At 41.0% G+C, this 60,948-nt stretch overlaps 3 protein-coding genes across 3 annotated transcripts in view; 2 read left to right on the top strand and 1 right to left on the bottom strand.

Moving 5' to 3' along the window:
- Positions 1 to 1,059: 1,059 nt before the first annotated feature.
- On the bottom strand, positions 1,060 to 39,337 carry LOC139645493 (lisH domain-containing protein ARMC9). The gene is made up of 26 exons (XM_071521217.1): positions 39,263 to 39,337; positions 39,046 to 39,171; positions 38,351 to 38,521; positions 37,055 to 37,210; positions 35,515 to 35,607; positions 33,724 to 33,748; positions 33,101 to 33,258; positions 32,602 to 32,700; positions 31,549 to 31,584; positions 28,682 to 28,716; positions 28,408 to 28,519; positions 27,887 to 27,979; positions 26,321 to 26,411; positions 25,467 to 25,590; positions 24,311 to 24,450; positions 22,905 to 22,981; positions 20,801 to 20,875; positions 19,899 to 19,989; positions 19,306 to 19,358; positions 17,064 to 17,162; positions 16,157 to 16,272; positions 12,363 to 12,532; positions 11,552 to 11,657; positions 6,486 to 6,676; positions 1,208 to 1,226; positions 1,060 to 1,120 (listed from the first exon to the last, which is right to left on the bottom strand). The coding sequence occupies exons 1-26, from the start codon at positions 39,335 to 39,337 to the stop codon at positions 1,060 to 1,062; spliced, it is 2,592 nt and encodes an 863-aa protein (XP_071377318.1).
- Positions 39,338 to 41,082: 1,745 nt separating this feature from the next.
- Positions 41,083 to 44,011, top strand: polr2h (RNA polymerase II, I and III subunit H). The gene is made up of 6 exons (XM_071521220.1): positions 41,083 to 41,270; positions 42,121 to 42,216; positions 42,342 to 42,425; positions 42,669 to 42,762; positions 43,140 to 43,223; positions 43,754 to 44,011. Exons 2-6 carry the CDS (start codon positions 42,144 to 42,146, stop codon positions 43,869 to 43,871), a joined length of 453 nt encoding a protein of 150 aa, XP_071377321.1. The 5' UTR covers positions 41,083 to 41,270; positions 42,121 to 42,143; the 3' UTR covers positions 43,872 to 44,011.
- A 3,498-nt stretch (positions 44,012 to 47,509) lies between these two features.
- The window catches only part of mfsd8l1 (major facilitator superfamily domain containing 8-like 1), a 16,392-nt gene continuing 2,953 nt past the window's right edge, over positions 47,510 to 60,948 (top strand). Inside the window, exons 1-10 of the mRNA XM_071521218.1 lie at positions 47,510 to 47,947; positions 53,026 to 53,211; positions 54,022 to 54,084; positions 54,503 to 54,622; positions 55,285 to 55,364; positions 56,513 to 56,852; positions 57,793 to 57,866; positions 58,509 to 58,722; positions 59,340 to 59,462; positions 59,685 to 59,815. Of these exons, the coding sequence (XP_071377319.1) occupies positions 47,872 to 47,947; positions 53,026 to 53,211; positions 54,022 to 54,084; positions 54,503 to 54,622; positions 55,285 to 55,364; positions 56,513 to 56,852; positions 57,793 to 57,866; positions 58,509 to 58,722; positions 59,340 to 59,462; positions 59,685 to 59,815 (1,407 nt within the window). The 5' untranslated portion in view covers positions 47,510 to 47,871. The remainder of the gene's footprint in view (positions 47,948 to 53,025; positions 53,212 to 54,021; positions 54,085 to 54,502; positions 54,623 to 55,284; positions 55,365 to 56,512; positions 56,853 to 57,792; positions 57,867 to 58,508; positions 58,723 to 59,339; positions 59,463 to 59,684; positions 59,816 to 60,948) is intronic.

Genomic DNA, 60,948 nt, shown 5'->3' with positions numbered 1-60,948 from the left:
AGCTTCATTTTATTAAGCCTAATTGATATTCTAATCAACACAGGCAAACTCTGAAACGCCATTTCCAAATTGTAGCACTTGATATTGAAACCAACTTAAATAAAAACACAGATTAGCCTATTATAGGCCTAATGAATGAACAATGCAATGATGTAAGTCCATGTAATATGGAAAGATATCATATAATTGGAAATGTGGCGCAGCTTTTAGGCTAATTGATCTGTTTCTCTTTGGGCCTACAGATCTGTCAGTTTCTTTGAAATTAAAAGCAAGTGCTTCTCTTAAAGGGAACATGACTGGCCCGCTGAGAGCGCTGATCTGCAAAAACTCACTAAAGACAGAAAAAGAGATAATTTAAGTATTCTACCCCGCACCACCCAACTCAAAGCTACACGCCCACGTGGAACGAGTCAGAATACAAAGTTCTTGTCTCGCGTATTTTTTATCTTGGCTGAAGGACGAAGGCGCATGACTAACGTGCACCAACTCTGAATTAGGGCTGAACAATTAATCAAAATTTTATCGAAATCGCAATATGGCCTACTGCAATTTTCAAATCGAAGGAAGTGTCAAAATACCATTTTAAATTAAATATTGTGGTGCTGCAGAGATGTCCTGGCCTACACATCATATTCTACAGACTTAAGAAAACATCTTTGTTTGGTACAGATCCCCGCAAAAATCACACCATAATCATTTTAATAATCATAGTTTTTCAATGAAAATGAGAATAATGATGTAAAAATTATCATTCCGTCTAATATCGCAAATCATATCGCAATTGCAATATCAGTCAAAATAATCGCAATTAGATATTTTTTCTAAATTGTTCAGCCCTACTCTGAATCAGAGCCTTACATACGATCTGGATGAGAGAGGCAGAGAGAAGGGCCAGGGCCAGGTCGGGGTACAGGGGGCGCAGGGTTGGCCGGCAGGGGGGCTGCTTGTTGTGCTTACTGCCTGACCTCATGTTGTGTTACAGAAGAAGTCTGTGCCGAGGCTGACACAATCCTGCGCATTGTTCCACCTCCTCTTCCCCCCCCCCCCTCCTCCTCCTCCTCATGCTGCTGCTCCCCCTCTCCTCTCCAGCCGGTCCCCGACCATCTCTGTTGCCCTGACCCTGATCACAACCTGGGGGATGATGTTACAGGAAGCTGGGTGCTCCCGGGGAGATAGAGCCGCTCCATGGTGACAGCTCCCTCCTCACCTCCTCTGTGACTGGCTGCCTGGAGGAGCAGAGAGAAAGGGGAGGGGAGGATGGAGGGAGCCGGGATGGGTTGGGTGGAGGGGTTGGGGTGAGGGTGGTAAAGGGGGTTGGAGGAGGAGGTGGAGGAAAGTCTGAATTTTGACTTTATAAAATGACAAAATAGTGATTTGCAGCAGCCAGCTTTACAATATAAGTATCACATAGAACACTGCACCTTTTTTCAGTGACTTTCAACATCTCAACTTTAGCTTTGCCATGCAATACGTTGATGCAAAAGCTGCCCTTGAAACTACCCTAAATAGTGCCAGTATCTAGGCCAAGCTCTTGGACAAGATGAGAAAACTCTGCATGCTTTCTTATCTCTAGTAGAACATCATGTATCCACATCCTAGTAGAGGATGGTTACCCACTACCACATCCTGTAACACTCACATGCTTCAAGAGAAGTGCAGCAAGTGGATCAATCGCTAACTTTCTCTTGTCAATTTTTATTGTCAGTGTTATCCACTCCAGGTTAGCTAGCTAATGCTAATTAGGTAGCGTGCTAGTTGTCAAAGTTTGTGTGAGAATGATGTTCTGCTCCTTGCAGCCTCTGATCTCTTGCTGTTTGTTGCTAGTGATGCTCACAGCTGCACTTTACATTTGAGCAGGAGAACAAGTCCAGATGCTGTCCAGTCCAACAGTGCCAGAAAAATATTTTTGTCATGCATAGATTAGCCACTGAAGTTGCAAAGCTTAACCACATTAGCGAGACTAACCGGGCGAGCGAGAATCACTCAATAGAAGGTGAGAGAGCACCGTTTGGTGTTAGGAGTTAAGTATGATGACTGGCTGTCTGACTCCTGATCATCTGACTGACCTGAATTTGGGTCCTGACACCTTGTAACAACTATAAAGTGATAATGTGTAAAATAATGTGATAACTTCAACATGCAATGGGACACCAAATTCCTGATTTTAAAGGGCACCTGTCAAATTTATTCTGACTGTCATACTGTTCAGATGACTGATGGTACACCAAACATCATCTGCAACACTTAAAGTCAACATTCAGGGGTTACCCCCTCCCATCCCATACCTACTCCCATACACACAAGATACTCCAGATCACAGCCCACAGTTGAGAAATGCCTTAAAAAGTGTTACAGAAGGAAATATTGAGATGGGCCAATAACAGCAAAGTAATATTGAAAGGTCTCAGTGAGATCTTTTCAGTGCCAAAAGGACACAACTGAAATCATGACCCATAAGTTTTAATTAAACACAAACTGAAAGCCGTAACAGTAAAAGTACGTAACCACACTTACGCCCTTTTGACACCAAGCAAAACCCCACTTTTGACACTGAACAAGCATTGTGGGTAGAGGATTCTAACAGCACTTAGGTCAGCTCAAAATGCATGCTGATGTAAGTAATGCTAGCATGGCAGCATGATCACATCATTTTTAGTATTCTATTCATATCCTAATTAATATTCTAGGTCAATATTAGATGAATGTAAATATGTTAATATTCCCATTAAATACTTAGGCCTATAGATTCAAAATGTTATTTTATAATGTTAGGAGTGTGAACTGGTCAAGATGAGCTCTGGTAGTAAGACTGCTGGTAGCTGAAGTTCTCCCTCAGTGTTATGAGGAGTTTTACAGGTCTGTGAATGTGTCCCAGGACACATCAATAAGTGATGAAGGACCTACAAAAATGTATTCTACTAGCAAAAGAAAAACAAAGTAGTAGTTTAGAATCAAAAGTAGTTTCTTATGTCTATAGAGGTTTATTAAAAAAACAAACAGTTTTTAACAGAAAAAAATGTATCAATCAATTTGGTATGTTCCATGTAGCCTACAATTTTAAAGGCCTTGGTAAATGTTGCTGAGCATTACTTCAAGATAAATATATTAATTCTGATCTTGTTTTAAATGTCAGTGTTGATTGAAGTGTAATTGCTAGATTTGTATTAAAATGAATGTGTTTTACAATTGTTTACTTACACACGGCCATATTCTGCATGGCTGTATTGGGACAATGTTTGTGCCAAAAAGGTGTATTTCACTCTTTTGCCATTTTAAAAAAAGTTAACAAATTTAATTCAACTGAAACTGTAGCAGTATTGTTTTATAGTAATGCTCAATCTGATAACACTAAAAGTTAAAATATTGGGCTCAGTATGTCGTAACAGCAGCTGATCCAAGTTTGATCAAAATTTGTTTTGGCTCTCCTGTAAAATCTACTGTAACGCACCTACGCCCCTTTGGCTCCAAGCCCTCGATTTCCTCATCACATTCATCATCAGTGATAAACTCAAGTGATACCGCTGCCTTGCTCCACCTGCTCCAGCCTGCATGGCAACACAAGCGGGATCTGTCATCGTGTGGAGACGGCGTTGTTGACACGAGCCGGGGAGGGTAACACAGTTTTTCCATCCTCTCGACGTGGCAGGGTGGCAGCAGCTCCCCCCCCCCCCCCCCTGTCAGCTAGCTGGGTGGGTGGCCCGCTCGACTCCACACACCCCTCCTCCACACACCCCTCCTCCACCTCTCCTCAGCCAAAGGAGCTGCTCTGTCAGTCACGGCGGATGTGTTTACTAAAAGCGGGCCTAGGGGGGGATCCTGCCTGTGTGTGTGTGTGGTTGGTGTTCCCTCCCCTCCAGCCAGACTCCACAGAGTAGCACAAATCAAGGTTGATAATGCTTGACAGTCGGCAGAAGCTGCATTCAAGAGATAACAAGCTGGAAAGATAGCGGATCAAGAAGGAAATCCACAAGTGAGAACCAGCAGGTAAACTTACCAATAAAATGAATATGCTCACGTTTCTACCTTCTTGTTTGCTAACTGCCCCGTGCGCCTGTTTATTGCCCTCTGAGCTGAGCAGCAATCAAGTCACTTCCGTATGAGTCAATGGATGTCTCGTAATCAATCCCGTTTTGAAGCCAGACACTTGCCAGACCTCGAAAGTAAAACACACAGTGATAGGAGGATGTGGTGGCTTTGCCTGGCCATTAAGCCCTATTACAGGCTTTATGGTAAGGGCACCCGGCGCAACAGCCGGAGGTAATCGCTCATCAAATGCGATAAAGATGCATGGAGAGCAAGATGGAGCAATGGAGGAAAGATGCTATCGCCCGACTAAGAGGACCAGGCCGACTGATCAGGCCATCAATCCAGCAGTCCCCCAACTTCTATGTTTAAAAGGCAAGCTCTAATGTAGGCGATGAATTTGCCCCCTCAAATCGGTCGCTTGTGTGTGTGTCGACTAGTGGCAGCAAGTAGGAGTTAATCAACTTTGTACGACCCAAATATTTTGAAATTCAAAGTTTAGACAGCGGTGTAAACTTTTAATAACCAGGACACGGAGTAGGAGAAATAAGATTCAATCAATCCAAATTGATTGAGGAGAAGCTATTGCTAACGATTACTGAATTCACTGGAAAATCAGTCTTAATAGCCTGCGTAGACCCACCAGGGAGAACAATATCTGCCTCCTTCCTCCAGGCAGCATTTCTCCTATCAGTGTCCCGACAGGTAGGGAGAGACGGGTCATACAATTCAGGAAATCCCCACACCGCTATAATCAATTTGTCCTCAGGATACATGCCTGGACAGCTAATGTTACTTCCTGGTAATGAGAAAGTGGGTGAAAGCCGGTAGAAGTGTTGCACAATCAACGCACCATCCTCTTTGAACGAATAGATGCACTTCGCAGCCAACAGCTTGTGTCTCATAGAAAATGAATGGAGGCGACTTTGGTACACGAGATGCAGAATCGCCAGTGTACGCTTGGTCTCTTCCAGCAACACCCTGCTTTACGTACATTCATACAGTTACACAGTATACAGTAAAAATACACGTCTTATCATTCTAAATAACAAATTATGGCTGCAACAGAGAAGAGCGACCAATCCCCACTAATTGAGACTCGGCCTGTTCCATTTCTGCTCTCTGGTACGGTCGCTGGTGGGAAATCTTCTTGGTGGACGGGAACCGATGAATTGAACTTCAGAGTGAAATACAAAACTGTCTCGTAAACATCACTGAGCGAGCGCTCCATCCAGGGAAAGCTGGATTCACCGGCGATGGTTGAACCTGCTGCGAAAATTTTTTTTTTCACCATCTCCTCCTTTACCAGCCACTAAGAAGAAATTTAGATCCAAGGAGTGTGCAGTTTACTGACGTCACGTTATATGTTTTCTGGGTCATGAAGTCCTTCAAACTTCCCGTGTTTCCCTTAATGTCTCCCACTCAGCCTTCCTGCTGTCTCAGTAAAGAGGAAAAACTGTTCAATGGAGTGGACTGTCCACTCTGTTTAAAAAACAGGCAAGCGTTTTTATGGTTTTGCTGATGTAGGGCAAAAACAGTGGCAATCGCACGCACATACAGGCACGCAAACACTGTTTAGAGTAACAGTAATGGTAGAAATCATTTCTGACTCAAAGCTAAAATTGCTGATAACAGCGTGTCTGTAACTCAAGACATGAGCTCATGGGAAACTGGAGCATGATTTGTCATCTTAAACTAATTCCTTGTTTTATCTTGTCCTTATGTTACTGCATGCCTGCTTTTCTTTTCAGAACAACAGGAGTGGTCAATTCTGGTAAAACGGGAAAATCTGTTGGTAAGGAACAGGGAAATGAGGATATTTGATGTGTGTTGGTGTGTATGGGAGACAGAGATAGGCAGAATGCCACGTTGGTGAACTTTGAGTGTAAACACACACACACAGTTATGACAATACAGTAGACATTTACAGGAAGAGGGAGTGTTGTATTTACACCTTCTCTGCTACTGAACACTAAACGGCCATGGGGCTGCTGCCAGGCAAAAACAGGTGTGTTGGTGTTAGTTGTTTGTATTGTTCCATGTGCAGTTTGCATGTCTACATTTGGTTCAGCCGATGGCTAAGTGATATTCCAAGAGGGTTAAACAAAGAGATGGGAATGAGTCAGAGAGAGAAACAGAAATGAAGAAGGGTGAGAGAAAAATATGCATGTTGGAAAAAACAGAAAGAAAAGAAACCAGAGACAAAGTCTGACATAAACAGAAACAGGGCAGGAAACTAACTTCTGTCCACTGGCCACATTGGCTGGTGCGTCTCATATTACTTTCCACTGGTTTACCAGCCAACTTGGTTTTTAGAATAGAATTGGACCTCCAAATCAGGGTTGGTTACCTGCCAAAGTGGCTGGCAGAGTAGATAAACTAACCAGCCGGAGCCAAAATTTACCAGCATTTGGCTGGTGGCCGGTGTTAATTTCCCACCCTGAACAGATGTTTACACCCACTCTGTCGCTCCCCTCCTCCGGCGGAGCTGGCTGAGGCGGGCCGGCTGCTCTGCTGGGGCTCCGACTGGGAAAACTGGGGGGCCAGCGCCGGGCCTCGACCCCGCCGGGCGCTGCTCTGGACGGATGATGCGTCGGTCTCAGGCGTACGGGGAATCTTGGGCCGGCTTGCAAACGCAGGGACATGTTCACTGCTGAGGATGGGGAGAAGAAGAAAAAGAAGAAGTGGCACAGTGATGAAATAGAGCTTAAGTAATAAAAAACACAAGTTATGAAACATACAATGAAAAGCACAGAAAAAAAATGAAATAAAAAATTGCACTGGTGAGATTGAAAAAAATGCAAGGGACTTCTCTTCAAACATAAAAAATGAACGGGACAAGCAAACATACAGAATATAACAGAATCTAAATGACAGCAAAATAATATGGTGGAAAATGGTAGAACAACGAGATGTGTGAAATGACAAGGGAAATAAAAAAACATAAATAGCCCAGAAGTCACAGGGGAAGTGAGAGTGTGGTAGTGAGTTAATTCATAACTAAATATGTAAATTATTAACGATGTTAGCCAAGGGATGTGTGCCAGCCTTTTGACTTGGGCGTTTTCCTGTTTCAAACCATGACAACAACTGTCATTTTCTGATTACTTTTTTTGTCTTTTTTTTTTTTTAAAGCCTGCTTTGATTACAGATACTCTCCCGTTTCTCGCTTGCTTCCGGTGAGGGAGATCACTCAAAATGTATCCCGCATTTTATCTGATGGGCCACTCCGCTGCCACGAGACACAACAGACGTGAACAGATTTCATTTCAGAACAGCCCCAAAGCCATCTAATCCACCGCAAACTGAACTCACTTGCCAGACACGCCTTCATAGGCGTAGTAAATCGTGGCCAGCCTGAGTTCGACATTAACCTTGCACCAGCCTTCTGCCCTTAACACTCGATAGCATCCATTTCACTAGTTCCAGTTGATATCCTCCATTTCTGGTGATACAATACCCAGCACAGACGGTTTTGTCGATACTTCCCAGATACCCAGTATTCCCCAAAGCCTATAGCGGACATACAGGATGTAAAATATTCATATGTATTAATCATGAATGAAGAGGATAAAAAAAAATCATGGAAAACCTTTACATTGGCTTTATTCAAGCGGATTATATAACCTTTGTATTATAAAAATGTTAAGTATAGTCTACCTACATTGTATTGTCTTTTGAGTATATTAGGAGACTTTCATTAGGTACTTACACAGTGTTATTATGCTTACAATACTTTTACATTGGTGCACAGTGCAGTAAGGCCATTGTATAGTGTTACTGAAACTGCAAACTGGACAACTTACAGTCATGTCCCTGTGAATCTGAGAAACAGAGCCGGGTCACAAGGAATAAATGGCTCTTCTGCCTCCAACCGCACAGCGAAGGTCTAGAGTCTGCCAATGCCCTTATCAAGCTGGAGCCAAAATGACCTACTTCCCATGAAGCAATCCTATACCATAATAGATCTAAGATGGATTCCAGTCAAACTCCTTGTTTCTACTCACGGAAGTCACATTGGCTCCGACATCCTCTATATCCCTGCTTGACCCAAACTAAAGTCTTATTGGCAATTTGCAACATTGACAGTTTGAATTTTACTATTTATTCAACAGGTGTTTGCTACAATGTGGAATAAAAATTCTGTTTTGGTACTTTATATAACACGTCAATATACAGGCCGCAAATTTGCTATCAGCCTTAACCTGAAATCTCACATTAACCTTAACCTCACATTAAGAACACAGTTATATGAAATAAATGAAGCTAAGGTAACAGATATTATAGTAAAAAGAAATACTAGCAAAATAATGAAATGCTTGCTAGCATTATTAGTATTCTTCATTAAAATCTATACGTATGGCTAGGTGCAAAGGAGCTTATAATCGGCTGGCAGCACCCATTTGTTTCAATAAGGAAACGCAAATGATGCAAACGAAATACAAACGATGTTAACAAGCCATTTTTGGGGAAGCTGAAGGACAAACAGAGAAATCTGGTTAAGAAAAATTACATTCACCTTTTAGGTATTTAGCTCACTTACAGTGAGTGAGCAGGCAGGGATTCAATGTGTTGCTCAAGGACACTTTGACAGGACACACGGCTGCTGATGGTCACAGGCTATTGCTGATCAAACCTGTCACCTTCCATTTACAAGACGATTTCTCTAACTTCTCGGCCACTCTGCTGCCCAAAATGTCAAGGTGTCCCTTTAATGTAGGTTCAGAATATAGAAGGTCGAGTTAGGTTTGAGCGAAGTAAACCAGACAATGGCTTAACATGAGACCAGCCCTCTAAAAGGGTTTTTTTTTTTTTTTTTTTTTTTTACCACAATTGAAGTCTAGGTGATAAGTTCACATGAATTAACCAGTCTCATTACTTCTTTCTGTTCTGTAACTTTGATGTCTGAATGAGAAACAGCCTGGCTGGTCCCCCAGGTGTTACCTTGTGTAATTGAATGAGTGTGAAGCAGAGCGTTGCTGAAAAGGAGCAAGTGTGCTCAGTCAACCAACCCTAAGTAAACAAAGATAAAAAAAATATATATTGCTGGATTGCTGGGCCGATGTTTGCCAAATTGCTGTGTTGCTACGATTCTTCTCGACTTAACCAGAATATCAATGGCCTCGCCCTGGAAGCTCTCCTCGCTGTAAAACTCTCTCCCTCTGCGCCGGGGTGAAATGAGGCTGCTGAAGTCAGACTAGGCCAGGCTGTTTTGTAGAGGTGCTTTACGTTCCTGGGGGATGGGGAGGGGGCGGGGGCTTAATTAAAGTGTGGTTTCCTGGGGCTCATTACACTCTGGGGGGGGATTCAGGAGTCAAGTTCCTCTGGGATTTAGGGGAGAGGAGGAGGAACGGAGGGTTGATTGAATGGGTCTCTTTGTGGGCTCTGCTCGTTTAAACGCATGTCACAGACCGGCTTGGCAGTGCTGAGTCACCGATCGGTGTGGAATCCCACCGCTGCCAACTCTCCCCACAGACACACAAATACACTGACACACACCTCAGAGTTTTCTTGGACCCTCTGCTGACTCATGCTGTTTAGTTTTAGTCTTGTGTCGTTCCCTAACTGAGGATCAGTCCCTTTCAGGGGAGGCAGTTGCAACCAAACTATTGACCAAATGAGCCATCAAGCTGAAGTTTCTTTACTGAAACTCTTCTGGTGCAACCTTTCATTCAGTGCCATAATATTCATGCTTGTTCGGCTTGGTACAGTGGCATATCGCCAAAATGGAAAATAGAGTCCAAACCATGCAAAACAACATTATCAAACACATCAGCTTTGGGGAGTTTTCACAAGCCAGAATACCGCCTGTCAAACCCAGAGCTGAACAATTTAAAATTAATCATGTGTATTATCTTATGAAGGGCAATGCACTGGATGTCTCAAATCTCATATTACGATGGCTCATAGTCAACATTCCTACAACACCCGAGCTTTAAGTCCTTCATAATGCCTGACGTGAAAAGCTCTGCAGCTCACTGCTCATTTTGCTTCTTTTGTATCAGTTTATGGAGCTGCCTCCCCCTGCAAAACAAAAACTTACTTTGGAACAAATTTAAAAGTGGCCAGTATTATGACAGCTTAGCTTGTACCATGTAAGGCCTATATAATATTAGGTTTTTATTGTGTTTTGTATTGTATTTCCCTGAACAAATCAAATCAAATCCATCTTTTTAAATGCCTTTGTCTCATTTTCACTCCTTGATGCACTCATATCCTCCTTTTCCCTCTTCTCTCTTCCACGCTTCTCCTCTTTCTGATTTCCATACCTCTTACTGAATTCAGTGTTGCGGAGAGAACAACAGACAGAGAGAATGGAGCAGGCAAGGAGAGGGTAAAGTGCAGAGGATCTGCAGAGGGCTAGATAGTGATGAACCTACCGGACCTCTTCATTCCAGTGCGGGCCAGGAATGTCACACTCTGTCACATGGCTAGCTAACCGTTAGCCTAGCGCAGAACTATATTTACAGGGTGCCAACACAGAGCAACACTGAGACACAGATAAGCTGAGTGTCTGTTGCTGCCATGTGGAAGAGAATGTGAGTGTTTGTGTGTCTGTGGCTGCAGTTACACTTCACAATGCAAGGCCGACCCCCGATAGAAAGTCACACTGAAACAAGTGTAACTGTAGCATCTCAAACCTGGGTCGAATTGCATTTGATAGTAATCGTTAGTGTTTTAATCTATATGGTGGACAAGATGAATCAGGATAACTCAGATAGTAAGTTCTCAAAAAGTATTCTAAATTGAGTTTCAAACACTTAACTGTGATTGTCTGTTTTGTCCTATGTGAATGCCCTTTGCATGTAGATACATTTGCAATATCTCACTAATTAAAGCTGTAATATGTGTGCATGCAGGCTAAAATATGTGTTGGTAATAGTGATATCTTGCAAACTTACACTGAGGTAATTATGCAATTATTAGTGCTTTGTTGTCAAATTCACATTACTTACTGTATGGTGAATTGAAAGTTGTACATTGAGTATTGTTTGTTGCGTGGCATGCAACTGGCCTGGAATGATAATGGCGTGTCAGTGTCTGGATGGTCGTGCACTACTGACTATTATTAATGTAAACATAGCCTAATAGAATTTATTATATAATGTTGCTAACAGGCAAACTGCAATTTGGTAAGAAAGCAGCGTCAAACAAAATATGAAAGCTGCCAACAAACAGCTTACAACATTTGTAATCAATATAGACTCACAATTACATAAAAGGTAAAAGTAGAGTCAAATTTTGTTATATAAGCGATTAAAAAGGCAGTAATCCAATCGCAGACCAGCAGGCCAAGGGGGCCAAAGCCATTTAAGTCTTGACTAATCAAAGACAGCAACTTATTGAGCTCTGCCACAGGATCCTTCATTAGCAGTTCCATTCACCAAGAGACACCAGCTCTTTCAGCCATGAAGAGGGAGCAAAATGCATGAAAACTCTTAAGTGTGTGTGTGTGTGTGTGTGTGTGTGTGTGTGCGTGTGTGTGCGTACATGTGCTTGTGTAGTTAACGTCTGTGTGTGAGTTTACCTGGCAGAGTGTCCGTTGTGTTCCTCCTGGGAATGTCCTTCTCTGGCTCGCCCCTCATACGGCCCGTCCAGCCCCGACTCCTGGGACAACCGGCCACACTCCGAGTCTGAGTGTGTGTGTGTGTGTGTGTGTGTGTGTGTGTGTGTGTGTGTGTGTGTGTGTGTGTGTGTGTGTGAGAGAGTGTGCAAGAGAAAGAGACAGCAGAGCTTCATCACTCAAGTGCTCTAATGATACCAAATGTTACCCAGATCAAGGTTTCAAATCTAAACTGAACTCAAAACTGAAATAGGCTAATCTAAATATAACATGAAATAACAGTTACAAATCTTTAGTGCTGTTATGTGTTGTATTCACTGTCTTTTTACTATCACTACCTTCTCTTTGTAAAGCATGTTGTAAGTCTGTATCAAGTGCCAAACAAATAAAGTTCATTATTCATTATTTATATTAATGTTTTGTGGAGAGCTCTTGATGGGGCTTCCTTGCCTAGTGGACACTGGACATCACATCAAAGAAATCCAATATGAAAGTAAATAATCGCAGGCGGGAGGGAAATGAAATTGTCCCACAAATATGCAGCTGAATTCTGGGACACACGGTCTGTGTTAAGTAAGAGTAATCAGCTTGCAGACAAGCAACCAGGGGAAAGCCACAGCATTTTGATATGATCACAGATGTGTTATTCTACTATTTCAGAATTCTAATTCAATGAAACTGTCCAAAAACAACTTTTATTTTCAAAGTATTGGTAAATGACAGCTGGGACAAAAACTGCAAGTACACACTCACACACACACAGAGGGTCACCCACCGATGCTGTGGTGCAGGGAGTCAGCGGTGCTGGGCCGGCTGCCGGAGCGTGTAGGAGGTCGGGAGCTGAATCGGGAAGGAGGCAGGCTGCCCTCCTCGCTCCTCTGTCTGCTCAGGGGGAATCCCCTGTCCCTGCTGTCCTCTCCTCCCTGACTGCCAGCTTGGAAGTCCCTACACATAAACACAAACACAAACATGTGTCCTTTACAGCTCACTGGGTAAAACATGGCACTGACACTGCCATGGTTTGGGTTTGATTCCCACTGAGGCCACCCATGCTAAAAATGAATGCACTCTTGATACTATAAAGCAGTGGTTCTCAACGTGGGGTCCGGGGACCACCAGTGGGCCTTGAAGGGGTTCCAGGGGTCCCCAGCAAATTGATGAATTGATAAACTTCACCATTATTTAATTTAAAAGAATTATAGAATGTAGAAGAATGACTATTTTGATCATAGTTTCACTCTTATCTCTCTACCTACAATGCAGATAGTCATGGAATTCTGGACAAAATCATATCTAGCAATAAAAATATTCTCAGATTTGGGTCTAAAAGACACAGAGAGAGGGGTCCTTGATATGAAAAAGGTTGAGAATCACTGCTATAAAGTACTATATAGTGGTATATGGGTACTGGAGCCTCTAAAAACTCAAGTTGCACCATTGTGGAGCGCCACCTAGCAAGTAGGCTATCTAGAAATTGTTACTGCACTACAACATAAAATCCCCAAAGAGCCAAGTTTAACAGAGATCAACTTCAAATCAAATGCTGTGTTCTACAACGCAAGGTGCACTGTGAAACCGTAGATAGGGAAAATTGTAAGGTACGCACAGTCTGTGTGATCACAGCTTGATTTGTTCCTCTCTCATTGTTCTCTTAATATCTTAAAAATATGATTCATTGGTTCATGATGGATGATTATGACACAGAAAGATTATGATATTGGCATCTATGGCAAGGCAATGAATACACGTTTTTCATGTTGGGTTGGATGAGGCAGCTCTTTGAAGCTGCAGATTATAGGGTTCCTATACAATTTCCATTTCAAAAAACCTTTTCTCATCTTCATTTCTTGATTGAATTTGAAGATTTGACAGTGGCTGGGTGATATGACTGTAAACTTATGTCATATCACTGTGTAGCTGATGACTATACTTCACAACAACTAATACAACTATGTGAAATGACAGTGGGTTTGCAACTAAATAAAATGCGTAGTCATGTGTATTGGGAATGACTAATATTTTTCCATACTATTGTGCAATTCCCCAAATTCACTTTCCATGGTGGAATCTGTTTAACTTCTGTTAACCAGAATCAGTAGTGAACTTGAGTCACAATTTTATTTGCTTGAGACTTGACTTGATGCATGAAGAGAAGACTTGAGACTTGACCTAACTTGGGTTCTGGTGACTTGGGACTTGACTTTGACTTGTACTTTGTAGACATGAAAAGGTTTCTCAAGTCTTGACGAAAGATCTTGTGTTTGTGTAAATGGCTTAGATTGAAAGTTAAGAGATTTGTTCCACCAGACAACTGGATTTAAATTCTCATGATGCGCTTACCAAGTTTTTATACTGTTAAAACGATATTACATTGAAAAGTCCTAGATGTTTTGTTTTCTTTGAGATGTTAAATTGATACGGGACTGTTGATTTGTTCTGACTTGACTTGGTGTGCTACATTTAGACTTGAGACTTGACATTAATGACATGGACTTAACTTGAATTTGACTTGGTGTTGTACATTTAGACTTGAGACTTGACTTGAGACTTGTGCCTCAAGACTTGAGACTGACTTGGGACTTGAGCAAAGTTGACTTGGTCACACCTCTGGATTATGCCCATCCTGAAGGAGGAAGACACTACTAAGGTGACTCACTGTCTCATGCTTAGCTCTGCAACTGTCTGTCACGCATATCCAAACTTTATTTCTCCTTTTCTTCTCTGTCAAAAGCGCTGACTGAAGCCCTGCGAAAGGCTCTTTAGTCCTGGGAAACATAGGCACTTAGGGGCCGAAGACAACGATCTACGGCAGCATGCAACAATGGCCTCCTGCCCTCCAGTGGCTCATTGTTCAGATTCAGTTGATTTAGGAGGGGGATCCAGGTGGAACAATGGCGTGCCAAACCTGAGCCCCGAGGACCTCTAGATAGGTAGAGAGACATCCTTGTCAGCTGGTGAGGTCTTTGTTGGATTTTCAGGGCAGGCCAGCTGGATGACCTCATTTGGAGTGGATGAGGATTTTGCTGATAGCACCAACTGCACCCACGTTCGGTGATGGAAAACAGCCAACAGGCATAAAGCCACTAGCCAGGAGACATAACTGCTGTTCAACTTCACTGGCTCTGGCTTTGGCAATGTCTTGTTGGTCCACTTGGCTAGCTGTAATTTGTCAAGCTATTGTTACTGCACTGACGTGTTGTAGTTGTATCTCATTTGCTGTATCTCATTCGTTTGTGACACTAGTTGGCACTTCAAGTCAATACATCACACTTCATAGTTCTCACCAAATACTGTGCAGCTACAACTAGCACTGAGTGTAAAGATTAGGACCATGTGCTCTTTCCATGAAATGAAGTGACCAGGTGAAAGCGAAGATCCCTTACTCGATTTAACCTTTTAAATCCACTTCAGTCAATTAGGGGAGATGAAAGTGACTCAGCAAACTTAATATTAGGAAGGTCTCTACCCTTTCTAACTGTGTCATATGTAACTTTGTACCTTTGGCTCTTAAAATCACCTACCAACTCACTTAATAAAAAAATCATCTGAATAAAAAAAAAAAAGGAATGCCACACCTCTATCTTATGGTGATAAGATAGATATCTTATGGTGATAAGATAGAAAATGTAAGTAAATCCATCACCTTACAATATCAACTAATGTCATGGTTGGAAGATGACCTTCATCCCTGGGGTCAGGTCATGAGTAGAACTGCAATCCATCACAGTGCTTTTTAAAGGAATATTTTAGGGTAAAATAATACCCTGTCTTTCTATTTGCACAGACCGTCATCTGCATTCAATACTCTGCCTCCAGTTCTGCCTCCAGTTCTACTCGCGTCCAATGACAATGATGGCAACCCAATCACCGTCAAAATAACCTACTTTTGGTCTTCCTTATCCTCTTGCCCATCTAAGATCAGGCTATGAGCTATCTTTAGAGCCTTGGCCCTTTTTGCTGTTGTAAAATGATCAGCTTTGAGAGAAAAGAGGCCAGATGTCTGTCTAAATCAATGGAAATATAGTTCTGGTAGATTATAGGGCACTTGGAAATGACTGGCTGTTACATGTGTTCAGCGTATGTATGTAAGCTGTTGGAAACTGGCTACTTCGCATACTGGTGAGAGAGACTGTCATGTAACCAGGAAGTCACATGTTCGATCCCCACAACATTCAATCAGTCAGTACATCACCAGTCAGAAGTGTCCCTGAGCAAGACACTGAACGCCAACCTGCACGCTCATTGTAAGACACTCACTACACTACACAAAATGTAGACTTACATGTCTAAACATATACAACTCAAGTGGATTGGACACATTAAATTGCCCATAGCTATGAATGTGAGTGTGGACGGAAGGAAGAGTAGTGGTCACTGAGGTGTTAGCTAATAGGGATCTGAATAAAAAATAGAAAATGTAAACGTAAATGCTTGGCAGTGGGTGTACCTGTTGCATAATTGGAGAGTGAACCCTACTTGGGCTTTTTGGGCATTTATTGTGTTTGTGTGTGTGTGTGTGTGTGTGTGTGTGTGTGTGTGTGTGTGTGTGTGTGTGTGCGTTTAACTTACATTGCGTTCACATTACGGTGAGAACCGGGGGTGACTGGCCGCTGTAGGGGTTCATCGACACTCTGCTGAGGCGGAGGGGCAGACTTCCTTTTCACTTTTGCCATGTTGGTCATGATCTAGACACACAGACACACACACACACACACACAAGCGATCAGCAACACGTTGACAGTAAAGTGAGGACCCGCGCGTGCCTTTAACGTGACGGCTTCAGCAACTCTCCATTCAAATGAACCGGGAAGCACAAAGGGGACAGATATTGATGCTGTGTCTTCTTTAGGAAATTTCTATTGCCATCGCCCCTCAGGCCGGTGACACAGTGACATGAAATCCCTGCAATCCCCACGGGGCTCGCAGGACGGGTCCGATGTCACTTTGTCACACACGTACACACACACACACACACTGAATCACAGCTGACAATAGGGGTGTCATACTACATCATCAATTACAGGTGTTGGAGCAAGCGAGCCATGTAGCTATGTAGGTCAACATGAGGCCATTCTGCGGGGTGAGAGGATGGGTTATGGGTAATGCTGATGTGGTTCAATAATCACTATATTTCGGTGACTTAGATTTGTCTCTCCAAAAGCCACATTTCTTTGGCAAATGAGGTTTCTGTTTAACTTACATTATATGACGAGTAAGCCGGTAGCGGTGTCACGGTGTTTATTTTGTTTGCTAGAGTGCGCACAAATGCTTTAAAGCTGCACTAGGCAAGATTGTTATGTAAAAATAACAGTCTTATCAGCCTAAATCATGGAGTGGGGCTGCAGTACGGAAAAGCGCCCCATTGCCCCAAATTGAGATGCAGCAGATTTGCCAAAATGAAATGAAATGTGTGAGAGAGTGTGTGTGTGTGTGTGTGTGTGTGTGTGTGTGTGTGTGTGTGTGTGTGTGTTCTTACTCCCAGGTACTCGGTGGTGAGCAGGCTCTCCCCAGACAGTTCCCTGGGCTGCGGCTGGAGAATTTCCTCTTTATCTAGGTCTGTCTCCATCAAATCTTCCTGTCACGAGACAATGATACTGAATTAGATAACAATGAGACAACCGGAAGAGGAAGTAAGGTCTGCTGAAGAAATAGCCACGAGGGTGACAGACATGCAGAAAAACATCTGGCTACGCAGCTAACTGGCAGACGCTGCTACCAGTCTCTTTATATTCCTGTTAGCATTATGAAGTTAGTATTGCTCTCTCTCTCTCTCTCTCTCTTTAAAGGCTGTATTAGATGATAGTGGGTAAAAATCAACATAGCTAACATTATGACCAAAATAATGTGCAAAATAGATGTTTAGATTTAATGATCACTTAAATTCATAGTTTGAATGGGAGTCTGCAAGTGAGGGAGTCTGTACCCAACTAGTGTTTTTCCCCCATTTGTTTCTGCCACAGTTGAACCTCAGTTACAGTAGTTGGATGCCAAATTTTCAAACAGAGTGGTATATGGGTACAATGTGCAAGAAAAGCCACTTCAAAGACAAATGTAACTGTTGAGAATATCTAACAAAACCTCCACGTTTCACACTTAGAATAAACTGTGCCAGCATCCATCAGCAGGGAATTAAAATTACATTATGGGTAGCTTCGGTTTAGCAATTTGATTGATCACAATCAGCTACATTCCACCCATGTTGATAATTCTCATAAACAGCATGGTCTCTATGCCAACTTTTGTGGTAACCATGAAACTAGTTAGCAATCTTTCTTGTCCTCTCTCGTATCTTATTTTTATGTATATATGCTACTTTTAAGAAAACTCTTCTGGCAGTAAACACCATTACATAAAAACAATTTCACCCGCTTGTGTGTCTTGACTAGGTCAAGAAAATCTGACTTTATAAACCCTGTTCTTAAATCTCTTTGCTGGCTTCCAGTGAGTAGAATTGATTACAAGATCCTTCTCCTGGTCTATGGAGCTCTGAATGGCCTGGCACCACCTTATATTTCCAACATGCTTGTCAGTTAGGAGCGTGTCAGGTCGCTCAGCTCGTCTGGCACTGACCGTTTAAACATACACAGGGTCAGGGCTAGTCAAATCTGACTAGTGAACTAATGAAGCAGCTTTTTGTTTTATGCTCTCATGCAACAGTCTGCCAGATGACCTGAAATAACCCCCCACAACTTCCTAATTTAAAATTGGATTTAGTATGGCATATGAGATGGGTCTCGCTCTCCCTCTCTCTTTTTGTCTTTGTCTATTTCTTTTTACTATGGCCTCTTATATCCTCTTTAGTACCCCTTTTATTTTTGTGCATGTAAAACACATGTCCTGGTATGAAATGTGCTGTATAAATAAAATTTTATGTCACTTGACTTGACTCTAGTGTGTGACAACTTGTTTACGACGTTAATAATTAATGTGAGTATACAAACTAGGCTAAATACCAATACAATGCCCGGTGCCAATCCACAAGGCATCAACAAGAGCCCAGTGTTGTGCACACTTACACAAGTCGGGAACATATATCCCTTCCCTGTTATAGCAATGGTAAATAGATAGCACCGAGTCTGAGATCACAGGCAAAGCAACGGAGGCGCTCACACTCAAACAATTATTAGGTGACCACGAGGGGAATAGGGGCACATACCGTCACACACACACACACACACACACACACACACACACACACACACACACACACACACACACACACACACACACACACACACACACACACACACACACACACACACACACACCTGGGTGACCCTCAACCCTTCCCCCCCTTTAAGGTGCTGCAATGTACCTTATCTTGCTAACCCACTTTCCCACAGAATCCAATCTGCCAGGCCCATCGCCATACACACACACACACACACACACACACACACACACACACACACACACACACAGATGGGAGACATCCAATATCTGTGTCACACCAAGATTGCCATCTACAGGTTTAGGAAAGGTGTCAGATGTGGGGTGGGCTTTTTTGTCGAGCTTACCCTCCTCTCTCCCTCATTTTTCATCTGTTCCTCATTGTTGTTCTTTTGATTTGGTTTTTGATGATGCTTTATAATGATTTTTGTGAAGTGGTAGTACATGTGTGTGTGTGTGCGTGTGGCTGTGTGAATGTGTAGACTGGTGGATATGGTGGTAGAATGCACTGAATCTTCAATGCCTAAGAGGCTAAGACGTAGCCTTACATCATCATCGTCCTCTTCGTCTTCATCGTCTGACTCTGGCCCCTCTTCCTCAGCTGGGTGGGACACAGCCACAACACCAGGATTAAATAAACAAAGAGTTAATCTTCCCCAATATGAACTGTTTTACAAGAGTAGGTGTCAATTGGTGGCTATCTCACCTTAGAATAAAACTCTTCAGATACATACATAGTGTAAATTCAAAAAATATGAAGTGTTTTGATTCTAAAAAACACTTTGGAAGGTATTTTGCTACCTGAACTTTATCATTCAATATCTCAAAAACACAAATGATGGCTACTATTTGACACATGAGAAAACACTCACAAAATCCATGAAGCCACACTCATATTTATCTGTATGTATTCCCTTTGCTGCTCTGTAAAGCACTGTGTGACACATCAGTTTTGGACTAACAGTGTACTACCACTGTGAGTAAAGCCAGTTGCCTGATGCCCAAAACTTTAGCGCAATTTCACATTTCATTAAGTACTTTCACAGTATTATATACAACCCACTTTCAATGTACAATAGTTTTTCCTTATAGGTTAATACACTAGACAAAGGCCACTGCATGTAAATCTGACTCGACTGACCTGAGTTGAGCTGTTTGATGATAAACTCAATCTGCCTGTTGAGCTCTGGGTTTTCCTCTTTGCTGTAGCAGCACAGGATCTCCTCTACACTCTACACACACACACACACACACACACATGAAGAAAACACATACAAAGTCACACCGGGGTATGAACCTCACTTTGCAGTTAACTGTTGGCCACAGAGGCAAATTCTTCCAGGTAGTTTTAGAATAGAAAAACCTGACTTGATTTACCATTCATAGACAAAATAGTGTTAATGGTAGTGGTAGTTTCAAGCTGTGGTAGCCAAACAATTTAATGTATTGTAAACATTTTGTGTGGTTGTGTATAATAATAATAATAAAAACAACATCAACAACAACAATAATAATAATAATAATAATAATGTTGGCCAATCAGTGTGCCAAAATGCATCATCCCTCCAAGTTTCGTGAAAATCGAATAATTGGTGTCTGAGATATTACATTTGAGTTTAAAATGTTAACCTTTAATTACCTTTAATTAATTTTAACACAAAAATACAAAAATACAAAAATACAGCGACAAGTTGCAGCATCCCTCAAAGTTTAATCAAAAACAGGCCAGTGGTGTCTCAGATATCACCTGGAATATCACATTTGACGGCTGGACGGACACAGCCTGATCCATAGTCCCTCCCAACCCCCGATTAATTGTGTGGGACAATTACATTTAATTTCCAACCTACGCAGACCACTAACATAAACGCTACAGGCTCGGCCACTATCTGAGTCCAGCCACTGTGTCGTATGGCTATGAACACCTGTCTGCCCTCCAAAGACGGCCGTGCGGTGACGTAGTGGAAGACTACGAATCCAGAGCAAAAAAAACAAACTGAATCTGTTTCCTCTCAGCAGATGAACGCATTTCTGCTATCTCACCATCTCTCTGGCTTCCTGCCGCACAGAGGGAATACACAGGATACTGTACAGGGCTCCGTTCACATACGGACGAATCTGGAAAAGCAGAGTCACACACACACACACGCACACACACACACAGACATACAACCTTCATCTTTGTCATCTCAAAGGCAACAGCTAGACTAAACATGCAGCAATAAGGAAACATGTAGATGCAAAGAGCAAAAAGAATGTTTATACAGTGCATGCAAATATGAATTTATTTTTATGACTGTGCTGCGTTAACATGGACTTATCACGTACATTAGTAAAAGGGAGCCAGAAGTCCTTGGGGGTGTTAAGCTTTAACAGGCTGATAACAGATGCACAGTTCCCTCCATACTTACTGACACATTTTGGTAAACAAATGAATGCAGCTAATATTGTTTATCTTTTATAGTCTTGTTCACTCAACTCTATCTCGGGTGCCAAACATTCTGGAGGGCACCGTAAATCAGAGGATCAGAGGATTATGTTTTTATTCTACCAGGCTGTATGAGAGAGCACAGTCAGGTATGGGATGACAGCATGGTATGGCAATCTCTCTGTACAGTTGAAGTCTAAAAGCTTGCTCATCTGGTACAGACTGCCATGAAGGTTATGGGGAGGAATGAACACCAGTCCCTCCAGTCCGATATATGAGCAGGCAAGCACAGAGAATATTGTCTGACCCATCTCATATTCTCCACGCCGAGTATGAGCTCTTACCCTCTGGCAGACGACATAGAGTACCCCGATGTAAACTCAACCGTTTTAAAAACTCATTTGTGCCTACCTCAGTTAAAATTTTAAATAATGTTGCTTGAGGCTGCAGGGGTTGTGCGATAGCTTCATGGTGTTCTTATCACTGGTTGTGTAATATGTGCAATATGTGTAACATGTGCAATATGCGTAATGTGCAATATGTGTAATTTGTGGTTGTGATTTGCTACAGTATGTGTTGCTTTGTTATACGTTGTTTGTTTTTTACTATTACTACTATGGAGGCAGTTATATGTGTGCAGCATTTGAGTCCAAGACAAATTTATCCACGGGGACAATAAACTATATTGTATTGTATTGTATTATAAACAGAACTTTATGGCAGGCGTGTACATGCCTGCTGGGTTTGCAGTGGTATTGCAATGGATGACATCAGGAGTTTAGAACAGGGAGACAGCAACTTGGATGTGCATTTTGCTTGTGTCAACAGGTAAGTAAGCTAACAAGCGCTGTGTGTGGATGCGACTGTGTGTGTATTACTGTGAATGCTGTAATAAATGATGGATGTGTTGTATGTTGCCCACTGTTGTGTGCAGATTGGAGTTTTAGTAACACAAACATTTCTAGGTGGCAAAGCAGCTTGGAGGCAGAAATATACTTGGTGGTTGAGTTAAACCTCAGTGGAGACAAAGAGAAACAGTTTTTCAGAGTGCAAGTTAGCTTTAGCTGGCAAACTTGAATATGAACTCTGGTCAAAATGTAATAAAAAAATATATAAACGCCAATGTTTTTTTTTTCCATTCATTCATGATCTTGGAAGGTTGGCAGCTAGCTAACTAGCTTACCTAGATAGCTATGGGCTAGTTTGGTTAGTTTGAACTTGAAAGGTCAGCTAGGCTAACTAGCTAACCTAGCTAACTTAGTACGGCTAGATTGCATTTATTTTAGTTAGTAGAAAGAGTGCTAGGCTTCATGATATTAACATCCTCCTCTGCTTCAGTGTAATGTTACTTCAGCCTGAAAAACTGTGGCTCTGCCCCTTTAGGTTTAACTCAATCCAATCTGCCTGTTGCATGTGTTGACCACCGTTTTCTGTGCTGGCCTTGCAAATATATTTCTTTTGGAACAACAAATGGTGTATTTTGTATCTTGTAATAGGGGTAAGTGTGTGAGCATGAGTTGGTGTTTCTATGAAAGTGTGTTTGTGTGTGTATTACAGGCACTGTGCATCTTTGTGTGTGTGTGTGTGTGTGTGTGTGTGTGTGTGTGTGTGTGTATTAGATGCACTGGATGCATTTGTGCGTGTGTGTGTGTGTGTGTGTGTGTGTGTGTGTGTGTATGTGTGTGTGTGTGTGTGTGTGTTGACGGGTGTGTGTATCACCTCATGGTTCTCGTGTCCCAGGAGGTCGGTCAGAACCTTCAGCACATGCTTGGCGTTCTCCGCACACTTCCTTTTTCCTGTGCAAAGACAGCCATCACATAAATACACACACACACACACACACACACAAATCAAACAACACAAGAAGCCTGTCTAATCTCCCCATTTTTTATTTTATTTTATTTGTTGTCTTTAGGTAAGAAGCCCTTTAGGGTTTTTTTTTTATCCCCTGCTCAATCTGTAATTTCTTTCTTTTTATGTGCAAATAAATGAACTAACTCCACTTTCATTTGACTGTTGCATCAAATGTGGTGCAGTATAGTGGCATTCTATAAAAAGCAAGCCTCAGGCAATTGAAGCAAAAGTACACTTGAGAAACAGGGAATGTATCTGTATTAATGGTGTGTGTGGAGCGTGGGGGGGGGGGGGGATGGGTGATATGAGCAAAGATATACTCTAGATATGATGTAAGACGAAACAAGTAAAAGGGAGAGTATACTGTTAAAGCACTGTGTTCCAAAAAGCTGGAGATGATTACATTTTATTGACAGCCTGATCCCGAGGCTGACCAATAATGGCCTTCACTGTGATCCATAATAAAATTATCCAACAGGAATAAAGTTAGACAGAGGGCCTACACAGCTTTGAAAGCAATAAACTGATTTGCATTGACATCATGGACTTCTGAATTATGAATTGTGGTTCTACTCTTTGATGGTCCCATAAAGCTCAAACCCACCATACACATTTGACTAGACATAAGTGACATAATTCTAAAAGTGTTGAATTTTTGATTTATGCTGTTTTTTATCACCAGACACTTCATATTGTGGGAGAAAGTTTCTAAATGGGTGTCAGGAAAGGACCATTTAAGATTTTCATTCTATAACAGATATCTGACATTTGAAATTTGAGATTTTAATTCGAAAACAGATCTCCAACATTTATTTTTTCCACCCTTTTTTTCACCTTGTCACCATGTAAATACATTTTGGCTTTCTTTGCATCAGCTGGCCTCTTTTTTGTTTTTTAAATTTATAGTGTGCAAATTGTTTTTGATCTGCGTTTTTGAATTTACGCACCTGAGACATTTTTGGGTTTTTTTTTGGACTTGAGAAACATTACCAACATTTGAAGAGGCGATATCTACTCTTTCATAGCATAAAATGAAAACAAATTATGGTATTTTTTAAATGACAGTTCGCTCAAGTCCTTGGATGACAAAATGAGATTCTCTTTATTTTACATATTTTGAGCAATGAACTTCAAGAACTGATTGGAAATAAACTCTGCAAATGTAGAAGCAAATTGTCAGGTAACGAATAATAACCAGCCAAAAATCAAAAGTGTTGAGTTATCAGTTTCTACTACAAATGGTCTTGTTTGCCTTGTGTACTGTAGTGTACCTTTTGTGCGCAGACACAGGTTCATGAGCAGAGCCACTGAGTACTCCAGGGTGTAGTCGCTCAGACAGTCCGAGTCCTGCAGCTCATCCACCAGCCAGCCAATCAGCTCGTCCGCTATCATGGCCGTCTGCTGGCTCCGCCTACCAGGACATGATGACAAATGATGCATCGACGATCAGCATGAGCAACATGAACACAAACACCTGTGTTGGACTAGAATAGCAGGAGGGACCCTAAAATTCTGAGATACCCCTACAGGAGGTAGAACAAAACACAACAATGGTTTTTAGGATTCCTACAGTCTCCCAGAAGTGAAACAGATACTTGTATAAAAATATTTTACTGCAAAAATGGTTAAATTGGTCCACATTTTGATATACCCCACCAACAAAAAACGGTGCAAAACAAAGCCAATCCATATGGGACTGCTAGTCACACTCTCCACAGACAAAACAAAGTAGATATGAATAGCTCAATGTATGTTGATGTATGATATATAGATTCATAAACATAGACTTAAAGTAGGCGAAGACAGAAAAAAAGATGCAAAAAAAGTTTTATGACAAATGTACTCATACATCTCTTCCATAATTTGTCAAATGAGGGCTTGTTGGATAGGTGTGGTTGTATTGAATCTGGCAATACCACATATGCATTGGAGTGGATTTATTGTTCAAACATTGACCCATGGTTCTGAGACACTGATCTGAATATTACATCAATCAATTACGCACTGACATTGATATATGAAGGTAGTGTAAATAACGTGGCACTTCAAAGCAAGTAAGTTAACACAAAGTGAAATGGCACTTTGAGTACACCAATTCAAAACGTAACCAACGTTCCAAAACAGTAAAAATAAATATCGGGGAAATCAGGGAATGAATTAAGTTTTTTGTCTACAGGTCACAGTGGCTTGTGCAGTCCAAAATTCTACAGCCACGTTCACTATTTTACAAGCATTTCACCACTACTTTACTAGACTTTTCTAATAGAATTGCACCTCCAAATGCTGGTTGGTTACTTGCCAAAGCAACTGGTAGTTTATTTAAACTTAACAGCCATTTTCAAAATATACCAGTGCTTGGCTGGTGGCTGATGGTTATTTCCCAGCTTGCCAACAAAAACATTTGTCTTGTTGGTAGTTCTTCTATACCTGAGGCTGAGTTTCTGCAGAGCGACCAGAACGTTCTCTCTTGTCAGCGAGTCTTTCTCCTCCCTCCTGAGTGCCTCTGTCAGGAGTTTCAGCAGAAAGGGGATCTGGGAAAGGTAGACCCGACCTAAGGACAGTAACACAACACGGGGTCAACACTTAGATAAAGAAGCAAGGAACAGGCCTCCTTCAAGGGATACATTGAAATTTTAAAGCTGCACTGGGCAATATTTTGCGTAAAAATGCATTATATCTGTCTTATACCTGTCTTATATCACGAACTGGGGCTGCAACAGAGACGAGCATCCCACCACATTCCCACCAATATTTTCCTTCTGTTTTTACATTTAGTGCAATTTTGACGATGAGAGACAAAATGTTTATACACAAGATCGGTGCCATAAAATCAATATCAAGATAAAACTCATTTTGACAAAAAGTCCTTGTACTTCCTTCACAGGACAGTAATTAGTTGACATCCATTCTCATCAGTTTGAGTGGCTGCACATCCTCCTCTGTTACTAATATCACTTCACAGAAGTTTTACCACAACTACTTTCTGCTTGATGGGTTAGGTACTGTGTCAGCACAAATGATGGTATTTCTTTTCGCAAAATGATTAAAAAAACAGTAAATATCCTTCATAGTTACTGGCATCCCGCTGTGAAGGATCATTAGCGGTTGTCCTCCCACTATCAAAGATACTTTTATCCCATATTAAAAGAGATAAGATAAAAGGCTACAGAGCTCTTCCCTGAATCCATACTTCCGCAGATGCATCCAATTACACCCGCACGGATATTCAAATGTAGTATTGATGCTTAACCAAATTTAATGACATACAGTTGAGCACTTACCCTCTGCTAGGGAAGCAAATGCATTGATGAGACGAGCCGCGTATTGGCGGACAGTCTCGTTCTTCGACCTCATCAAGTGGAGCACGGTTTTCTGTCAAGACACGAAATGCAGGGTTTTTTAAAAACAAAACTCTAGTGCTGAAAGGTTGCATAGACTAAACGCATTCATGGTTTTTTAAAGAAAGTCTGGTTTATGCAAATGGTTAAAAGTTTATCTGTGAAATGAAGGCCTGTGTGTTCAGAATCACAGTCACTTTGTTTGCTAAGTATAATTTATGTACAAATGTATATGTACAAATATACAAATGGCACAGGGACAACAGGATATTAATATAATATATATAATATATATACATATATATATATATATATAATATTCAGTGCAAGGTGGACAGTGCAAGGACATGCAATAGACAGCAGACAATACAAATTTTGTTTCATGCTGTCTATCTGTAACAACCTGTAACCTTGCTGGGTATTTTCCTCTTCACTGCTTGTTTGTTGTAATAATAAAACCTCAGTCTTCAAATGTTGATTTACTTGACAAAAGGGCTAGTTGGCCATTACCTAATTCACCTTTCCTTTCACAATGAACTGAACACACTGTACTTGTGTCAGTCAAATTGAGGAAGTACTTCCCTCAAATGAGCTTAAGGCCAAAATTACAAGCCAGCACACCACAAAGGCAACCGAGTCGCATGACATGGGAGAGGTCACGCACTGTGTTTGGCCATTTCCAAACACAGCACGTTTATGTTTGTGACTTAATTACAACCAATTTACACCCAAATGCTATTGTAATGCAGGAGAAAGCAGTGTAAATGTCTAAATGACTCCAGCGTCCCATGTGGTTCGGAGCACCGTGGCGAGCGAGTACACAGACAAAGAGCGAGCCGTGAGGTGAGGAACATTTACTCTTCTGAAAAGGGACTTCTTTAACATGTCGCCCTGGGCCTGTAGGCTGGATGAATGGGAGTTGCTGGTGTGGCTGAGCCGCAAAAAGAAAAAAAAGAAAAAAAAAAAAAAAAGGAGAAAAAGAAAAACAATAAACAGCTTGAGAAAGACACGTTGCTCCTGGGCGTCTGAAACTCTTCTGAGAAGGTGAAATGTGGAATATGATCTGAGCCCTGCTTTGGCCTTTTGATAAATAACATGGGAGGTTATTCAAGCATCGCAGAGCTACTGCCACTCAGTCTGAGGCTGAGGCTGTTTCATAAGCAGCCTCCAGGCAGATTAAAATGATACGTCTATTGTGGCTGATCAGTCATATTAGGTTTCTTGTCACACATTAGTCCACGACTTAACTAAACAGTACATGACCTTTTAATTTGTCCTACCCATCCTAACTTTATTATGATTTTAAAACAGCCTGGTAGTAAGCGTTCATCACTCAGGAAACTAACCATCATTTTAAGGTGCTATTAAATAAAAATCTAAATCTTGATGAAACTGGAAGACTGGGACACAGGCAGTGTGCCCAGTGGACAAAAAAGTAATTTTTCCCACCCTGCCTCTGATGGCTGTGTTATTCTACTCTAATCTATTGTAATAGGGTGCTAATCCCACCTGTTTGGTGCTGTAGCGCTCCAGCAGGTCGTTGCTGATGTAGGCCTGGAGCACCGTGTCTCTCTGTTCACCGTGGAGCGAGCGAGTCAGCCTCTGAAAACAAGGGGAAACACATGCGCTGATGAAGACTCAGAGACTGGAGAGGCAAAGTGAATGAGTACTGCTCTCCAGACAATTTCAACACTAAAACATATTCAGCAGAAATGTATTGAGGAAAGTATGAAAAAGTGCAGATTACAGCATTAATAAGCTGTGCGAGATAGCAGCAGTGGTAGTAGTACTTACAGAGAAAAAGATTGTGAAATAAGTGCCATATGAAATAAGTGAAAATTACAAAAATATCAATATATGCAATATATGACAATTATAGCATATGTATTATAGCAGGAATGGAGCATTTTGAAGTCTATTAATGCATGTCTATTAATGCCTTTTAGCATATGTTTCTCAATTCAAATTCCATTATTTTCTTATTGATTGAGGGATGGAATTGTTTTCTGACAGCCGGAGCTCCTCCTCACCCAGCGCAGGGCCTGAAGCAGCAGCGCCCGGAGCCTGTCTGAGCCCTCGACCAGGTCTTTCTTCAGCTTCTCGTAGTCCAGAGAGGGCAGCATCGGCACCTCCTTGGGTCTCCTGGAGGTTAGGAGAAAACTACAACTCAGCCGTGTTTTACTACGGCACACCACAGCGATCCTAACAGTACCGATGAACAACATGTATTGATCGGCGAACTGGATATTCTGAGGGGGTTGTAGACTCATTTGAGCAGACAACCCGCTCAGATTTAAGACTTACTGCGGTGCAATGGATGCTCGTAACAATGAGGAGGCCTGAGAGAGAAAGAAAGAGCGAGGGAGGAAGACAAAGAAAGAGAGTTGAATACATATATTTTAGAATTTGATTATTAGAGCTGACATTTATTAACAATTATACTTTCATGAGTGGTAAACCAAAACCATATGACTGTCCAAATTAAATGCAAAAAAAAAAGTCAGAACAAACATTGTGGTTTCATGTCTACTTGGAAAGCATTCATTCATCCTCCTCCTACTGTCTGATCCCCCTACTTACCCAGTTGTTTTCTCCATCTACAACAATTAGGTTAGCTACTGTGGAGCTAAGTGACTAGTGGTTTGGACATGCGTACATCATGCTTGTGATACATGCTGAATCCCCGAACGTACTCCGTTTGGCACCAGTGCCCATGCAATCAGTGACAAGTAGACTTGGCCAATTCAGTGAGTAAAAAGGACCAGAAAGGCCGGGGGTTAGTGAGAAACAGCCAATCCCTTTTTTTCTCTCTTCACCTGTGCTGTAGGGCATATCTGGCAGCTTTAGAGAAAAGGAAAAGGGGGCTTCTGAACAGTGAAATATAGCATTGAGGTGGGGGGGAAGGGGTCAAAGAACTAATTATTTGTCTCACAACTGAAAGGGGATTTTGGGCCCTGAAATCCAATCTGAAGCCTGGGTGGTAAGGCTTATAGCAGGAGCAGTGAAAGGTCAGGGGAGTGATCCGTGTCGTCTGAGAGGATCGTGTGCTCTCTCGCTGCATTTTTTGCTTTGGTGTGCAGAAGGAAATACAGAAGCAGGGAAGAACACGGATACCTGGACTCCTTCCTGGATTCCTTCCTCTCTAAACATTTCATTTGCCCTGAAGCGTGCAGGAGCGGCAGGTGAACACGTTCCGCTCTGACATTTGACATTGGGGGAAGCCCGGGCCCGGGGCACCCTGACTGGGATTAGTAGACATGTGTGTTAAGAGCAACAGCTAAGCCCTGTTCTCAGGTCTCCATCACAGTCTGTTAGCAGTAAAGCCACTACGCTAAGCTGAATGTATAGGAGGGGGGCAAACAAAAACCTTTCCTCTGCAGTGGGGGAAGGAGGATGTAAAAACTAGAGCAATAAGAGGGTCGGCTCTATATTTCTGAGATAACTTTGATTTTACGGCCACTCTTATTCTCGAATTCAGCCAGCCATATATACAAAGCAAGAGGTTGACCTGAATTCCCCGACAATGAACAGTTTACAAAAGACCCGCCTATACTATCTTCCCCATCTTTAACCTGTCTTCTAAGCATGTACTGTTACATATGCCCATGGGAACAACTAAAGGTCGTCCATTGTTGATGTTATTGTTGTCTAAGTAGACTGCTGTACATCCCGGTCTAATACTCTGCTCTGTGAGTTTTGATTTCTCCCTAGGTTAAGCAGAAAGGGACAGCTGGAAAAAAAAATCTGTGAGAGCCATCTCAATATTATGGAGGGAAAAAGAGTCTGGTGATAATTACACCTCAATTATGGTGTTACGTTGCGATAAGGGAACAGTCGCTCTCTATGCAAGGACGAACATGATCCTGACTTCTGAGAACTGTAGCCCAGAGTTTTAAGACACTGGAATAGGGGGAAATCTCAACTCTTAAAGAAGAAAATTAGGTTTTTTTTCTTAGAAAGGTAGCTCGATGTCTCAAGCTAAATATTGTCTATGACTCTTGTCTCTGTAGAGTACTGTGAGTTGGGTTCATATTTGTGGTTTGAATTTCAAATGGTGTGAAATAAGTTCAGATGTGACGGCGATTGCACTCAACAGTAAATATATAAATGGCAAGTAGAAAAAATATTATATATGCTTCGGTAGAATACAACTGCTTATGATTACAAAAGCAGAGAGGCATGTGGAGCTCAAGGTGGGAAATGAATATGAGCCACTGGTCAAACACTGGTAGAGTTTGTCTGTGACTGGTAAGTTTATGTACTCTACTAGCACTTTGGCAGGTAAAAAAATCTTGTTTTGGAGGACCTATACTGTTCTATAAACCTAGTTGGCTGGTAAAACCATAAAAGTGGCAGGTGAATTTTGAGATGTACCAGCCGCTGTGGCCGTCGGATAAAGAAAAGTGACATTTCTTGCCCCCATTTACAGTTCTTCCTCATATGGCTCTTCCAGGCTTGACCTGACATTCCCAAACAATCAATCATTTGAATTTGCTTGGATTTTTGTGTTTGACCTAAAAGCCTTGCAATCAAAAGCGAACTACTGCGGTTATATAACACGTTCTTGCTTTTTGTCGGCTATTTTCAAATGATTCTATTTCAAGCTACCCTGTTTGACAACCTGAGCGTGGGAAAAGTGTTTTTTAAGTCAAAGTGCCTTGTGTTGACCATTCTTCTCCTCTCACGGGTCTGTCTGAGTTATTCAAAACAAATGGTAACGTTAGAGGAACGGTAGCGGGAGGGGAGTAAAACTGATGGGCTTTACCTGGTAAAAAAAGACGGGTAGCCAATAAGTTGAGAGAGTTGACAATGACTGCCGTGTTTGGGAACAAGTGAATGTTTAATGATGAGGTACGCCCTTAGAGAGACGCTCTTGTTTGGCTAAACAAGCGGCCAGACAATGGGACCCATTCTTACCACAAACAAGGCCATACATCCCATTAAAATAGGGCAATCTAATGGGAACTAGAGGAAAATGGGAGGGAATATAGGACGAGCACAAAGGCAGGCGAAGAAAGGTATAGGAATAGTAAAGGAAGAAGAGATAGACAGAGAGACAAGGAGAGAGGAGGAGGAGAGACGGGCGAGGCGCGGGCAAGACGAGGAGCGGAGAGGAAGTGGAGGGGTTGGAAGGATGCCAGGAAGTAAAGATGAAAACGTCTGAAACTTACATAGCCGTCATCATAGGGACTCATAGAGTAATATCCCTTCAGGGACAGACCATCACACACGCAAAAACACACAAACACAAAGAAAGAAGCCGTTTGAGTCAAAACAAAATGACAAGAGTTCAGCACCACAATGAAGGCCAGTGACAGCAGGTTTGGCTGTCAAGGGAAAGTTTTGGTTTGTATCCAGGTGGGAATTACACTTTTTTTCACATTCGCATTTAGAGCCACACTGCAGCAGCTGCCAAACACTGGTAATCAGAGTGGGAAACTATCACCAGCCAGCTGCTGGTAAATTTTGAATATGGCTGGTAAGTTTGTCTCCTCTACCAGCCACTTTGAGTTGATCAGTAAAATGGTACAGGTGGCTGCTAAAATTTGCCTCCATCAGCCACTGTGGCCGGTGGATGAAAAAGCTAATTTCCTGCCCTGCTGATAACAATGTGCTAGACACCTTTAGGCTAGAATTACAGTATACTTTGTTGCAAGTCAAAGGCATTCACCGTATAGCTAATATGACACAGGTCTTTCTAACAACCCTTCCACATTAATGTGCATTATGTAACAATGGGATGCAGGCAACTGTTTCCATGGGAAACAAACTGCCACCACTGTTTCACCCACAACTGGATGGTGCTGTTTCATAAGAGTCCTGTGCTAATTTGAACAGCTTTAGCTATGACTTATCATTGTAAAGACTGTTTACACAGATGTAATATACAGTTGACTGTACAATGTGCAAAGAGACAGTTTATGGCAGTAAAAAGCCGCCTATGCAGCCTATGACTAAGTTGACCTTTGCCTTACCACTGATTTAAAAATGCAATGTCAACGTGACCAATACCTATGACGGCCCTGAAAACAGTTATTCCTGCCACTATTCAGAAGAGTGTGGCCCGTCTAGGCAGTCCCCACTTGACATTTCCTGTGGTTGTTATTTGAAAGAGCATCTTGCCTTGAGGGCTCAAGGGAAATTCAAATGCTATTCTTCCATCAGTGAGGTGTGAAGGAGAAGGAGAGGGAGAGGAGAAGAGACGGGGCTGTGTTCCCACTCACTGTGCCAGGCCGGGTGAAGTCAGTGCTCTGCGCCACGCTCTGCCTCATCTGGCTGCTGATGAGGCGAACACACACACTCTGCAGGTACTCGGGGGAGATCTGCGAAAACACAGCAGGGCCCCTTGAGCTTTAAAATAGTGTGTGTGTGAGCGAGCGGAGGGAGGGGGGGAGAGGGTTGCCATTTTGTGTCCGTGTTAAAGGGCTTTGTCGCCTGTGTGTGTCCGGCTGTGTGTGTGTGTGTGCGTATACAAACATTTGCCTGTGTCTTGAGAATGTATAATGTGTATAATAAGGTATTTTGTTATTTTAAGTGTGTGTGTACACTCATTTGTGTATATCTATGAAAACCTGTGTAATTTTCATGTGACTCTATCCATGTCTTTGTCTGTGTGCTTGAGAATCTGTGTCTCTGTGTGTGTGTAACTTGTGCACATCTCTGTGTAGTGTGTGTTTGTAGCTTGTGCGTCAGAGTGTGTGCCCTCAGCTCAACCTGCCCTACCATTTTTCCGCTGATGGTGGCCTCCAGTGAGTCGACCAGCTCGGCGGTGATTCCGATCAGGTTGTGGTAGACGGCCTGCATCTTGCTGAACTTCCGCATGTAGCTGGCGGTCCGCCGCTCCGACTCCACCAGCTGGAGCTGTAACTGCTGCATGGCCTCTGTGCAGTCACACACACACACACACACACATCAGTGTTTCCTCTGTAACTTAAGGAAACACTTATGCTTATCATAATATTTGAAGAGTTTCATTCCAAAATGCTGTATTTCCATTTTATAAAAAAAAAATGATAGTTAAAACTTCAGTGTGAAGTTTTTGTTCCAAAACAGGCCAGAAAGTGAGTTTTGAAAGCAAGAAAACTCGCCTGGCAAAGTTAAGTCATTGGTATTGATCAACAAGTCATAACTGTTTACAAGTCATAACTGTTTACTTATGAGTCATGTAAAGATGATGGTATTTCACAACTGTCATGCCACCACTCGTTTTGCAATAGAGGTCACTTTTTCAAATGGTGGACAGATAATTTTGGAATTAAACTCTTCATTTCATTCAAACCATACATTGCAAAAGGCGGACTAGAAGAATGTTTGCTCTTCACGACAGACTTGAGAGGGACATTTACCTTTGGTAGTCCTCCCGCCCTCCTTCTGCGTCATGCATGTTAAAGAAAAAACTCTAACCCTAAAGCATATGGTGGATCATGATCAAACACATTGATGATGATCAAACACATTTAGGCACTGAGCAGATATCACATTTCACTCTGACAGGACACACGGTCAACATACAGTATGTGGTACATCCTGTTTGGAGCGGCCATATTTGTCACAGAAACCGTTTGCTTAAGATTCAGTATCTTAAAAGTATGATGTGACACTAGGATCATAACTGCCTGTCCCTAGTTTGTTTTAAAGGAGGGATAGATCCATGCCAAAAACACACTTGGGTGGGCAAACACTGTTATGAATGTCCATCAGACCGAAACACTGAAGCTTAAGATCATATACTGTATAAGGGAATGGTAATCCAAAAAACAAAAGAAACCTCATCACTCTGCACTGCACAGCTCAGATGTTGAAGGATGACTGTATTAGTAGATTAATCACTTTTCTTTGTCACCAAATCTTATTTGACATTTCACGGGATGTCATCATGAACACAAAAAGACAGTGAGAAACCCCCCCCCCCATGAAAACAGTAATCTCCTGTTAGAAATGAGTGGCAGCTTTATGTCCAAAAACCTGAACTCCTGCAAAAAGACCGCGCATTATCTGGAAAATTATGAACATTTCTTTGGTATCACAGCAATATTCACAAGATGAATAAGGGCCATTAACATGTTTCCAAAAATACATACAACATGGGAAAAGCTCTTTAACAGTTATATTTATGATAGAACTGAGCGTTAAATACGTGGACAAAATCCTGTACTGCTATTAGTCAACTACGATCTGTATGCTTTGATCGCCAGCCAGAGGGGATAGGGTTTAATATCATGAATGTGCAAAGAGGAAAGTCGATCCACTGGGTTTCCTATAAAAGCAACAATTGTCTTGATGTAATTCCTCACTCGCCCTTAAACGGTGACGGGGTCAGGGTGAGTTAGCGTGAGGATTAGGTGTTGCTATTTGTAAACACAAATCAGGCAGAATGTGCCTGCAGGATATGAAACTGGTCGACAGTCTGAATGTTAACGATCTCTTTAGTCACCTACAGAAAGGCTTTTTTATTTTAGACTTAAATGTGCATCTCAGTCAGAAGAAGAAACGGGAGCCAGTCTGTAGCTGGGCTGAATTGAATCCCGAGCCGTTCCCCTCTTGATTTTGTTGTGTATTTCTTCCCCACTTGCTGCTGATTTATTATTTTAGAGCCAATTTCTAGAGACTTTTGTCTCCCCAGACGGGACTACAGAACTTGAACTTAATGCGACGCAGGTTTCGTAAGCCAACTCAGTGAGGGTTGTCAAGTGCGGCATGAATACCGAGTCTTAGAGAGTTGACCCATGGCCATTTGGCAGGATGACACTGCCAAGGACCCGATTCAATAGCAGTATAAAAAGGTGAGCTCAGCATTTCATCAATGATGGTCTTTCCACTACAACGATTTAGCAGTAGTGGCAGTTGCAGGCCATTTATAATACTGAAAGGTTTTGACGCCGTTAGGCTTGCATCACTGCCTCTGATATTACACTGCTGAGAATATCAAAGACGTTGAAACAAAAACATCAAGTCACCCATCAGCACTGTGAACATCTACACCAGAAACCGACCTGTTGACCTTTATTCATCCATAGCTGGTTAATTGAGCAACTCTTTTCTTTTTTTAGTGAGTGACTCCCTACCTTTCAGTCACAAGCATGTTTCTCCGAGCCTTTCTCATCAACAACATGTGAGCGTGCCAAGCCAAAGGATACATATAAAGTGAGCAGCCTTGGAGCGTTGGAGGGCTTCAGTGTCACTGACAGGAACTGCTCCAGCTTCGCCTTCAGCTGTGGCATCCAGGAATCCTAAATACAAAAACATGGGCTATTAATGAGCAGATACAAGGGGTATAATGAGGTAACAATGTCCCATAGCTGAAAAATGACACCATTGGTAATATACTTATGTATTATTGCCTCTCAATCAATAGGCAATACTTTAATGTTTGCATCTCTAATGACTTCCTGTCCATTATTGGCATTTAGGGGCTGCTCAAAAAAAAGTAAAAGTAAAATTTACTTTAATGACAATTCTTCACACCTAAGCTGCAATTTTTCACAAAACTCCCATAATCCTCTTCCTGAATGAATTCCGATGATGTCACCCAACATAAGGGTATACTGTACTTCTGGGTTCTTTACCCATTAGTTTGTATGGACTGCCATCCAGTGATGTATGGCGACATGCATAGAAATCTGTGTACGATTGTAACACATACTCTGCCATTTTATAATTAATCACATTGTTGTATAAGCAGTGTTTCTATGTATATATGCAATATGCTATGAGCTTTGTTTGCTAATGTTACTGTATATTCTCCATAGAAGAGATGAAGGCAGCTAATCAATTAATCAGAGAGCTGAGATCACATTTAAATAAAGTGATAATTAATTTGATCTGTATGTCATGTACACAGATGCACCATGGGACTGTACAGAGTCTGTACTTGTTTTCAGCATGAAAGGCGTTTCAGAGCGCCCTCTACAGAATGTTTTCTGACGTTGCTCAGAATCCCTGGTCAACAAATCAAGTTACAAATTTGAAAAAAAAATATTTCATTATATTCAAACTGAGTAAACTAATTATGTACCTGATTGGTGCTTTGTTTTGTCTATTTGTAGTGTCTTTATTTTCTGCTGCTGTAACAATTTGAATTTCCCTCTGAGATGAATAAAGTTCTTATCTATTTTTCTATCTATCTATCTATCTATCTATCTATCTATCTATCTACTGTATCTATCTCAGAATTGCTATCTCATTTTCACACCCAAATTGTACTGTTTCCAGTGCTGAAAAACAAAAACTAGGAGGAAAAAAACTGTGTCCTTGTGTATTGCAATTCATATTGCAGTCACTATATTCAGCAACAGAGTCGGAATAGGATTTTTTGTCAGTATTATACAGAATTTACGAGGTGAATGCCCACAAAGAGTTACCCGTCTCCCTCCGGTTCCTTCATGCCAGTGCATTACGCTGTTACATTTACTTTACACCTACAGCATGGCTTCCCAATAGCATAGATACTGATGGTTATTTAGTCAGTACTGTCCATTACTGATGCATTTAATCGATCAATAAAATACTCCTAGAACTACTACTAGTATAACTACAAAAACAAACTTACTTTACAGGGCCATGGCCTACACTGACAATTCTTACAGGTGACTCAGCAACAACACACTCAGCATTTTTCAGATTCTAAGCTACTCTACATGAATAAATAGACGGGGAATCTGCTGGGGGGTTGAGCACCTGGAAGAGATCTCTGAAGGAGGGGTGGATTGCGGGGTTGGGGACGAAGGGCAGGGCGTAGTAAGGCAGGAACTCCGTGGTCTGGCTCAGCGCCGCCCCCCGAGTCTCCAGGTATTGCTTGAAGTGTGAGATCCTGTCCTCAAACTCGGCCCGGTCCTGGGGGACAGATTCAGGACAGAAAGGTTCGTTCCTAGACTGTGTTTCCCATAACTTGATTTCTTTGCAGCTGCTTAGAACAATATCAAACAGGCTCACCACCTCAGATTTTACTGACTTAAACTACTATACATTTAAAGCACTCCTTTCAACTGTATGATTTTGTCTCTTGGTCTGTCATCACCACAGATAATTAAACAAGTTGTAACTGTGCATTGGTAGAAATTGAATTGACACCCTGTAAAAACATGAAGAGCTCAAACTGAAATTACCTGCTCAGTGAACGCCATGTTTCAAAGGTTAGGTTTGGGACAAATGAGTGCTCACATAGCACAACAAGGACATCTGTTGGCTGAGGACAATTTGATGTCATGTGGTTTATAAAAGATGTGGTAGATAGCTCACTGTGTACAGCAAGTATGGGTGAAGAATGCCTGTAGCACAGCTTAGTGGACATATTGTAAAACAGCACCTGATACTACACAGCTATGATGAGATATGTAAGACGTGATATGGCTTGAGAAACAGGACAGGGTTTTGGGAGCAGACAACAAAAAACAGTCTGCTCGTGTTAGAAGAACATTAAAGAAAAAATCCCACCCTTGGATCATCAATCTGTGATGTTCGTTACATTCCAGGAGTTGTTTGTGACGTGTTGTTATTTACATTTTTGGTGAACCCACTTTCCCTCAACCTGCCTCGTCCACTTCCACTACAGTTAGTGATTTCCTACATTTCCTAGAATGATTTTCACCATGTCTTGTGGCTGCGTTGCATTCTGGTCTACTGAGGCTACTGTTGTTGGAGAAATCTCTTCCTCTTCTATGATGGATTTTTCCATCCAGTTTGATTATTGAACGTTGGTGCAAAATGGTGAGAAAGAAGTCATCACTCTTTGATTCTGAGGGACTGACACCAAAAACTGATGGTTACCGCTGATGTAATATACCCACAAACAACAAAATGGACCTAGAAATGCGAGGTCAATCGCCAATAGCTGTTTTTGAACAATGTTTTACAGAGGATTTTTCCTTTAAGCCTTTGGTCATCACTACATGTAGTTCTATGTGAAAATGTAAGCCACAGAAACGGACTGCGTCGAAAACAGACGTCTTCAGAGGCTGCAGCAGGTCTACGTACGTGTCTGCCCGGGTGGTTCTTCAGTGGGTAGATGGTAAAGTGGATGTGAAGGTAGAACTCCAGCCTCTGGGCCTGGGCGTCCGTGTCTCTGACCTCAGAGGGAACGTTCTCCGTCCACAGCTCAAAGAAGACCTTGTGGTCTCCATCGTCAAAGGAGCTCAGCAGGTCTTTCTGTGGAGGAAAAGAGGGAGTGATGCAGGAGCTGGCTGGAGAAGGACAAGAATTCTGTAATATATGTTATCCACAATACCACAAATATTTTATTGTTTATCTATCTTTATCTTTGTTGTTTTCATTCCTTGCCATGTTTTCATTCCTTACCATTTTATTTACAGATGATACAACAATAATAAATAAAAGCCGATGGGAAAACCTTTTTTAAGAAAATACCAGACGTAAAAACAGGGTTTAAGAAGAATAAAACAACTTATACAAAAGCCTGTCTGTAGAAATAAAATGTTATTTAACAAGTGAGTTAAACAAAGATACTTATCTTTCCGGCCCCAGTCATACTTTCACATACTGTACATACCATAATGCTAATATCAACCTCATAACAAAAGTAACATTCCTCAAACTGCTTCAGCAGCATGTTAAAAGCAATTTGTGGGCATTTTCTTCTTTCCACTTCTCACCAATCTTCCCCAGTCCTTCCTGCCACCTCCAACACTGGTAATTCAAATTTTATAGTTTACCTGAATGATGAGAATCTTTGAGTCTCGGAGAGTATTTCCTTGAGGCTTTGGGACGAGTTTGCCTTTGTTTTTGCACTCCTTGTCAAAACTGTGCACTGTCTCTTCAAATTCTCCAACCTTAAGGTACTGGCAAAGACAAAGGAAATATGCTGAATAAATTAAAATGCAAGCACAGGTGGTATCAGAGCAGAACTGCATTCTGGGTCATGCCGCTTACCTCCTTGATCATCCCAAGAAGATCAGCCTCCATGGCCAAGATGTCCCCCATCTTGGCTGCCTCCCTGGAAGTCATGTGAGCACCCAAGACCTTTTATAATGCCTAGTGACAGCGAAGATCTGTACTCCCATTAAAAAGCTTGTGTTATGCCAGTGAGCACTCTAGAGGACCTGCAGGGGCAAGACATGCACGTTACTATTAGTGTTGTTGCTATTATTGTTGTGAGATGTTTGTTATGACATGACGTGCATTTTTTTGTGTCAAAATCAATTGTCTTCCAGAGAAAATAATCAAAGAAACACAATATGTAACATTACAAACCACTTTCATTTTAAATGCAATTGATACTGATTTTTTGGAGTCTTGGTGTACCAAAGTCCAACAAACTACAATAAAAACAGTTAACGTTAGCTACATGCATTTTAGAGTGCATCTTTGCACTCTGCACCATTGCACTATATTGCCCTAGTCTGGTTTACGTTGTACATTAAATGTTTAGGTTTACCTCCGTTCATCTTGTTGTCCTTGCTTTTAGCTATATATATATTCTGTATAAGTACATTGAGAGCAACGAAAGACCGGAGTCAAATTTCTTGTATGTGTACATACATACATACATACATACATACATACATACATACATACATATGTTTGCTTGTTGGTTGTTTGAAACTCTGTATTACTGCTATCTTGGACAGGGCTCCCTCGAAAAAGAGATCTTGTATTCTCAATGGGACTCACCTGGTTAAATAAAGGTTTAATAATAATAACAATAATAATAATAACATACTTGGCCAATAAAGCTGATTCTGATTTTAGATGCTACAGTGATCAATGTGTTTAGGTTTTCAGTAACGTTAGCCGGTGGTAAATAGAGTGAAAGTGCTTCACTTAAATGTTTTATACGGTTGCTCCACTTTCTCTCCAATTTCAGGTTGTTAAGATAAGAAATCTTGTTAAATATTTAAAGAATGCCATTTTAAAAGCTACAAAACAAATGTGTACACAGAATATATTCTTGTGGACTTCAAATAGCATTTTAAAGACTATTTCTTTTCTGGCTACATTTCAGTACTAAAGTGAACTTGTGGACTCCAGCGACACCGTTAGTAAAATGTGGCAAGCTAACGTTAGCTGGAAAGCTAATCAGTTAACGTTATCTACATAAGAAAGGTAATAAAACCGTAACGACAATGAATTAGCCTCACCTTTTTCGCATATAATTTATCCTGTGAATGTCAGTTCATATGCCAAAACGTTAGCTGATCATCCGCAACTGGTCGGCAGTCCATATTCTGCAGGGATTTGGTTAAACCGATGTGCGGCTAAAAACAACAAAAGTCAACCAGTACATTAGCTAGCAACCGTGCACAGAAAGGACGCCGAAACACCTAGCAACCACATTATTGTGAAACCCAGGCTGGAAAGTGGAGACAAGTGTCGTAAATAACGATCAGGTTTGCACAGCACACGGAAAAGGTGATATACAATCTTCAGCAAAACAAAAAAGGACAACTGTTGTGTTTCTGTGGAAGGTGGAAAACTGCTACAGTAATATTGTGTAATTTTATTCAGTATTTGCCAGTCTGTCGAGTGAAATCTGACTCATTTTGCGTCGTCCACATCGTAAATCGTTATAGTTATGCGTTTTGAACATGGATATTTCGATATACATCTCTGGGGAAAAGGTGGTCTTTATTTTAAACGAAGGTGTTCATCAAATGTCACCCAACGATTTTTGGGTGACAATTGGGTGGGAACATATTTTTTTTTTTTTAAGATTTGCTCTGGTTCTTCTCGGCTCTTTGGATTTTTGACCCGGAAGAGATTGCGCAGTTCGCGTGTCAAAGGTTGAGCACATTGTCTCTGCGCGGTACAGTTGATTTGACATAGTAATGAATGAAATTTTACTCAAATAAGTTATTTAACACATACTATAACGCACTTTGTAACCGAGAGTAACTGCTGCGAGGTCGGAGTGGGCACAAAGAATTTCATCTCGTTTTAGGTAAGTTTGGGGATTTTTACGAGCAAAACAAGCTAATGCTAACAGCTAACCAGAGCCAAGAGACACTGTAATGTTAGCTAACGTAATTAACCCACAGTACCGCCTCAAAACTGCCAGGCAGTGTGGAATTGGTGTTAAGTAATTATTTTTTTTAAACTAATGAATATTACTACAACTAGTTAAACTGCTGCTAATCTTCATGTTGGAATTTACAACCTGCCGAGTTGGCATGATGGATGCCGAGTTGTGGAGTATTTTTAGTTAATGTAATTAAAGTTCAAGTCTAACTACATTTTGCAGTAACTTGGTGGTAATTCAAATTGTAATAATAATAATAAAAAAAGATGTAATAGAAAAGTAATAAGACATCCAAGTTGACAGGTTCAGCTGAATGTTCGTGCCATTGTTGTGGCCTAGTTGGTAAATAGTTGAAAGTTTAGGAAAACATTACATAGTAAACAAAGTAAAATTTGTATCTCTTCCTGTGATGATCCAGGGTCATTTGGTTTGTGTTTATGTTCATACTGTAGTTTCTGGAAATCTGTAACAGCTGGCCATTAGAAACAAAGTACAATTTTTGTTAACTTCCTAATCAGTGGTGTTTTAGAAGTGTTACGGTTTTCAGTCAACCAAAAACTATTTCTCTTGAGGTTATCTTTGCTGAAGTTAAACTTCTTCCAATATGAAGTAACTACTAGCTTGTAAAACTAGACTTTAAAAGTGGCATCTTCAACACTGGATAAACCCACTCAGTACCTGTCAACAGCTACCCATCAAGGCCAGTTGCCTTTATTTAAACTTTTGTACAAAGACTGCAGAACTGATATTGTTTTCCCTGTGTTCCTCTCAGAAAGACCACAGACCAGGAGAAACATGGCTGGGATTCTGTTTGAGGATATCTTTGACGTGAAAGACATCGATCCAGATGGCAAGAAGTTTGACAGAGGTGGGTGAAATTTCTTTAAAAAAAATATTTTTAACAGTTTTATTGTTTTTTCATCACTTTGCTTCTGCTTTAAAACTGCTTTAAATCTTAACCAAACTTTTCTCTTGGTTGATTATTTGCTGCAGTGTCTCGTCTACACTGTGAAAGTGAGTCCTTCAAGATGGACCTCATCTTGGATGTGAACATTCAGATCTATCCTGTTGATCTTGGTAAGAAAGCTCCATTTTTGTCTTTGCGTATATTTAATTGTTTGATTTACAGATGGGGCAACACTTAATTGACAAATCATTTGGTCAATAATAGTCACTATATAGTCATATAGGATCACTAGACGATTTATCTCATTTTAACTTGCATTCAGAGTTGCCAGAACAACTAATTTGACTAAGACAAGATGTCTCAGCACAGAATGTTGTGAACCCAATATGTTGTTATGTGTCTCTCTTATCTAGGTGACAAGTTCAGGCTGGTCATTGCCAGCACGTTATATGAAGACGGAACACCTGATGATGGAGAGTACAATCCTCAGGACGACCGGCCGTCTCGGTATGATGTTTGACCTTAAAAAATGAAACATAATAACATAACATAACATTTCAGTCATCCAGTTAGTAAGATGTCCAAAAAAAAAACTATAAAAGCAAAATCCACTGGATTTAAAATGAAGAGAAATTCTTAATTCTATTTCTATTGATTCTTTCGTATTCTACAGTCTACTGGATTTTTGTTTTTGTTTTTTTTTAAACTTTTTTTTGACATAAAATAACATAAAATAATATACCATTTGGTGGACACTTTTATCCAAAGCACCTTACAGTACCATAAGTGCGTACATTCTAAGCAGTGCTGCCCGTTGAGCTATGCAGGTTTTTATTGTTGGTTTAAATTTGGATTATCTCATTTCACTTTGCCCAATGTTTCAGAGCGGACCAGTTTGACTATGTGATGTATGGGAAGGTTTACAAGATTGAGGGTGACGAGACTTCAACAGAAGCAGCCACACGCCTGTGAGTGACTTTGTGCATCAGCTTGTATAACATATATCTTTTGCAGTCTTGTAATTTATTCAAATAAGTCTTTATCTGTATTTTTGGTCTTATCCTGAGTGAGTGTGAGTGTGTGTTTGACACAATGAAAGAGAGAATGTGTATGCAAGCTATAAGCTCATGAGGTTTTTTTTTGTCATTGTTAATAATTGTTTTTTTTTTTTTGTTTTTTTTTACTTTGTAGAGTCTCATTCTTTTTTTCTTTTTTTTTTGAACAATGTATTTATTGATTTTCAACAATAGTAAGACAATTAGACAAACATCAAGCAATATTGAAAAGCATAATTGACAAAACATTACTGTAGCCAAATAACTATATAAAATGTACAAATCAAAAAAGAAGAATTTATACATAGGTGAAAAGTAAATTAATAAATAAAAATTAAGAAAAGAAAAGGGTTACTCTCCTCTCTGTTGTAGAGTCTCATTCTTATCTTTAATCCAGAGCGGTCTGTTTTCTGGTCTCACCCTGAATGTTCTGCTTGTTTCAGCTCTGCCTACGTGTCGTACGGCGGCCTCCTCATGAGGCTACAAGGAGACGCCAACAACCTGCACGGCTTCGAGGTGGACTCCAGAGTCTACCTCCTCATGAAGAAACTGGCCTTCTAAATCACAACTGTGCCTCCACCCCCCCCACCCCCCGGTTCTTCCACTGCCACAGTCAGCCATGCAGTCACACTGAACTGCAAACTGATAACATCCATACTCCCAAGTATGGAGCACATGGCCATCTCCAAACGAAGCTCAGAGAGGACACGGATGCTGTAGAATATTTTTACTCTTTGTTACAAAATGGTTCCTCCGAGGAGACGGACTGCTGACTGAAGACTGTGACGCTAAAGAACTGCAGCAACCTCCATCTGCTGCTAAACTGTAAATAAAGATGTTTTTTATACAAAATGAGTCTGGGATGGTCAGTCACCTGAGATCATAGTTGAATGACTTTTTCCTGTATTTTATGCTGACTTGTTTATTCTTTTAGGTTTTCTTCGGCCACGTACATCTAAAATAGGGCTGAACGATTTTGAAAAAATATCTAATTGCGATTATTTTGACTGATATTGCAATTGCGATATGATTTGCGATATTAGAGGGAATGATAATTTTTGCATCATTATTCTCATTTTCATTGAAAAACATATTAAAATGATTATGGTGTGATTTTTGTGGGGATCTGTACCAAACAAAGATGTTTTCTTAAGTCTGTAGAATATGATGTGTAGGCCACGACATCTCTGCAGCACCACAATATTTATTTTAAAATGGTATTTTGACACACATTTCGCCTTTAACAAATATTGCGCCTCCTGTGATTTGAAAATTGCAATAGGCCATATTGTGATTTCGATAAAGTTTTGTTTAATTGTTCAGCCCTAATCTGAAAGTACTCAGCTGCTCTTTCGCCCATTTCAAACGTGTTGAATTAGGTTATTATTTTATTTGAACCCCTCTGTCACACATGCATTTTGAACGTTGAACTAAACATGCAGAATGCTTGATTTGTGATACTGGATGTGTTAAATGGTTTGTCTGTGTATACTTTAAAGTGTCAGGAATAACAAGTGAAGCACACCTCAAACTTGTTCAAACTACAAATGGTTAAAACCTTTTCTTTAAAATACATTCTAGCCCTAGCCTGTAGATCTGTTTTTGTTACCAGCCTTTTTCCTGAAATTAAATTAGCTTCTGGGGCTTTTGGCCTTTTCTTTTCCTTTGCCATTATTTTTTTTTATTTTTTGAGACTCCATACATCTCCACTTTTTTTTTAATCTAAACCTTTTTTTTTATCTCCTTTGAAGACACTGACAGACCCCAGATAGAGCAGCCTTTGAGTGCTGAAAGTCAAAACCTTTGAAGTCCTTCAAATGTTGATTGAATGCTCTGGCAAGTATTTCAGGGAATTCAATTTTTGCTCCCGGCTCCCAGATGGGGTTTTATAGGTTACTCAGCTTGAGGCAATTGTTCCATATTTGCTTGGATGGCAGCAAACTAAAATGTGGACGCTCACCAGACTGAAATTGAATTAAAGGTGGAGCTGAAAGAGGCAGCTTGTGTGTGTGACACAGGCTTCTCAGTGTCGACTCGACGGTAATAGATGTCACAGGACGGGGAGTGACACTGCCGCTGATGCAGGCTCCTGGTATGAGCATGGGAAGACGAGACCATTAGGTTTTAACCCACGTGGGTCCGGATGAGACCGAGTGTGGAACTTGTACTGTTGAATGTAGAAGCCTATGCCCTTAAGAAAAAAAACAATCCTATAAGAAATATCACAGTTCCTATCACAAGTTCCTATAGGAATATTAATAATAACAGTAACAAAGTACAATAACCTCACTGTAAACTCACTATTGAATTCCACAGACACACTTTAAGGCAATATTATAGGAAGTAGGGTTCAACTGATATGTGTTTTTGAAGGCAGATATCAATATATTTTTGTATTGAAGCTGCAAATATTTGATATTCAATATCTATAAAAATCTATGTGTGTTTCATGACAAAAATTCACAAAGGATTCAATGTTTTCCCCAGAATTGTATTCTTGTCAGGGTGGAAAAGCCTCTGAAACAGCATTTAGACCATCATGGGACACTAAAACTCTCCACTGAAACCTAAACTCATTCTTTTAGTATGAGTAGCTCTTTAAGGCAGAGTGACCCACCACATATATTCAATGATTTGGTAAACTCAGAGATATATTGCTGAGTTAAAAGAAGAATTTATTTACAAAAAACATTATTGAGCAATTGCATGAAAAACTTAAAAATGCAAAGAAAATGAAATTTCACTGCAGGTTTTACAGACTGTATTAGTGAGGAACCTCCATCATATTGGTGATGGATGACATGACTGGTTGATATCTGGTATTTAATAAAAGCCCAATACCCACCTGATATCTGCAAACCAACATATCAGTCCAACCCTAATAAGGATATTTTAGTTCATTAGGGTAGTTTGTCTGACATCACATCATCAGCACCTATATAGATATATAGATAGTATTCTTTCTACACGAGAATATAAGTATGATTAACTGTCTCAAGGCTTTGTTGACTTTTAACAGTCTATTTTCAGTGTTTATAGCAGGCCAAGTCTCCAGGGCACAGGAGTAATCTTTATTTTAGAACAAGTGGAACTGCTTCTCTAAATCGGCCAACACTAACAAAAAATCATTCTGGACTTGTAATGTGCCTTTGTTTCTCAAATATAGTGATCTTATTTATTTATTTTTTAATATATCCTATGGTATTGGTAACTCTGTGGTATAATTTTTGGACTTGTAGTTGCATCATATTTTGAAGTTTTGCTGAGATATTTGTATGGATACCCTTGTGCACTTGATTAGGATGTATAATAGGTCTTTTTCATAAAGGTCAACCTGTCTGACTCTTAACTCACTGAAATTAAAGCCATTTTGATTAGTTAGAGAAAATAGTGACTTTCTTGTCAAGTGAGTATTAAAGAATATGTCATGTGATGCTGTATATTGACATGGCATCACTAATCTCCTTACAGCTATGGCTAGTGCCGTCATGGAGGTCCAGTGAAGAACTGGCAGTGTACAACTGTGGAACAGGTGTAGACAAAAACATACTGTTTTATAAGGTAGATTTGTTTAAAAAATAGTTAGTTAGTTAGTTAATTAGTTAGTTAGTTAGTTTAGGGACTCTAGTCTCTTCTGTAAACCAGTGGTTCTAAACGTGGGGTCCGGGGACCACCAGGGGTCCTTCCAGGGGTTCCCCAGCAAATTGATGAATTGTTAAACTTCACCATTATTTCATTTACAAGAAGTTAACACAACTAGAGAATGTAGAAGAATGACTGTTTTGATCATAGTTTCACTGTTATCTCTCTACCTACTGTACAGATAGTCATGGAATTCTGGACAAAATCATATCTAACAATAAAAGTATTCTCAGATTTGGGTTCGTGAGACAAAATCTCATCAAAATGTGGACTAAATTAGGGGTCCTTGATATGAAAAAGGTTGAGACTCACTGGGTTAGACCATAGGGTTAGGTTAGGTTAGACAGATCAGGTTACAGGTAGGTATGGGAAGTCCTGTGTTGACACCCGGAAGTGATGTAGTCTGCATTAAATTGCGTAACGGACGCGCGCCGTGTGTCCGGGTCTGTCGGCACTAGTCGCTGTGTACTCTGCAGCCGTGCTGTGTGTGCTGACAGCAGCGTTACCGTGACACACACCACCGTCCCCGGTTTCATCGTTGCTTGTGCAATGTTTGAAAATGGGAGCGGTGAGAAGGTGAAGGTTGTGTTTAGTTTGGCACTGGAGCTTCAAGCTGTACCTGCTGGGCGAGCCGAGCCGAGCCGAGCCGAGCCGGACTCACTGCGCGTCACAGATTTAATGCTCGGTATGGACGAGCCGGAGAGATTTAGGATGAGCTTTCCTGTTTGATGCTTTTAAAAAACCAAACTGGATGCAGGCAGCAGGCTCGGTAACATGCCCCGGTGCTGGGGTTTAATTGGAGGCGCTGTCCGCTGGATTAAGTCTACTGGAGTGTTTGGTAGTGACTGTAAAAATTTAGTTTAATGTTTAGTATGGTGATGGTGATCGGTCCGAAACAGATAACGTTTCAGTAAACACGATGGACTATCGACGGAAAAAGAAGCTGACATACTTCACCATTGGGCTCATCTTTCTTCTCAGTGGAGTGGAATATGGTAAGATACAAGTCTGTTTTTACTGGCCCAGTGTTCCCAGTTTTCGACTTTTTGTGTTGCAACACCAGAATAAATTGACATTAATCCGTATCAGAATGGAACACAACAAATAGCCTAATCATAAGTGACAATGATGTGTAATGAAACATCTTTGATTTTGCAATAAACACCTTATTGTTTTCGTTTGGTTATGGCTAGTAATGTTATACAATAGAGCTTATTTCATAACAACAAAGGGGAGAGAGTAGCAAGTCATTATGTTTTGTTTATTATTATGACTAGTAATTACATTTTCACCAGTGAAAATATATATATAATTTGTGACTTGTGAGTTTTAATTATATGCTAAATGCCATATGGGAGGCATATACTTTACTATTTGTTCCTACTGCAATAGTTTTAAACTTGGCAAGAGTGACTAGCAGTTCTTGGGACTATGGAAGATGAATCTACTGGAAATTGTTGATGGTTTCAATAAGTAGATTGGACTATTTCTACATCTTCTCTCTGACTTTCCTACTTGTGCCAGTTATTCTACATAGTCTGTATATGAATATGTATGGAAAAATACTTAACCAGGCCATAAAACATAATGTTTGACTGAACTCTTAAAACTGAGTTCAGACCAAAATGAATGTGGGCCACAGGATTCACTGTAATAGAATAGAAGCCACATGACACATGACTTCAATCCAGCCGGGTTTGCAGTAACTTTAGACGCTGAAAACTCAATCGCTGATGTCTGAATCTGAAATGTATCAAACAATCTATAGTCCTGAAATTCTAAAAGTTGATTGAACATTGGGAAGAACTGGATAGGTCTGTGATAAATAGCTTTTCAGCACACTTCAGCCAGAAAAAGTTCTTTACATAAGAATTATGCGTTCTCCAAAGATGTCACCCACTTGGTGACTGCAGTGTGTTTTGTTTCTAAGGCTGGGGGGTGGAGAGATGAGGTGAGGAAGCAAGTGAGTGTGGAAGAAAACTCAGGAGAGAGTGTCAGTTTGACAGTTTATTCAGTCTGCAGGTTGGGAGCCAAGGAACTCAAAATCTGGATGATTACACAGTTTTATAGTGTTGAATATTCATAATTATGTTAATACAGATGGAATATAATAAAGCTATTGGTAAAAAAGTATAAGGTCGTACGAACAAGACTGAACGATCAATGATAATTATAGTTCTAGCACTTTGAGGAGATGCATAATAAGAGGTGAAAACCTTCTAAAGAAGACACAAAGTTATTATTTAGTCAAGGCCACTTGTGTTTTCTATGAGATTTGGGCATTTGCACATTCCAGGCTCACAGTTCTGTGAGAAACAAACAAGCAAGATGTTACTTTAGAGTTTAATCTTATAATGGTGAAGCACATTCAGCATCCTTGAGGTGTAAATATGTGTCAAGGTTACATATTAAGTTACATATTAAGTGTGCATGTAGAAATGTTGCTTAGTGTTGGTACTTTTCCATTTCTTCCTCAACATAAGCATTTAATCTGGAACTGACAAAACAGTCTTCTTACAGAGGATGAGCTGTGACATTGGGTCTGTTGTTTAGAACCAACTTCATCGAGAGCGTTAAGGCCCGGCATGAAGTGTGCAGCTGTTGCTTTTCAATGGCAAAAGATATTAGTCTTAACAGCTAACTTGCCTGTTTAATATTTGACAATTTGGGGCCCTGGAAACCACGGGCCATTTAACTGTTAGTCACTAGTGTCGTTGTAAGCTCAAATCACTCTCACACACATACACATACACATACAGATGTCTGTGTCAGTGTGGCGAAACTATGGCATTTCCCAACTGACAAGACATTTAGAATAATGATTCCCTCCCAGGAATTTTATGACAGCATGCTTTAATTTCTTAAGTGTGTCTCCTGACCCAGGAATTGAATTTGGATTGTATTGGGTCAGCGCTGTCCTTTGTCTACATGATAATGAACTTGGAGGCATTGAGGGCAAAAAAAAGAGCTTCCTCTGCAGTCAAAGTCCAACTTCACAGTTTGTTCACCCAGTTTTTCTCTTAAACGTGTAGGTTTAAAGCTGCACTAGGCAAGATCTTTATGTAAAAATACACCTTTCTTATCAGCCTATATCCCAAAATGGGGCTGCAACAGAGAAGAGCGTCCCCACTAGTTGAGACCCCATAGATTTGCTTTATATTTGGCAGAATGAAATTCTGGTGTCAGGTATGGACACTGGCTGAAATCTGGCTGAAAGCAGAACATTAAGGGTGAAATCCAAAGTGTCTCCTCCAGCCCTCCGTCCAGAGAAAGCTGGACTCAACAATGTTAGATCTAGACTCTCCTGTCCCTTTTGGTATTCTTTGGTATAAAGCATTACAGACCTGGCGGGTTGATAAACCTGAGTGTGCTGTGTGCAGTTTACTGACATCACATTACCTGATATTTGGGTATTCAAACTTTTTCACACAGTTCCCTCTTGCTGCCATTTGGAGACGCAAATATGCGAAGTGGCCTGTGTAGCTTTAAAGGAAAAATCCACCCAAAACACTTAACACTGTTAAAACACGGCTATTGGCGATGTATCTTGCATTTCTGGGCCCATTTTGTTGTTTTTTGGTGTATGTTTTTTATTCCCACAAATAACTGGCCAAACATAAGAGATATTTCCAGTGCAGCTACAATGGAGTTTGATAACAGAAAATGTTCCAGCTAACGGTAAACATCAGTTTTTGGCATCAGACCATCAGAATCAAAGAGAAAGGACTTCTTTCTAGCGTTCAACAATCATTTAGGGAGAAATGCCTCGTAGAAGAGGCAGAGAGACCAGTTTTTCAACAGTCGCCTCAGTGGACCAGAATGCAATGCAACGTCAGGACATGTTGCGTTTCGCTAACACTACTGCTCCTTCCTCCTCCATGTATAAACCACAACTGAATGACAGACAGACAGAACAGAATGGTTCCTGCAGGGACAGCTCAGGACTGGACTGGCAGTCCTCTTCAGTCCCTGTTTTCCAACTGAAGTGGGTCGGGGGGGAAGGAGAGGGAAAAGGAGGTTTTCAAGTTCACCATACTCACCATGGGATTCTTTCATATTTTTTTTTTCTTTTCTTTTTCCCTGTTTTTCCCCCTCTTTTTTCTTTAACTACGTTATTAATATCAAAAAATAGAAATGGATAAAATGAATAAAAGTGTAATTAGTAGCCTATCAAAAGTGATAAAAAAGAAGGAATAAAAGAGCTATGAACAATAAAATGCAACACCGCAGGATTGCCCCACTATTAAAAAGGTATAAAAAGAATAAAAACCATAAAATCTTTGTCCTTTAAAATATATGTGGTGGTTGCATCAAGTTCCTGTATCAATATTTCAGTAAGACAGACAGGGGAGTGCTGCAGAGGTATCAACTGAATGATCACACAACTGAATGATCACAGCTTCAAGCTATTTATACGCCCATATGAACAATACTGATGGAAGAAGTTCACTCTCCCTCTGTGGAGGTTGTTGAAAGTCATTCTGGGAGTTCTAGGAAATCACTAACGGAGGTAGAAGTAGACGAGGCAGGTTGAGGGAAAGTGGGTTCACTGAGAAAGTAAATTACAGCACTTCATCACAAAATAACTCCTGGAATGCAGTGAACACCAGAGTATCCAAGGGTGGATTTTTCCTTTTAAGGGATGTAACGTGTCAATAGAGGTTATACTCTTCATAAGAGTATGTATTTGTAGAAAGCTAGTCCCTCATATCGGTGGCAACACAAAAATGGCAGTGTTTTGAATCGTATAGAAAGACTGGCAGCACACTTATCTGCTACCTCTAGGTTCCAGCAGCATGCAGAAACTGTTTCATCTTCACAGGTTCCTACTGGCTGACTGTGAACTCTGCCTCTGATAAACATCACTGTAGGCCACAGGGGAGGCACAGGGATGAAATAAACATAGCTGACCTAATGGAAGACAGGGATGCCGTGGGGATGCAGCAGCCTAGGTGACGAGGCCTCGGTGCAGCCGGCACAGCACAGCTTTGGGCCGGCCTCCAAAGGCTCTGCTTAGCCGGAAAAAGGGCCGATGACTCAGATGAGTCAGTCAGTGCCGCTGGGCTGAAATGCTGGTTCAGCAGAAGCAGAGATGTAGACCATGTGATCATGTATATTGTGACATTGTGTAGTTAGTTAGTTAGTTTATTTTTATTTCTGTGTCATGCCAAACATCTGGCCCATCCCACATGGGGTTACAGGACACCACCATTTTACAAAACATACATCTTCCGGTGATGCATATAAGAGCAAAAAAAATAACAAATAACATATTTGAAATGATAGGTTTCAAATGAACAATACACTGAAAAGAACTGCTACCAACTTACAGTTTATCTTGATAAAGAGCTTTTTTTTCTCATCTCCCAGGCTTTCTCCAGGTAACTAGCTAATCTAAATGTTTCATAAGCGAACAGCCAACTCAATCTTTGTGCATCATCCATATTTACAAAATCAATATCTGTTTTTATCTTAAACAAAGTATTGCGCAGTTCCCAGTAAAAAGGGCAATAGAAAACAAAGTGAAACTCATTTTCTATATCAGTCAAACAGCACATTGAACAAATCTGCTTTTCTTCTTCCAGACTGACATACCGTCCAGTTTCAACCATAAGGGGTAAAATACCAGATCTCAGCTGGGCACATAAGGCTCTTTGCTTTTTAGATAAATTATATACAACATAATTCTCAGTACCATGTTGTGTAATTCAGTTTAGGCCCGAGATAGTTGTTGTATCCGGCTTTCTAATTAATATAACACTGCCTCCAGGTGGAATTGTTGAGCAGTTATTCCTGATTGGCTGTTTATTAGTTCACTGGCAGATAAGTTGACATGTTCTGTGGGAAGTATGACATCCAAATTACCAGAAATTTGACATCCAAATTACCAGCTGTATTGCTGTAATCATTTTGCCTGATGCATTTCACTGATAAAGGATCATTCTTTTTTTTTAGTTCATTTAGCTTTTTTTCAGATCAGACACTGAACTATAAACATGTAAAACTGCAACTTCAGAAGGATTGAGTGAGAGTCTAATACGTCCCTTCTCCTCTCTTCTGTCTGTCGTCTCAGCGGTGATATTGCCCACAATATGGAGGTACCTGCAGACCCTCGGGGCGGCGCCCTACTTCCTGGGTCTGGGCCTATCAGCGTTCAGCCTGAGCGGCCTCCTGTCCGGGCCGCTGTTCGGCCACTGGTCCGACAGAACGCGGACCACCAAGAAGATCATCCTGTTTGCCAACATGTTTGAGATAGTTGGTGAGTCATGTCTGGGGAGGGAGCGGAGGTTACACCCATCTAAACTCAGATCATCCACCTTTTTATCTAGGGGAATAGAGTTTATCCAACTTTTTAGGCCGACATAAATCTTTATGAAATGAAATTCATAGTAAGTAGTATCAAACTGATGTATGTAATTTGAGGATTCGGCCTTTTTAAGGAGAAAAGAACAGAAATCCATGCTTTCCTTAAAGTATGACTGATTTTTGTTTATATTTGTGGTTATTTGCCTTCTGATGATCACCAAATGCAGGAGTTACCCTCTTTTTTTTATTTACCACTAAATCACAGATCATATATCTACCGGAATTCAATCATTCTATTCACGTTATTCTCCAAGAATTTGTGTTCATGACATTGCTGCAGAGACTGTGCAAAACATACATTAGATGGTAGATGGTTGCAGCTTTCCAGCTGTATGTTACATCTGCAGTATGAAATTAAGTTTTATTCCAAAAATGAGATAACAAGCCTTCGAATCAAGTGATACCAATGAGAGCAGAACATTCAAAGATATGATAAAATGCTCTTACTTTTACAGACTGGATCCTCTGGATTTTTATATATATTGAATAATTACATTTAAGATAATGTTATTATTCCAAAATGCGTATATAGGGTTTTGAAATAGAATTTCTGGTGGACAGGTATTTTTTTTAAAACTTTTTTAATCTCTTTTAACTCTTTCTAATCTATTCCTGTTGCTGTTCTGCTCTGCTTCTGTTTTGTCTGTCTTTATCTCTGTCTGTCTCTCTACTCCATTTTCTTCTGCCTGTTTTTATTCTCTAGGTAATTTCATGTACTTCATGGGCTACTCCAAGTGGCTGTTACTGTCAAGCAGACTAGTGGCAGGTGAGTCTGTATAAACTGACACTTGGACTGAAGATCCATTTGACAGCTGTCAGGCCTGTAGTACAGACCTGTCGTGCCATCCGGTGCAGCTGTCATATCACCTCATTTAAAGCTGCATGAGGCAAGAGCTTTATGTAAAAATACACCCGTCTTATTACTCTAAATCACAACTTGGGGCTAAGGTTCGCTCTATTTGTCCAAATGTATTTCTGGTGTCCAGGGACCGGAATTTGCTTCATTGTACAGTTGTTCTCTCAGATACTTTTCAGGTACAGTACATGGTGAAATATGATCGAATTACGTATCGCTCTGGCTCACACACTCTCTCCAAGAGCTCTAGCTTTCAAATGCTGAATTCTTAAGAAAACGTTGATGTTTCAGTGGCGTAATTTACTGATGAAATGTGTATTTTCTGCAGGGATTGGCACGGGCGCTGGCTCCTCCATCTTTGGCTTCCTGACCAGGAGCACCGCCCCAGAGGATCGCTCCACCGTATTTGCTGCTGTCATGGCGTGCCGACAAGCTGGCCTGCTGATTGGTGAGTGCTAGTCTACTTCCTGATCCCATCTGTTCAACGCTCGCTTTTTGGCTTGTCTGAAATGTTTTTCAGGCTGTGCAGTACCTGCTGATCAGTAGACTTTAAGTATAACAAATTTCAAAGGTGTCCAGAAGGCAGGTTTGTACTTGAATATCAGCACACTTAAAATAGCACCATGTTATTCTGGGTTTTCAGGTTTGACTGGGTAGACATCAGAAAAAAACGAGCAGAAAAAAGTATCCATAATGCAGTGCAACATGAGTGACGGTGAAATTAACCACTGCAGGAAAACAGCAACCACAACACAAGCTTGAGTTGCATTTCCCTTTGGGCTTCTGTATTGTTTGACTGGAGTTTGTACATTGACTCATCGTCTGTCCTACTGATACATTTCACATACTGGATGCTACAGAATGCAGTACGTCTAAGATAGTACTTTCTATTTGGGTTGTGGTTAAAGACACAATGCCACCTTCATCAGATTAAGTATCTGTTACAGTTAGGTTTGAATGTGTGTGTGCTTGTGGCAATGTGTATATTTATATTTAACATACACATGATTGCACGTTGACTTTCTTTTGTGATTAATATGGGAAATACCTGAGTTATGCAGAATGATAGGTCATGGCTTTATATAAAACCGGTGCCGTTGTGTTACACAGGTCCAGCATTCAACATTTTCCTGAGGCTGTGTGACTTCAAACTGGGTCCTTTTGTGGTCAATAAATACACTGCACCCGGGGTAAGGACCTGAATACTGTAATATATAATGTAAAAACATTTTTTTATCCTCATTACATTGATTGGAGAACTTTTCCTTTAATTTCTTATGGCGTATTCTTGGCTTCATTTGTGCCATACTTTTTTGAAAATGATCATCATTATTGCATAAAGTACAGTTTCAGTTTTGAATTGAAAAAATTGACTATTGGCCATGACCCTGGTTTGTAATGACTGCTTCGTACTGGTGAAGAAGTGAATAAATTTTATAATTTTCTTCCAAAATGTATTGCACAGTTGTTACAAGCTACTGGGCCCAAGAGTTTAAAACCCTACAGCAGCTGATTTCACTGATTAGTTCCTTCCTGTCAGTGAAATCAGCTGCTGGAGTGTCTGGTTGTAATGGAAAACTGCAGACTCTCGGGTCTCCATGCCACATGACTGAGAAATACTGACATTGAACATGTTTCACAACCCTTGGGCCAAAAGCGTTCAGAGCATGACAACATTTTAAAAATACATGCATCTGAAAAAATGCAACAGATAATTAAATTTGGCTATTTGTCTAATTTGATAATTGGTCCTTTTGAAGATGTGTGTGTATATAATGTTTTCATCTGAAAATAGAAATGGCCCTTTGTTGCTTGTCTTCAGTATTATCTCAATGATCCCTTTTGCATTTTAGCCATTGCCAACAACTCCGGCCTTCATCAGTGTCTGCCGTTCTGTTTTGAAATAAAATAAGTGCTTAACAAAGTAACTATCCATCATGTGCGACCCCATCCTTTCAACTTACATGATCTGATAACTGGATACCGCACCGAACAGTCTGAGCACAGTGGCTGTACTACGATTTACTATTTCCTCATTTAAAATTTCCTACTGGGAAACAATTTCAGTTTGGTCTTTTGGGCCCTGAGGAGGCCATTTTGGATCTCACTGAATATATTTATTGTTGATTATCCATGCAATCCTGTGACCCTGACGTAGACTACTACAGCTGAAATACATTGTTTTTTTTAATATTAAAGCTTTGTCAGGAGTAGCTGAATTTTTCCTATTCCTATGGTTCTTTTTGATTTATACACCTTGGAGGAGCTGCAAGTTTGGGACAAATTTTTATGCCAAGTCATAACACACACTCTCTCTGTCTGTCTTCCCCCCCTGCAGCTGTTTATGTGCCTGCTGTGGATTCTCCTCCAGCTGGTTGTGCTCTTCATGTACTGGGACATAGCACCTGTGGAGAGGAGGGAGGCGGGGGAGAGCTCGGCGAGCGGAGGGGGGGAGGTGGAGGTGGAGGGCGAGAGCGGGCTGGTGGAGGAGGACGAGCACGGGGACGACGAAGAAGGCAAGCCGCTGATGGGCTCCCAGGAGCTGCTGGGGTCCTACGGCTCGGTGGTGACGCCCGTCTCCAACGGCAACCTGCCTCACGTCTCGCCGCCCCCCTCCCCCCCGCCGCCAGAGGCAGACAAGTCTTCCAGCTCCTTTAAGAATTTCAGCATGAGCCAAGGTAGATGGTGGTGGGGTGTCGTTTGGTCAATACCAGGGTGTCTGTAGGTCCTTTAAAAAGTTGTAAAGTAAATTAATTTCAGGCCTTAAAATGTGTTAAATCCACTTATTAGTAGGGATGGGACAGTATTCTTATCTTCGATGCGCGATATGGGGTTCATGATTCGATGTAATAAATTTAAGTTCAATGACAACAACGTCTGACGGCAGAAATATGTTTATTTCTGAGCCACAAATCTTTCTAGCGATGGCATTGGTTTGCCGGAATGTAAACAACAATTTAAAAATGTCATTACAAAGTGTAAATAATATAATTTTGATGGAGAGGTAAAATGGAGCTAATACCATGATTAATTTTTCTGCCCCATGATGTATTGTCACGTTTTTGTATTGCGATATATTGAATTTCGATATATCATCCCATCCCAATCAGAGGTTGTATTTTTTATTTTTTTTACCATGTAATAACTGGTGGTTTTCTTTGTGCTGCATGTCCACTCTTAGATTAATAAAGAATAGAGTTAATTGTACAATATGCAAAACATGCTTTGTTCGTCATATCTGGTTCACTAAACACAACTGGACTTCATGTCCCTTACCAATTAATTTCCTGCTGCCCTTTCTCTGAGACTGCTCATTTATAGTTTCAGAACTTTCATTAGCTATGCTGAATCCATTGTTTCTTTATTTTTCTTTTTAAACTGGTCCTGAATTAAGTCCCAGGTAGTGCTGGGGGAAAAGGGTCTTAAATGTGGCTTCCTGAAACCTGCAGATAAGGTTGAACACAGAAAATGACTAGATATTAAGGTGCAAGGCTCACCTTGTCTTTTCTCTCTCCTCTCCCGTTTCTCTTTTGCTCTAAACTCACTGTTGGTCTTGTGTTCTTTCTTCTTTCTGCCTTTCCTGTCTGTCGATCTCTGTCTGTCTCTTTGTGTCTGTAGAGTTCCTGAGAGAAGAGGTGGTTGTGCTGCTGGCTGCTCAGTTCATCACACTCTTCAATCAGACAGCACTGGAGGTACAGTAAAGAAACACACACACACACACACACACACACACTCAGACACACACACACACACACACACACACACACACACACACACACACACACACACACACACACACACATATATACCATGTGACTGAATGAGATACTTTCTTTCAATTGCAGTTAATTTTCCCTTTAACTTGCCACTTGAAAATGCCACTTTTTGGTTTCATGGAAAAGCAGCAACAGCTTGATTCAAATTTTCAATTGTCAGTATAACTGCAAAAAAATATCTATTGTTACAAGTCATTTAATTTAGTATTGAGTCTTAAAATCTTGTTGTTGTAAAAACAAGTAAAACCACTAAGGGGTGCTATAATTCCACCTGTTTCCAATGCAAATCAACAAATCAAATTTTCTTGAATCAAGTGTCATTTTCTTGCTCTGCCTTATTCTGCCTTGTTTCAAGATACTGACACTTGTTTCTAGAAAATTCCTGAAACAAGTGAAACAAGTGAAACTGCATTGGAAACACATGAAATTATCTCACTCCACTGGCAGAATCTTTCACTCGTTTTAAGGAAAGAATGATTTTAAGACTACACATGAGACTAAATGACTTGCTAAGTTTTTTTGCAGAGTACCAACCTCTCCCCCCCCCTCCCTCCTCAGACCATGGTGACCCCGCTGACCCAGAAGTACTTTAACTTCGGGGAGCTGGAGAACAGTGTGATGTACTGCATCTGCGGCGTGGAGGTGATCGCCGGCTTCCTGTTCGTGCGCTGGCTGAGCCGGCGTTTTGCTGAGCGGGTGGTTCTGGCCGTCGGTCTGATCATCTGCAACATCTCCTGCGTCTGGTGCCTCATCTTCCTGGCAAAGCCAATAGGTCAGACCACATTGCACTTGAGAAGGTCTTCGCTTTTTGCTATTGCACAGCTGCATCTGAGTGGTAAAAATGGTGTAAAAATGCACCCATCTTATCAGCTCAAATCATAAATCAGGACTGCAGTAGAGAAGAGCATTCCCACTGAGACGAATCTAAACTTTAAAATCACAATGAAACTGCATTTTGAGAGCATCTTGCTTCCTTAATTTGACGTTTTTTTCCTGTTGAAACAGGATGTTGGGGCGGGACACAATGCGGGGAGGGACCATATAAAAGTGTAAACCAATGGGAGATCAGTTAGAGAGAGAAAGGCAGTTTTATTTGATTGGAGGAGCGGGATTGTTCAAATATCTGTGATGGTTTTATTGATTAGAATATTTATTTTCGCCTACTGGTACACGATGAGGCAACCATTAAAGATACACTCTTTTACAGAAGATAAGATAAGATATCACTTGTTCAGAATGAATCAGTATGATGGAAAAGATGGGAAAATAGGGTCCAGGTTGAAAATGGGTTATGCTTTAAAATGAAAATGAAAATGTCAATCACTGTTCAACACAGTAACTGACTGATTTTGTGTCTTCTATTCTTTTTGCGTGTTATGCGTCCTGCAGGCGGCTTCCCATGGCAGCTGACAGAGTTCATCATCGGGGTTTTCCTGCAGGTCTTGGGGCTGCCATTCGTAGCCGTGGCCCAGGTCTCCCTCTTCTCCAAAGTCACTGCTGAGAAAACACAAGGTGAGAAACAGCACCATCCAGTGGACAGGATGAGCCTGTGCTGCCTGTTGTTCTGTATTACATCTTTTTTTTAGGCATTTAGCTGATATTCTAATCCAGAGTGTTCTACAAGAAATGTGTAGGCGGGTTGTCAGTGTCTTAGTTTTACAAGTAAACATGTACCTGTCAGGTTCAGTGGTGTTTTGTGTCTCTAACTGTGTCTGTGTCTTGCTGACGGTGCAGGTTTCAGTCAGGGGGTGCGTCGCTCGGTGGGGGGTCTGGCCACCATCCTGGGCCCGCTGTGGGCCGGCGGCCTCACCGAGAACATGTACATCATGCTGGGGGTGATGATGGCGCTGCTGGCTCTGCTGACGGTAAGGGAGAGGAAACGAGAGAGGAAGAAATAGAGATAGACAGAGAGAACGAGTGTGTATGTTTCTGACTGTGTGAGGACGTGTTCACACCAGGCATGTGTGCAATGGTTTATTTCAGCTATGGAGCGTTTACTGCTTTAGTTCAGTTTGTTTGGGCAGGTGAGAACAATGGCATTCAAACTCAGGTGGAACAAAATAATGGCACTGAGACGCCTGAAAATGTGAGTCTGTGGTGTAGTTTGTTAGGAATGAGAACGTAATCCGAACCAGCTACAGGAAACGACCCCAAAATGCAAGGCTTTATGGGTATAAGGAGACAGATGTTAACAGCTGATAGTCAGCAGTTCCTCTTGCTTGGAAAGCCTAGCATAACAAAGTGAACCGAGGGCAAACTGTACTCTGGACTGATGTTCATATTTCCTTCATGAGTTCTTACCTGGTTTGAACACCAGAAAGGGAAAATTACGACCAAGAGCTCCACTAAAGTTACAGGGACTGGAATCAGATTTTTGACTTCCCTCCCCCCACCACCACCAAAACCTCTAACCTGGCAGGATGACAGGTTACCAAAACTCTGTCCAATAAACAAGCTACTTGTGTGTCATGTGACTTTTGTTTACCAGCCCATAAATGAGCTTTGTGAACCTAAACAAATCAAATACAAAAATTCAACAAAGTAAACTTTTCCACTATGGTTCAGACCAAAGAAAACAAACCCTTAGTGTGTGTCTTTGTCTGTGTGTGTGTGTCTGTGTCTGTGTGTGTGTGCGAGAGAGAGAGAGAGAGAGAGAGAGAGAGAGAGAGAGTGTCAGCATGCACACTTTCAAACAGAGGTGAAAGAAACTCCACCTTACATTTTTGTCTCCAAATTGGTTCCACCAGGAGCCTCTCTCCACAGTCCAGGTTTCTTTCTCAGTATTGTGAATGCAGAGGGCGAGCTGTGGTACGTCCTGACGGCTCTGAGAGCTGAGCGTGATTTCAGGGCTCAGAGCACCGAGCGCTAAAAGTGCAAAATATTTCAACATTTAGCAGGAGCGCTGCGTTCCAAACAAGTTTTCAATAGTCGCTTAGCAACAGGGGTGAAGACCAGTGCTTCACCCAAGCACCTGTTTAGTGCTGCTAGAGTAAAGAAA

This window comes from Centroberyx affinis, unplaced genomic scaffold (genome assembly GCF_046629955.1).
Source record: "Centroberyx affinis isolate AG114_WGS23_722 - 3 ecotype Tasmania unplaced genomic scaffold, CSIRO-AGI_Caff_v1 ptg000874l_1, whole genome shotgun sequence".
NCBI classification, from domain to species: domain Eukaryota; kingdom Metazoa; phylum Chordata; class Actinopteri; order Beryciformes; family Berycidae; genus Centroberyx; species Centroberyx affinis.
This window is presented reverse-complemented; position numbering and strand designations above follow the sequence as displayed.

Coding starts and splice junctions, on each gene's coding strand:
- LOC139645493 (XM_071521217.1), bottom strand. CDS start 39,337: ATGACTTCCAGGGAGGCAGCCAAGATGGGGGACATCTTGGCCATGGAG. Junction 37,211..38,350: donor AGAACCACCCGGGCAGACAC/GTACGTAGACCT, acceptor TCTGTCCCCCAG/GACCGGGCCGAGTTTGAGGA. Junction 25,591..26,320: donor ATTTGCTTCCCTAGCAGAGG/GTAAGTGCTCAA, acceptor TACTGTCCTTAG/GTCGGGTCTACCTTTCCCAG.
- polr2h (XM_071521220.1), top strand. CDS start 42,144: ATGGCTGGGATTCTGTTTGAGGATATCTTTGACGTGAAAGACATCGAT. Junction 42,217..42,341: donor TGGCAAGAAGTTTGACAGAG/GTGGGTGAAATT, acceptor TATTTGCTGCAG/TGTCTCGTCTACACTGTGAA. Junction 43,224..43,753: donor ACAGAAGCAGCCACACGCCT/GTGAGTGACTTT, acceptor TGCTTGTTTCAG/CTCTGCCTACGTGTCGTACG.